Source organism: Perognathus longimembris, unplaced genomic scaffold, assembly GCF_023159225.1.
Source record: "Perognathus longimembris pacificus isolate PPM17 unplaced genomic scaffold, ASM2315922v1 HiC_scaffold_5471, whole genome shotgun sequence".
Classification (NCBI taxonomy): domain Eukaryota; kingdom Metazoa; phylum Chordata; class Mammalia; order Rodentia; family Heteromyidae; genus Perognathus; species Perognathus longimembris.
Window position 1 is genome coordinate 5,717 of NW_025960902.1, and position 65,960 is coordinate 71,676.

The 65,960-nt window shown below is 59.9% G+C and overlaps 4 protein-coding genes across 7 annotated transcripts; 2 read left to right on the forward strand and 2 right to left on the reverse strand.

Annotated features, from left to right (window-relative positions):
* Positions 1–10,944: 10,944 nt before the first annotated feature.
* On the forward strand, positions 10,945–29,337 carry LOC125345282 (endoplasmic reticulum mannosyl-oligosaccharide 1,2-alpha-mannosidase-like). Of its 2 annotated transcripts, XM_048337501.1 has the most exons (13): positions 10,945–11,153; positions 11,524–11,632; positions 12,694–12,830; positions 17,360–17,514; positions 19,051–19,160; positions 20,876–21,061; positions 22,099–22,247; positions 24,422–24,610; positions 26,078–26,268; positions 26,584–26,704; positions 27,525–27,722; positions 27,796–27,927; positions 28,685–29,337. In XM_048337501.1, exons 1-13 carry the CDS (start codon positions 11,043–11,045, stop codon positions 28,886–28,888), a joined length of 1,992 nt encoding a protein of 663 aa, XP_048193458.1. In that variant the 5' UTR covers positions 10,945–11,042; the 3' UTR covers positions 28,889–29,337. The 2 variants fall into 2 exon arrangements, with proteins under 2 accessions (XP_048193458.1, XP_048193459.1); XM_048337502.1 differs by lacking the exon at positions 10,945–11,153 and having other exon boundaries at positions 11,523–11,632; positions 12,633–12,830.
* Positions 29,338–30,401: 1,064 nt separating this feature from the next.
* LOC125345283 (dipeptidyl peptidase 2-like) lies at positions 30,402–37,760 on the reverse strand. The gene is made up of 13 exons (XM_048337503.1): positions 37,645–37,760; positions 37,039–37,152; positions 34,777–34,916; positions 34,539–34,702; positions 33,860–33,995; positions 33,700–33,781; positions 33,446–33,612; positions 33,235–33,295; positions 31,792–31,910; positions 31,556–31,712; positions 31,367–31,431; positions 30,973–31,043; positions 30,402–30,772 (listed from the first exon to the last, which is right to left on the reverse strand). The coding sequence occupies exons 1-13, from the start codon at positions 37,724–37,726 to the stop codon at positions 30,643–30,645; spliced, it is 1,488 nt and encodes a 495-aa protein (XP_048193460.1). The 5' UTR covers positions 37,727–37,760; the 3' UTR covers positions 30,402–30,642.
* Positions 37,761–43,566: 5,806 nt separating this feature from the next.
* Positions 43,567–55,300, reverse strand: LOC125345284 (UDP-N-acetylhexosamine pyrophosphorylase-like protein 1). The gene is made up of 10 exons (XM_048337504.1): positions 55,290–55,300; positions 46,974–47,267; positions 46,672–46,876; positions 46,347–46,522; positions 46,013–46,185; positions 45,739–45,932; positions 45,136–45,276; positions 44,678–44,863; positions 44,175–44,241; positions 43,567–43,932 (listed from the first exon to the last, which is right to left on the reverse strand). The coding sequence occupies exons 2-10, from the start codon at positions 47,260–47,262 to the stop codon at positions 43,840–43,842; spliced, it is 1,524 nt and encodes a 507-aa protein (XP_048193461.1). The 5' UTR covers positions 47,263–47,267; positions 55,290–55,300; the 3' UTR covers positions 43,567–43,839.
* LOC125345286 (suppressor APC domain-containing protein 2-like) lies at positions 50,866–55,762 on the forward strand. Of its 3 annotated transcripts, XM_048337506.1 has the most exons (6): positions 50,866–51,274; positions 54,324–54,436; positions 54,742–54,888; positions 54,969–55,076; positions 55,158–55,262; positions 55,329–55,762. In XM_048337506.1, exons 1-6 carry the CDS (start codon positions 50,866–50,868, stop codon positions 55,455–55,457), a joined length of 1,011 nt encoding a protein of 336 aa, XP_048193463.1. In that variant the 3' UTR covers positions 55,458–55,762. The 3 variants fall into 3 exon arrangements, with proteins under 3 accessions (XP_048193463.1, XP_048193462.1, XP_048193464.1); XM_048337505.1 differs by having other exon boundaries at positions 54,969–55,262; XM_048337507.1 differs by lacking the exon at positions 55,158–55,262.
* The last annotated feature ends 10,198 nt before the right edge of the window (positions 55,763–65,960 follow it).

Genomic DNA, 65,960 nt, shown 5'->3' on the forward strand with positions numbered 1-65,960 from the left:
CATGTGTGTCCAGAGGCGCCTCGGGGAACCCTGGCCTCACCCTTCCCCCATCTGCACTCAGTGCTTGCTCCTGACCAACTCAGTCAGCTTCCTGTGGCCCCGGGCTGTCTAGGGCTGGACACAGGACGCAGATTTCTGACTGGCTCCCCGTCCGGGTCAGGCTTACCTTGTCTGAGTAGATGGACATTCGGGTGGTCAGCCCGAGCACAGGGATGCGGTAGAAGCCGGCTGTGTAGGAGACGGGAGTGGGAGTGAAGTGGTCGTTGGGGGTGGGAGGGTGACTGACTAGAATGGCGTAGACCTGTGGACACAGGAGACAGGGTCAGCCTGCTGAGGACTGGCCGGGCACTCGTGCAGCTGGGTCTCAGGGGCGGCAAGGGCTGGAGCCAGCAGGCAGGGTGCAGAAGATGCCCTTTGTGTGCACACAGGCCTGGGCACCCATGAGGAAGAGGAATGGGCCCAGCACTGTTCTTGGTCCATAGACCTATTGTAGTCGGGGCAACGGCGGAGCAGAGATCTATGGGCTACGACCACACTTGGTAGCTGGTGGCTCCCCGGCCGGCCGGCCCCTCTCTCGGGCCCCACACGGGGCTGCCCTAGGCCACGTCCTGAGACCTGGTGGGGAGGGCAGAGGCCTCTCCCCGTGGCTTCCCCGGAGCCTGCACCTGTGCCCACCCTGGTATGGGCTGGGGGAATGGCTGATCCTGCTCCTTCTGGGTGAGAGAGAGGAGGTTGGGATGCAGGCACAAGGCAGGCAGGCGGCAGAAAGGCCTGCAGGAACTTTAGAGGAAGTTCCGCCAGGAGCTGCCACAGAGTATGTGGCCCCTTTGCTAGTGTCCCACGGTCCGGACAAGAGACAGCACAAAACAAGACCCACGCCCGGCTTAGAGTGCTGACTCCCGCTTTGAGGGTGGCTCTGAGCCCCCGGCTTGCCCCCCCCCCGGAATGGGGGCTCTTTCCCCAGCCCCTCTCTCGGCAAGGAGGCTCAGGGAACCCAAAGGGGCTGTCCACCCCACCACCCCACGGGAAGAGCCTGTTTCTGGCCTCAGCTCCACCTTTGTCTCCACAGCCACAGGTCCCACCAACTTCCGTGAGGGGGGGGGGGGGCAGCACGCAGTCTGCGGCACGTGGTGTGCCCGGAGGGCGTGAGTGGCGGCTACTGGCCACTTTAGGCACTGGCCGTGCAGAGGGGTCACCGACGGGCGCACTGTGCGTCGGCTGATGGCATCTCCCCTCTGCCCCCAGAACGTGTGACAAACGCCATTGGCCGCGAGGCCTTGTCCACTCTCACCCCCTGGCGCCCTGGGCTGGAGCAGGGGCTGGCTGGCAAGGTGCGGGGGGGGGGGGGGGGGCTCTGGGCTTCAGGCTCCAGCATGGCCACTGCATTTGAGGCTGTTTGGACGGCTTCTCCCTCACCAGGCCCTCCTCTCCAGTCTCTACCCAGAGGGGCCAGCAAGGAGCCAGCCGCTGGTCAGGGGGGCATGAGCATTCGGGTGGAGCATGTGTGTGACCCCGCAGGTGCTCAGGAGCGGGGCCAGAGGCGTGTATGGAGGTGTTGTGTGCTCTGACACACGTATGTTAGTGGGGGGGGATAGGCGTGATCGGAGCAGTGTTTGTAAGCACCCATTTGCAGGTGTATCTGGGATCCGGGCAGTGGGTGTGGGCACGTGCAGGTGTGTGCAGTCGGTCGAGCCTGGCCGAGTGGCACACGTGTGTGCTGGAGCCCGTTTCTGGGCGCGGAGCCCCGAGAGTCGCCCTCGCCCGCCGACTCTTACATAAAGGGCTGCATTGCAGCTCCGCGTGGCTTCATTGAGATGCGGCAGGCGGCTCGGCCCAGGGGCGGCAGCTCCAACAGGCGGCATCTGGGAACTGCCGTGCCCTCCCCCAGCTCAGCCCTGGCACCTCCGACATGCGCAGTCCCCACCACCACCCCCGCGGTGGCATCTGGACCATGGCAGGCTCGGGGACCGGGGGAAGGGGAGCCCAGGAAGGAGGATCTAAAAGTAGAAACAAAGATGTCCCGACGCTGCCCTGTGCCTAGATGCCCGGGCCCACCTGGCCGGAGGAGCGAGCCCAGCCACGTGGCGGGGGCGCAGGGGCCGCGGGGGGGGGGGGGCGCAGGGGCCGCTGGGGTGCGGGCCCGCGGGCTGGGGTGGTGGGGGGGGGGCCGGGGCCGCTGGGGTGCGGGCCCGCGGGCTGGGGTGGTTGGGGGGGCCGGGGGCGGGCGGGCAAGGCGGGGGGGGGGGGCACAGGGGCCGCTGGGGTGCGGGCCCGCGGGCTGGGGTGGTGGGGGGGGCCGGGGCCACTGGGGTGTGGGCCCGCGGGCTGGGGTGGTGGGGGGGGGCCGGGGCCGCTGGGGTGCGGGCCCGCGGGCTGGGGTGGTGGAGGGGACCGGGGCCGCTGGGGTGCAGGGCCGCTGGGGTGCGGGCCCGCGGGCTGGGGTGGTGGAGGGGGCCGGGGCCGCGGGGGTGCGGGGCCGCTGGGGTGCGGGCCCGCGGGCTGGGGTGGTGGAGGGGGCCGGGGCCGCGGGGGTGCGGGGCCGCGGGGGGTGCGGGCCCGCGGGCTGGGGTGGGGGGGGGCCGGGGCCGCTGGGGTGCGGGGGCCGCGGGGGTGCGGGCCCGCGGGCTGGGGTGGTGGGGGGGGGCCGGGGCCGCGGGGGTGAGGGGCCGCTGGGGTGCGGGCCCGCGGGCTGGGGTGGTGGAGGGGGCCGGGGCCGCTGGGGTGCGGGGCCGCTGGGGTGCGGGCCCGCGGGCTGGGGTGGTGGGGGGGGCCGGGGCCGCTGGGGCCCGCGGGCTGGGGTGGTGGGGGGGGGCCGGGGGCGGGCGGGCAAGGCGGGGGGGGGGGCGCGGCGGGCACCTGGCTGGAGATGAGGTCCTCGCACACCGACAGGGCCATCTGGATGGCGTTGGGCTTGTGGGTGACCGAGGTGGCGTTGAGCTGGATCTTCCAGGCGCCGTGCCGCTTGTTGGCCTGGTTCACGGCCTCGCGGAACATCTGCTCGTGCTTGCGGGTGCTCAGCACGGCGCCGATGTTGACGATCTTGGGGTCGCAGGCGGCGCGGGCGAAGGAGCAGGAGAAGAGCAGCGCGAGGGTCAGCAGGCGCATGGTGCTCATGGGCTCGGGCCGAGCTCGGCGCGGCTTCTCGGGAGCCCGGGCCGGCGGGGACCCGCGCGCGGCGGGCGCTGTCCGCGGTGCTGACGCCGAGGGCGGGCTGCGCGCCGCGGTCCCGGCTCCGCGCGGCGCTGCTGCGGGGGCCGCGCGCCGCGTCCGCTGCGGCTGCGGCGCGAGGCCTCGGCTCCGCCCGCCGCCCCCCGCCCGCCGCGCGCCCGCCCGCCCCGGCGGGGCCCGAGCGCGCCTGCGTGAGCGCGAGCGCGCGTGAGCGGGGGGGTGGGGGCGCCCTGTGCGTGAGCGCGCGTGAGCGGGGGGATGGGGGCGCCCTGTGCGTGAGCGCGCGTGAGCGGGGGGGGGCAGATGGGGGCGCCCTGTGCGTGAGCGCGCGTGAGCGGGGGGGGGGATGAGGGCTGAGATGGGGGCGCCCTGTGCGTGAGCGCGCGTGAGCGGGGGGCGAGATGGGGGCGCCCTGTGCGTAAGCGCGCGTGAGCGGGGGTGGGGGAGGCGAAGATGGGGGCGCCTTGTGCGTGAGCGCGCGTGAGCGGGGGGGGGAGATGGGGGCGCCCTGTGCGTGAGCGCGCGTGAGCGGGCGGGGGCAGAGATGGGGGCGCCCTGTGGGTGAGCGCCTGTGACGGGGGCGCCCCGTGCGTGAGGGGGTGGGCGCCCCGTGCGTGAGGGGGTGGGCGCCCCGTGCGTGAGGGGGTGGGCGCCCCGTGCGTGCCCACGCACGTCGGCGGCGCGCAGGACGGCGCAGTCTCCAGCCTGCGGAAGCTGAGCTGGCCCGGGCCGCCCGGCCGTCGCCACCGCCCCGGCCCCTCTGTGCCCAGGGCGCCCGCTCGAGCTCACGCGCGCGGTGCTGCGCCTTCCCCCAGGCCCGGGCGGCTGGAGAGGCCCCGAGCCCTTCGTGCCTCCTGGCGAAGGTGTGGGAAGAGCCGGGCTGCGGGGCTCACGCCTGTCATCCCGGCTACTACTCAGGAGGCTGAGACCTGAGGATCGCGGTTCGAAGCCAGCCTGGGTAGGAAAGTGGTAGCGCACTAGCCTTGAGCACAGAGAGGCCCAGGGAAAGCCCCCCGGCCCCGAGTTCAAGCCTCACAGCTGACCAAAAATAAAATGTGGGAAAGACATGATATAAAATATTGAGATGCATGCTGTGCTTTCCCCCACCTAATTTATTGCTGTACCTGTCTCGCTGTGAACAATTCTTTTTCTTTTTTTGCCAGTCGTGGGCCTTGGACTCAGGGCCTGAGCACTGCCCCTGGCTTCTCTTTGCTCAAGGCTAGCACTCTACCACTTGAGCCACAGCGCCACTTCGGGCTTTTTCTGTTTTATGTGGTGCTGAGGAATCAAACCCAGGGCTTCGTGAATGCTAGGCCAGCACCTACCGCGGAGCCCCACGCCCAGCCCGCTGCTGTAACTTCTTTTATACCCTTCCAATAATTTCCTGTTTCCAAAAAAATGTGGGAAAGCCTCTGCCCTGTTGGCCCTGTAACTTGGACTCCCGGCCCCTCACGGGGCTTAGGAGAGGAGAAAGGGGTACAGCAGCAGGCCTGCTGCCCAGCACAATCTCCCAGGAGATTCTGGGGCCTGGACCAAGGCCAGGAAGAGCTTTCTGCAGCACCTGCGGCTAAAGGTGGATGCCAGGCAGCACAGGTCAGACCTGGTTAGATACTCCCCAGCCCGATTCCCCTCTTCTAGGAGTCCCCCTGCCCCCCAGCTGCTCCTTGCCAGAGCCCCGCTCATCCCTTTGGTCCTCGCCATCGAATTCTTTGTCCCTTCCAACCTCGGGGTGAGTGTGCTGCTTCTCCCAAACTCAAGACTGCTGAGGCTCCACCCCTGCCAGTGACATCACCATCTCCAGTAGCAACCCCGGATTCCACAGCCTGGCAAACGCCCCCGGGCGGGCCTCCACACCTAAGTGCTGTGCTGGGCAGCGCAGTGGGGGAGTCAGGTCCCCATCGTGACCACACTGCTCCTTGTCACTGTCACCTCCACGGAGCTGAGAGGAAGGGCAGGGGCTGTGCCCAAACTCGCTGTGCTGGGTCCTCCTTTCTCAATGCCCGGGAGCTCATATGCCTGCATCCAGCTGCAGATCCAGCCCCTCTGCTCTGGGGCTCAGGAGCCCAGTGGAGAGAATGCCAGGAATGCCAGCCTGGGGCCCTGTTGCTCCTGCAGCTGGCGGGGGGGGGGGGGAGGAACGGGGGCACATGAGTGGTGTTCAGAGGCCCAAGGCAGGCCTATTTGTAGAGGGTTTGCAGTCTGTCTCCAAGTTTCTTGTCGCCTCTGGCAGGCCAGGGTTTGGAGGCTATGTTGGGGCTGGCCTGTGTTCAGATGGCTCCAGGATAGGCCAGAAAAAAGACCCTGTGGGAGCCACGAGTCCACTCCCCTCCCCTAGTGGGGGGCTGGTTCCAGCTTCTACTGGTTCCTGGGAGCTGACTGTTGAGCATTCAGGAATATGTGGGCCACTTGTTACGCAGCTAGAAACCTAAAATTGGTCGTGGTGGAGTTATTTATACCATGAAAGACATCAAGCTCTGCAAATTGGGGCTTTGGCTTTTTGTGCTAGTTCGCAGGCTGTGGCTCCTCAAGGCTTTGTTGCAAGCCTCCGAGGTCCCCGATGATGAAACACAGAGACGAGGCTGGGCCAGGCCCACCGCCGTGAACCCAAGCATCCATTGTGGGCTCTGCACCCCATTTTACCCTGGCTGCATCTACAACCCACATCTTGGTGGGCTTGCAGCCACAGAAGGCCTTGACCTTGCTTTGTCCTAGGGCAATAACAGGTGAAAAACCCAGGGCTGGAACCCTGCTCAGTTCAAAGGGGAGACAAAAGCTAAGGACAGGACCCGAGAGAGTAGGCTGCCTCTGGGCTTCAGCCTGGTCAACCCTCAGGCCCTGGAGGGGAGCGAGGTCTTGTCCTGCCTCAGGTCTTGGTGGGACAGTCTCTCCTCTGCTGAGGTCCACAGGATCCAACCTCCTGGCTCTAGGAAGGACAACGGTCATAACTATCACTGCTCCTGGCCTCAGTCCAGTGGTTGTCACATGAGCCAAGCCAACCCACAGAAATTCTTCCCTGACATTTTAGCCAGATTAAAACCAGGACAAGACTAAACTCATCATCCTCTGGAGGCGAATCCCTGAGAAATGGGGCTCAAGAGCTACCTGTGGATACATTTCCACCAAGGGGAAGTCAGCTTGAGAGGGGGCAGGCAGGAGCCGTGTCCGGACTTCTGGCCTTGCTGGCCAAGTGGGCAGGGGACAGGCACTATCCCTCCGTCAGAACTGGAGGGCGGGCTGGCTGTGGGCAGACCCAAATGCTGCACAGAAGGGGACGGAGACCAGGACCATGCCTAACGAGAGGGAGCTGAGGGCCCTCCCCACAGCGGAGGGGCCCCGGGCCGCCCCTGAAGCCACACCTCGCCCTCGCTGCTTGGCTTTGTTTTTTTTCAGATAAGGTCCTGGCTGCTTGGCCAGCCTGAACCTTGATCCTCCTACCTCTGTCTCCCAGGTAGTTGGGGCCACAGGCATGCGCTGCCCGCCCTGGATTAGGGTTCTGTTCTGTTTTGTTTTCTTGCCAGTAACCAGGTTTAAACTCAGGCCGCGGGTCCTCAGGGCAGGACCCGGGCCCTGGGTCCTCAGATGGGAGCCAGCAAGGGAAGAATGATCATTTGAACCATTTTCTAATTTTCTTTGTGATTTCTTCCTTGACAAATGGATTATGTCCTGTTTAATTTTCAAATATTTGCAGATTTTTCAAATGTGCTTCTGATTTTTTAAATTTTTTTTTATTTAATAGATGAAAAACTTACATAGTAAGGAGTTTAATCATGGCATTTCTACATATGCACATAACGGTCTTTGTCATATTCACCTTCTGCTACTGGTTTTTACTTTAATCTTAATATAGTCAAAGAATATACTTCATATGACTAAACATACTTTAGATTAATTTTGTGGTCCAAGACATGCTGTTTTATTGGTGAACGTTCTATGTACAATGAGAAAAATTGTATATGGTGCTGAGGAATCGAACCCAGGGCTTCATGCATGCTAGCCAAGCATCTATCACTAAGCCACATTCCCAGCCCCCATTTTTGTTTTGTTTTGCAGTAATGGGGCTATATCTCAGGGCTCCATGCATTTTAGGAAGGTGCTCTCCCACCTCCCACCTCCCACAGTGATTCCATTACCGTAGCTTTCTTTGTACCAAGGTCGGTTTGTTTTTTTTGTTGTTTTTTTTGACAGTCTTGGGGCTTGAACTCAGTGCCTGGGCACTGTCCCTGGCTTCTTCTGTGTATGTGATACTGAGGAATGGAACCCAGGGCTTCATGCATGCTAGGCAAGCACGCTACCACTAAGCCACATTCCCAGCCCCTTGTACCAAGTTTTGAAAATAGCAAGTGTTTCTCTCTCTTTCTCTTTGTGGATGGTACTGGATAGTGATTGTACCCTAGGGTAGACAAGTATTCTACCAGTCACCTGTACCTTCATCTACAGGATTGTTTTGACAAATCATAGCCTTTGTATTTACACATAAAATTTAGGAGCAGTAGAACTTCCACTAAAATTTGGTAGAGAATGGAATTGAGTTTATAAATTAATGTTTTGAAGGCAGGATCTTGCTATACAGCTCAAGCTGGCTTCAAACCCAAGACCCTCGGCCTCCTGAGTCTGGGAAGGATTAGCCTGTGCCTCATGTCTGGCTTGATGTTTGAGTTTTTGAATCTGAGTATGCAATAATTCTCCACTCATTTTGGCCATACATCCTTTCTCTCAGCAATGTTGTATAGATTTCAATTTGTATGTCTTGTATATCACAAAGTACTTTAGTCTTTTTTATATCACTGTGATGGGGATTTTTTTCAGATGGTTCATTCCTCATATGTAGAAATAAAATTGATTTTTGAATACTGACTTTGTACCTGCCACCTGAACTTGCTCCCTAGTTCTAGCAGTAGTAGGAGATTCCTTAGTATGTCAACAGGATTGTCTGTTAATAGCAACCACGTTCCTTCTTCCCATCCATCCTGCATGCCTCTGCTTTGTTTTCATGGCTAGGTGGACTGGACAGAACCACTGGTGTGGTGACTCCTGTAACAGAAGGCTTCCGTACCTGAGGAGCACGTGCTTCCCTTCTGAACTGTGGAGTGGGGTGGACTTCTTTATGGGCCTTCACCATATTGAACAAGTTCCTGCTTGTTCCAAGTTTGTTGAGAATGTTCACTGTGAATAAATATTGAATTTTATCAAATGCTTCTTGTTGTTGCTGTTGTTGGTCATGGGCTTGAACTCAGGATCTGAGTGCTCTCCCAGAACTTTTTTTGCTCAAGGCTAGCACCACAGCTCTACTTCTGGCTTCCTGTGGTTAACTGGATAAAATAAAAGTCTCACAGTGGGTCTGAGAATGTAGCTTAGTGGTAGAGTGCTCGCCTAGCCTGCATGAAGCCCTGGGTTCGATTCCTCAGCACCACATACAAAGAAAAAGCCAGAAGTGGCACTGTGGCTCGAGTGGCAGAGTGCTAGCCTTGAGCAAGAAAGAAGCCAAGGACAGTGCTCAGGCCCTGAGTCCAAGCCTTAGGACTGGCAAAAAAAAAAAAAAAAAAAAAAAAATCTCACAGACTTTCCTACCTGAGCTGGCTCCTGAATAGCTGGGAAAATGCTTTTCCTGCAGCCAGTGAGAAGACTGTGCAATTTTGGGGTGGTAGTCAATTAACATAGCGCCAAACAGTTTGGGGGCATTAACTTGACATTCTTAAAATAAATCCCATGAGCTTATGATATAAAATCCTTTTGAATGTTGCGGGAGTATGTTCGCTATTTTGTACAGAATTTTTGTGCTCCCATTAATGAAGGACGTTGGTCTGTAGTTTACTTGCACTGTCTTTCTTTGGTTTTGGTATCAAGTAACTACTGGCTACATAGAATGAAGGGAAATGAACCCTGCTTTTCTATAGTTTGGCAAAGTTTATAAGGATTGGCATCAATTTTTTTTAAGGTTTGTGAGTGAAATCCCATGGACTGGAACTTTTATTATTCATAGAATATTGTTTAAAACAAAGTTTCAATATGTAGCCCAGGCTAGCCTAGAACTCTTATCTTGCTTTCTTTGTCTTCTGAATTCTGAGAATCCACAGTGGACCACCACACCCAACAAAAATCTTCAGTTATTAACTCAGTTTCCTTATAGGTACTTTCAGATTTTGTTTCTTCTCAAGCTGGTTTTGGCAACTTGTATCATTAGACATATCTCCATTTGATTCAAGTCTCTTGAGTATCCATATAATGTCCTTTTGTAGCATTCTTTGACTCTGGAATCAAACCCTGGGTCTCAGGCTTGCTAGATAGGCAACCTCTTGAGCCATGTCTCCAGCCCATTTTTTATTCCTATAAGGTCAGTAATAATGTCCTTCCTTTTTTTTCTTTTCCTTTGTTGGTCTAGCTCAACATCTGCCAATTTTATCTTCTCAAAGAAACAGATATTCATTTTTCTCTGTACCCTTTTCTGTTTGCCTTTCTGTTTGCTTTGGATTTAGTTTTTCCTCCCTCCCTGCCCCTGCTTTTTTTGGGAAGGGACAGCCTTGTACTTGGTAGGCAAACACTTTACCACTTGAGCAACTCCAGTCTTTCTTTCCAGTGCCTTAATGCAGAAAAACATTGGAGATGCTTGACCTCTTCTAGCATGAAAGTTTATTCATAAACTTTCTTCTAAGCCCTGTGTTGGCTGTATCTTATTTTCATTTAGCTCAAATAGTTTCTAACTTTTGTGATTTCATCTTTGACTCTGACTGGCAAAAAAAAAAAAAAAAAGGGACAAGGAAGAAGAAAAAGAGGACACAGGGCCAGGAGGGTATTCCACAACAGACGCAGGCAGGGCCCGCCGTGCGGGGGTTCTGAGTGGAGACTCGTTTAGACTCAGAAATCCAGGTTAGGACTCTGGAATCAGCGAGCTCACCCCTGGGCGGTGACGGCCGAAGCAGAGGCCCGGTGGGGAGGGGGGCGGGCGGCAGAGGCCCGGTGGGGAGCGGGGCGGGAGCCGGCAGAGGCCGGGGGGGAGAGGGAGGGAGCCGCCGGCAGAGGCCCGGTGGGGAGCGGGGCGGGAGCCGGCAGAGGCCGGGGGGGAGGGGGGCGCCGGCAGAGGCCCGGTGGGGAGCGGGGGCGGGAGCCGGCAGAGGCCGGGGGGGGGAGGGGGGCGCCGGCAGAGGCCCGGGGGAGGGAGGGAGCCGGCAGAGGCCGGGGGGGGAGCGGGGTGGGAGCCGGCAGAGGCCCGGTGGGGAGCGGGGCGGGAGCCGGCAGAGGCCGGGGGGGAGCGGGGCGGGAGCCGGCAGAGGCCCGGTGGGGAGCGGGGCGGGAGCCGGCAGAGGCCCGGTGGGGAGCGGGGCGGGAGCCGGCAGAGGCCCGGTGGGGAGCGGGGCGGGAGCCGGCAGAGGCCCGGCGGAGGCCCGGGGCCGCCCGGGGCTTTGGCGCCGCGCTCGCGCGCCCGGCCTGGACGCAGCCTCCCGGGTCTCCTCGCCTCCCCTCGGGACGCCCCGGGAGGGGCCGCGGCCCGGTTCCGGTGACGGGCGTCGGCCGCGGACGGACACACGGCCTCCCGGAACGTCGGTGGCGGCGGCTGTCCGGGGCGCGGGGCTCGGCGTCCCTCCTGCCTGGCGAAGGGCCCGCGGGCGGACGCAAACGAGTGACGTAGAAGCACAGCGCAGGCGCGGGTATTACACGCCAGAGACGGGCTGCGCGGCGAACTCAGCGCGCGTGCGCCACGCGAAGACGCACGCCGGACGCCGGCGCGCCGGCTGGTGAAAGGTGAGGCGCGTGCGCACTGGAGTCCGGGACGATGGGCGGGGTGTTCGCGGCGGTGCTATGGCCGCCGGCGGTCGGTCTCGGACTCGGGCTTCCTGACGCCGTCAGCGGGCAGGGTCGCGCCGACCGGAGTCGTCATCATGTACCCGCCGCCGCCGCCGGCGCCCCGCCAGGACTTCATCTCGGTGACGCTGAGCCGGGGCGAGAGCTACGACAACAGCAAGAGCCGGCGGCGGCGCTCCTGCTGGAGGGTGAGGCGCGGCGGGCGGGCCCGGGGCGTCCCCGTCGGGAGGGCCGAGGCTCGCCCGGGTCTCCTCCGCCCCGGCCCCGGGGCCGTTAGCCCCCTGGGCTCGGGGCGGCCGCCCGGCCTCCAGGCCTCCAGGCGCTGCGCACCTTGACCCCGGGCGGCGGGGTTTCCGGGCCCGGTCTGTGGGATCGCGGGAGGCGGCCGCCCCGCAGCTGCCGGCCGTCTGCGCTGTTCCTGCCTCCACCGACCGCGAGCTGGTGTCTCTCGGCGGAAACTGGTCCGCCCCGAAAACAAGTGCGAGTGACCGCCGGGTCTCTCACAGTTCCCGTCCTTACTGTATCTGTGACAAATGCCATTCTCTGCCCTTTCCTTAGAAATGGAAGCAGCTGTCAAGGTTACAGCGGAATGTGATTCTCTTCCTCTTGGCATTTCTGATTCTTTGTGGCTTCCTATCCTACGTCCACATGGCTGACCAGTGGAAAGGTATCAAAAAAAAAAAAAAAAACAATGGCATCAGAGGACACTTGGGCTGGAACTCTCGGGGGAGGGCACACATAGCCTTGGAGCTCAGCTTAAAACAGCTCCAGAGACATACATGGCAACAAATGGACCAAAAAAAAAAAATGCGGGGTAGGAGAAAAGGAGTTGTGAATGATCGCTTGGCTGTTGCACAGGTTTGCATCTGGTGTCAGCACTGCCGTCCTGGCCCGTCTGTGAAGAGAACATGAGTTTCGAATGTGAATGCTCAGTCTTGATCGTTACATTAATATCCTCACCATTTGTTTACAGAAGACCAGTTGATTTCTGGGGGGGAGGGGACAGAGAGAGTCTGCTCTGAGTTTGCTTCTTGAAGATTGCTGTTCTTGGGGAGAGGCACAGAGCTGAAGCTGTGCAGACACGTTGCCCTATTATAGAGTAGGATTGTGTGCTGGGCTTAGGTCATACTCTTAAAATCACTTGAAAAAAAATTAAATCCTGTGGATGTTCTCAAATTCAGTGACCTCTTGTTTTTAGTACTGGGATTTTAATTCAGCAAGGTACCATTTGAGTACCACTCAGCACTGTTTTGCTTTAATTCACTTTTCAAGTAGTGTCTTTTGTGGGGGAGGGTCTTGGGGCTTGAACTTGAGGACTGAGCACTGTCCCTGAGCTCTTTTGCTCAAGGCTACCCTACCACTTTCAGCCACAGCACCACTTCTGATATTCTAGTGGTTAATTGGAGATAAGAGTCTCACAGACTTTACTGCCTAGGCTGGCTTTGAACTGGGATCCTCAGACCTGGGCCTCCTCAATAGCTAGGATTACAGGTGTGAGCCACATTGCCCAGCTCAAGTAGGGTCTTGCACTTTTGCCAAGGGCTGGCCTTGGCCTACTATTATTCTTCTGCTTTTGCCTTTTGAGTGGCTGGGCTTACAGGCATGTACCACAATACTTGGCAAATTCGTTTTCTTCTTAGTGGTCCTACTGCCCTATCTCTGTCTAGATTTCTCTTATGGAGCAGTTTGTCTTCTCTAGGCCTTGAGGTAAAGGATTCTCTTCCGTAGCCCTGAGTAGCAGACCTGAAGAAGAGCAGAAAATGAAACCAGAAGTTCCTGGGTTGAAACCAGCAAACCCACCGGTCTTGCCAGCTCCACAGAAGGCAGGTGCCACCCCAGAGGACAGCCCCAAGATGTGGCCTCAGGTACTTTGAGTAAACACCATGGAGGTGTGCCAGTCTGTTCAGCAGTATTTCAAGATGTAAATACTGCTTCAAGAAGGCTGAGACTGGATCTGGGAATGTGGCTTAGTGGTAGAGTGTTTGCCTAGCATGCATGAAGCCCTGGGTTTGATTCCTCAGCACCACATAAACAGAAAAGGCTAGAAGTGGCGCTGTGGCTCAAGTGATAGAGTGCTAGCCTTGAGCAAAAGAAGCTCAGAGACAGTGCCCAGGCCCTGAGTTCAAGCCCCAGGACGGGCAAAATAAAAAGGAGAAGAAAACTGAGAGTAATTATTCTCCCTACTCCCACTCATTCTGGGCCGGTTGCCTAACAGCTGGGTAAAGAAAAGGCAGCCTCTTCCTCCATGCTCTTTGAATACCACCCTGGGCCAGCTTCAGTTTTAGGTGCCCAGTGGAGAAGGAAAGACTGTCCCTTCTCTAGGGGAGCCACAAGCTCTGGTAGGAGAGTCACGGAAGAGGATAACCAAAAAACGCCAGGCAGGTGGCTCCTGGTGCACATTCTATGCGAAAACAGCAGGACTAAGGCACAGAAGGGGAACAGTGAGGAGCGCTTAGGCAGCCTCTTGAAGGATGGGGCCCCAAGGGTTACTATTTGGTGGTTGAAAAACTCCTTGCTTCTGTCAGGGTGAGCAGAGCAAGGCTGAGAAAAACCTCAGCAAGAAAGACTCCTAAAGGTCTGGGCCAGGGGGCAGGGACATGGGTCTACCTACCTGTGGTCCTTCAGAGGCAGCCCTGGCGGTGTCCCTTGATGTGCTCAGGAGGAGCTGAGTGAAAGGCTAGCAGGACAGAGCCATGTTCACCATGGAGATGCTTTGCAGTGGAGGAATGCTCTGTAGGCCTGGTTCATGGGTTGGGATGGGGAGTGAAGGTCACCAGACAGAGGTACAATTGAGGGCTAAGCAGGAACTGGACTGGGGCCAGGGAGGCTCTGCTGTGTTGTGCCTGGGAGGCGGCATGAAGGGAGGCAGGTAGTGTCAGGATCACGTAGCAGAGGAGGCAGGTTTGGGGAGTCCCCAGGTAGTGGTAATGTGTTGTCTACAGGCGGTAGGGAGCAGCCAGACCTCATTACAGGACATCCATGCTGAGTAGTTTGGGTTGGGGAGCAGATTGGGGGGAGAAGAGTCCAGAGATTTATCATAGATAGCAAGAGAATGAGTCACAGATAGATCAGGACAGAGAAGGCCCACACCTTTATGTCTTGAAGTTGGGGCAGAGAATTCAGCTTTCTGCACTTGAGAAGGCTGGGGTGTCAGTCAGTGTGTCCTTGCAGCTCTGGCTGTGCCTCACCAGTGGAGCAGGGCCTGTGGTGCTTCCCTTGTGGGTCGTCTCACATCCCTGCGGGGTGTCACGGGAAGACACACAGGAAGTCCTGGTTGACAGAAGTAGCTTTGGGAGCTGCCTCCCCAGGACTGGCTCTTGAGCTGGAGCCAGAGGCCAAACCAGTGTCCACCGGCCAGGGATCCAAGCCTGAGGTGCCGGCCCCCGTGTGCTCGGCAGTACCTTCACACAGTGAGGGGGAGGAGCACATCAGATTACTAGAATGCTCAGTAGAAAGAACAGGAGCAGAAGCCGCCTCTGCTCTAGTACACCACGTCCTTCTGTGGAATATGGTGTTTGCAGAGCTGACCAGCATCTAGCAGGCTGTGCTCCTGAACAGAAGCCGGGCATTGGGAAAGGCCTGTGGTGTTTGTGGTTGGCTGGGGACATTCCGCGCTCCTTTCAGGTGGAAGAGCTCCTTAGGCAAAGTCTGTGGGCACAGGCTAGTTTCTCTGTGATGGCGCTCGCCTGTTTCCTCTCATGTGGGATCCATAACTGCACAAAACAAAGGGAGGTTATTTTTCTGTTGAAAGATGTGCTCCGCTGCCCCAGTGTCCCTTAGGCCTGCATTCTGCGTTCTGCATTCAGCAGGGTTTGGGGGATGTGCTGCCCTCAAGACCTTGTAGAAGCCGGGCACTGGTGGCTCACATCGAGAATTCTAGCACCTGAGAAGCTGAGTTCTGAGGATAGTACTTTGAAGCCAACAGAGGCGGGAAAAAAAAATCACTGAAACTCTTAATTAACTCTCACCCACAAAAAAGCCAGAACTAAAGATGTGGCTCAAATGGTAGAGTGCCAGCCATAAACAAAAACTGAGCAAGAATAATGGGGACCTGAGTTCAAGCCCCAGTACCAGCACCCTTATACCTAGAGGCCTAGCTGCTGGGGAGGCTGAGGTTGTGTGATTGCAGGGGTGGGGGAGGGGGAACAGTCCTAATTCTAGACAGCCCTTGCCAATAAATTAGTTAAATAAGAGTTTACAAGACTATCAACAGAAAGAAAACTGGGAAAGGTGGCACACACCTGTCATTCTGGCTACAGCAGGGAGTGTAAATAGGATCTGGGTCCTGGGTAGCCCAGGCAAAAAACAAACCCTGTCTGTCTCTGAAGTAGAGTGGCCTGGCATCAGTTTCTCATTCCTGTAATCCAAGCTGCTGAGGAGTTTGAGTCCTGGTGGGTTTTGGTTCGAAGCCGGCCCAAGCACAAGGTATATTCAAAACTCCATCTCTAGTTAATCAGAAAAATGGGCCAGACTAGCTAGGTGCTAGTGGCTCACACCTGTAATCCCAGCTACTCTGGAGACTGAGATCTGAGGATCGTGGTTCACAGCCAGCCTAGGCAGGAAAGTCCATGAGACTCTTATCTCCAATTAGCCACCAACAAGCTAGAAGTGGAACTGTAGCTCAAATGGTTGCATATTAGCCTTGAGCAAAAAACAAAGCAAAACAAATATGCTCAGGGACAGCACCCAGGCCCTGAGTTCAAGCCCCAGGACCAACACAAAAAGCAGGACTGGGGGCTGGGACTATGGCCTAGTGGTATACATGAAGCCCTGGGTTTGATTCCTCACCAGAATTGGTGCTGTGGCTCAAGTGGTAGAGTGTTAGTCTTGAGCAACAAGAAGCCAGAGACAGTGCTCAGGCCCTGAGTTCAGGCCCCAGGACTGGCAAATAAAAGCAGGACTGAAGGCAAAGCTGAAGTGGTACAGCACCAGTTGTGAGTGAGAAAGTTAAGAGAACTCTGGGCCTTGAGTTCAAGCCTTGGTGCCACCCCAAAAAAAAAAAATAATGAGGAAAAAGGATGGAGACATGGTTCAAGTGGTAGAGTAACTGCCTAGCATGAGAAAAACCCTGAATTCCAACAAAACAAGGCGGGGAGGGGTAAGGCACTGGGGATGTGGCTCAGTGGTAGAGTGCTTGCCTAGCATGCATGAAGCCCTAGGCTCAATTCCTCAGCACCACATACACAGAAAAAGCCAGATGTGGCGCTGTGGCTCAGCTGGTAGAGCACTAGCCTTGAGCAAAGGAAGCCCAGGGACAGGGCTCGGGCCTTGAGTTTAAGCCCCGGGACTGGGAAAAAACAAAACACCAACAACAAAAACACCCACCTCTTCCCTGTCGTGACTCAGGCTCCTGTGTGGAAGAGATTTCCACCACTGCCCTTCACTTGATGCTTGTGCTTTCACAGGCTTCAGAGCAAGTGTTCAGGAGAGAGCACTGTACATAGTGGGAAAGTGAGCACTCAGTCACCCTGCCCTGCCCAGGCCAAGCTTTAGAATAGTTGGTATATCTCCACAGATTTGGATATACGTGTACAGGTGGAGGTTCTGCTATGGATTTTCATCCTGGAGTCTTGGTTCACAGGAGAATGCCCATGTCTGGCCAGTTTTTATATCTAGATCTTTCTGTTACATGGATATCTCATACCATCATTTATCTCCTGAGCATTCTTTCATCACTGAAGTAAAGCTAAGGATGGGATTCTGTGCCTGCTGCTGTGGAAGCAGGGAATGGCTGGGAGGCTTGCTAGCTGGTGACTGGGCTCTGGAGATGGGGATACAGTAGAGGCCGAGCAGTGTTTGCTTTACGGACCTTCACACTTGCTCAGGACTGAATGGGCCGAAGGAATGAGCAGGAGCTGTAGGGCTGGTTCTACATTCTCTGTCAGTCCTAACCAGAGCTTTCACCTGGGTTTGAACTTTTACGAGCCAGTTGGAAAGCTCCTTTGCAGCTTGGAGGCCTGTGGACTGTTTTTTTGTTTCTGTTTTGTCTATTGGGGGAGTGGAGGGCAGAGGGTATCAGTCCTGGGGCTTGAACTTAGGGCCTGGGCACTGTCCCTGAGCTTTTTTGGTCAAAGCTAGAGCTCTGCCATTTGAGCTGCTGCTCCACTTTCAGATTCTAGATAGTTTATTGGGGATAGAGTCTCATGGGCTTGGCTGCCCAGGCTGGCTTCAAACCACAGTCCTTAGATCTCAGCTTCCTGAGTAGCTAGGATTATAATGGTGAGCTACTGGTGCCCGCCCTTTTTTTTTTTTTTTAACAACGGTTTTTCCCTGAGGCTGGGTGGAACACTCCAGTCTGCTCTCTATTCCCAGGATGGGCATGCCTTTGAGAAAGAGATCCTAGATATTCAAGTACAGTAAGGTATTTTCACCTGTGATTCTGGTTTTTGTGCAGAAGTCTCGAAAGCATTTCCGGCGGGGACCCCCCCGCCTGCACATCAAAGCCTCCAACTCGGTTTCCAAAGATGGGACACAGGATGACGCCAGGGAGCCAGAGGCGCCCCCCAGGGATGCTCCCCAGGAAGAAAACACACAACACGCAGTCATCAGGTACAGGGCTGGGAGTGCGGCTCAGTGGTAGAGCGCTCGCCTTGCATGCATGAAGCCCTGGGTTCCATTCCTCAGCACCACATGAAGAAGAAAAGCCAGAAACCACATATACAGAAAAGGCTGGAATTGGCTCTGTGGCTCAAGTGGCAGTGTGCTAGCCTTGAGCAAAAAGGAGCCAGGGACAGTGCTCAGGCCCTGAGTCCAAGCCCCAGGACTGGCAAAACAAACAAAAAACAGATTGAACAGGATGTGTTTGAGGCCAGCATGAGGTTTTGTTTTTATTTGTTTTCTAATGGATTTCTTTATTTGGCCACAGTACACAGTTGATGGGGTGTTTTTGTAATAAGAACTTCCATTTGAAACTGTGTGGCCTGAAAAGTTGTCTTCCTTGAGCTATGTTATAATCAAACTTCCAGGACTGGAGGTCAGAACCAAAATGGTCCCTGACCCTGTTCCTGGTGTGTAGTCCTGTCTGGGAACAGCTTTTCTAAGGTGTGAAGGTAGAGGATTAGGAAGGGATCCCTAAGGGGGAGTGAGGCTGGTGTTTCCTCCCACAGCCGGTGGCTCTGGGCTGGCACCTATCTGGCAGACACCCCCTTTCTGGGGTCCTCTTTCAGCCCTGGTTCCTGACAGACTTGTAACAACATTACCATGTTGCTGAGGCAGTGTGTGGGCCCTTAGCAGCTGCTGTGCCCCGGGAATTAGACCAGACCCGAGTTCTTCTGGACAGTGATGGACACACAGGCTGCCGGGGTGGGTGCTAACAAGCAGCAGCGGCTCCGAGCCTCCAGAGTTCACTCGAGAGACATAGGACCCGAGGCCATGATCTCATGGGCATGCAGGAGCGAGTGCCAAGTGCCCCTGGGGTGGAGCTGTGGCCTGTGGAGCATCTTGATCACGCTTGCAGAGTCAGCATCTGACTCAGAATGATGGGGTGGGCCCTTGTGCCCTTGACTTGAGCCCGTGTATCTGAATCACAATAGCAGAGCAAGACCCAGTTCTGCTCCCACTCTTCAAGAGACCTTTGGGGTCCATCCTTATCTAGAGGTCATGGGACAAACCCTCTGCTCATTCCCAGAGTGCTGATCATTACCTGTAACTCCAGAAGGAGATGTGGGTGGCCATGTGCTAGTCCCAGAGGCTGCCCAGCTCCTATGTCCACTGAACTTTGCGTTGGGCTTGTGTGACAGACCTTGTGGTTACCTGCACTCAGGCCCTCAACTTCTGTTTCCCCCAGCATTGTTTCCCAAGATTCCCACCCCCCACCCCCCCCCCTCCCCCCGTCTGCAAGCTCCTCAAGCTTAAGCCTCCAGCCTCGGGCTCTCCCCTTTCCTGCAGTGACCTTGGAATTGTTTCTCCACGTTCCAGGTGGCCTTGGCCTACGTGCCCTGTCCTTTCTGTGCTGGAAGGTGTTGGCCTCTTGGGGCCTGTCAGGGCTTACTAGCTGTTTCCTTGCCCTGGGCATGGTTGCTGGGTGGGAGGACGGTGCACATAGCGCAGTCTGTCTGGCCAGCTACTCCCCCTTTCTCCCTACAGCTGGCGGGGAGCAGTAATTGAGCCTGAGCAGAACACTGAACTCCCTTCCAGAAGAGCAGAAGCCTCTGCCAAGCCGTACTTGCAGGCAGCCAGGATGCAGAAGGAACCATGTGAGTCTTCACACCTGACCTGCTTGCCTCACCTGGACCTGGGTTTGAGAGTTGGGGGCTTGGCATGCTCTGCATCCATGCCGTGGCCTTCTGCTAGACCCCTGTGCAGTGGTCCTTCCATATCCATGTGCCTTTTGTGGTCCTTTGTCCAGCCCTGGTGACGGTCTGTGGGTTCTTGATGGCCCTGATCTCCTGCCTAAGCAGCAGATACAGGTGCTGTGTTTGGGAGGTTGGCTTTGGCTGCTCCCTGCCCAGGCAGCTGTGCCTTGGGGTGGTGGAGACCCAGCTGTTGTCTGGCATGATTGCTTATCCCTGGACCTGGCAGGTCCTTCGGCAATGCCCAGGAGTCACTGGGTTTCTTTCATTGAGGGCATGCTTGGGCCTAGACTGCTGCTAAGCTCTGTACTTGCCAGGCCTCCGGGCAAAGCCTTTTGAGGTAAGAAGTGCCTGTAGGTCTCCATTGTATAGGTAGGGCTGGGCCATGCACAGGACCCTGCTCTGTCTGTGTTTTCAGCACCACCGAGTGCAGGAGGATAGGGCAGCCCCAAGCTGGGACTCTAGGATCAGGCTTGGCAAGAATGCATAGAGGGTCCTGTGGCACTGGAAATGGACCCTACTCAGCACAGGAGCCAACAGCCTCATGGGAAAGGTGTGTGGCTGTGGAGAGGAGTGCAGGCGCGGGGCTCTGGAGTGCTCTGGGGAGCAGGTGCAGGGTTGTGGAGAGCAGGCACTGGGGGCTGGTGAGCAGGCACGGGGCTCTGGAGAGCTCTGGGGAGCAGGTGCAGGGTTGTGGAGAGCAGGTGCAGGGGGCTGGAGAGCAGGTGGGGGGCTTTGGAGAGCTCCGCGGAGCAGGCGCAGGCTTGTGGAGAGCAGGTGCAGGGGGCTGGAGAGCAGGCACAGGGCTCTGGAGAGCTCTGGGGAGCAGGTGCAGGGGGCTGGAGAGCAGGCGCGGGGCTCTGGAGAGCTCTGGGGAGCAGGTGCAGGGTTGTGGAGAGCAGGTGCAGGGGGCTGGAGAGCAGGCATGGGGCTCTGGAGAGCTCTGGGGAGCAGGCGCAGGCTTGTGGAGAGCAGGCGTGGGGGTCTAGAGAGCAGGCACGGAGCTCTGGAGTGCTCCGGAGAGCAGGCGCAGGGCTCTGGAGAGCAGGCATAAGGAATGATAGCTTTACACTTTTCCCCCACACCGAGTGCCCTGTGCACTGTTCAGGGAAGTCTCCCAGAAGTACCTTGGAGGTTGCCTCTGGGAATACACGTGGATGCTAGTCCTTGTGGGACCCATGGCGCCCATCTGGCTGGGTGGCGAAGGGCACTGAGGTACCCCATCAGTGGCTCTGTTTCCAGGTCCACATTGCACGCTGCCAGTTCCAGGTTCTGTGAGTTTGCCTCGTCGAGGGCTTTGCTCCGGTCCCCACGTGCACGTGCTGTGCTATCTCCTCTGAGCACAGACCCTGTGGTCTGAGAGGGGAGGTAGCTGCCATGCCCCAGGGGGCCCGGTCCCTGGTGCTGTCGAGTGTGGCCTCATTGCCCAGACACCAAGTCCATTCCTGAGCGTCCCACTGTGGCCCACCTCAGTCCTTCCTGCCCCTTTCATTCTCCATGGCTCTGCCAGTGTCTGTCCAGTGCCACTCACCCAGGGCTCAGTCCTTCTTTGCCTGGAGACCTGGCCTCATTCAGGATGAGGTCTCTCCTTCACCCTCCCCCCACCTTCTCTCCTCCAGTGCCACCGAATGAGCGTCAGAGGGGGGTGATTGAGGCCTTTCTCCATGCATGGAAAGGATACCGCAAATTTGCTTGGGGCCACGATGAGCTGAAGCCAGTGTCCCGGTCCTTCAGTGAGTGGTTTGGCCTGGGCCTTACCCTGATTGATGCTCTGGACACCATGTGGATTTTGGGCCTAAAACAAGGTAATGGCTCCTTTCTGGAGTGAACTCTGTAACTGATGGGTGGCACATAGGCCAAAGCAGGGCCTCTGGGCGGCAGCAGGGAGGGCATGAACTCCACGGTCTCCGTCTGACCTTGTGTTGGATGAGCCTGTACTTCCATCCAGCCCAGGCTGGCTTAGAATGGCAGCCCTGGAGAGTGAAGAGCAGATGGGAAGGGAATGCCAGCTGTCTTGTGCCGGCCATCCCGGCAGGAGGGACGTGGCACGGCCCCTTATCTCTGGTGTCCTCTTTAGACCACATCGATCCCATTTCATTGGGCCGTTGGTTATTTTAAATCAGTTGTTAAGGGCTAGGAATATGGCCTAGTGGCAAGAGAGCTCGCCTCGTATTCATGAAGCCCTGGGTTCGATTCCCCAGCACCACATATACAGAAAATGGCCAGAAGTGGCGCTGTGACTCACGTGGCAGAGTGGTAGCCTTGAGCAAAAAGAAGCCAGGGACAGTGCTCAGGCCCTGAGTCCAAGGCCCAGGACTGGCCAAAAATAAATAAATAAATAAATAAATAAATAAGTTGTTAAGCATTTGCTTCAATGGCTGAAGCCTCCCACATGGTCCTGTGTCACAGCCCTTGTTCACCCGCCTCGGCCTCTCCACTACCTTGCTTCCCTCTGTGCCCATTGACGATGTCCTAAGGTGGAAATGGCCCTGAACCCATGCCCGGAGGATAGCTCTTTCCAGAAGGCATTTAGAAGGTGGGCCCAAGTTGGGCACCACTGGCTCATACTCTAATCCTATCTACTGAGGCTGAAACCCAGAGGATCGTGGCTCAAAGCCAGCCCAGGCAGAAAAGTCCTTGAGACTCTTTTATCTCTAGTTAGAGCAGAAAGCCAGGCTGGAAGCATGGTTCAAGTGGTAGAGTACCAGTTTTGAGCAAGCAGGCCCAGTGAATGTGAGGCCTTGAGTTCAAGCCCCAGTACCAGCAAAACAAAGCAAAAAAACCAGGGGGATGACAGATCCATGGGTTTGTCCCCTTAACCTTCACTCTCCTAATATCACAGAATTTGAAGAAGCCCGGAAGTGGGTGTCACAGAAGTTGAACTTCAAGAAGAACGTGGATGTCAACCTGTTTGAGAGCACCATCCGAATCCTCGGGGGCCTCCTGAGTGCCTACCACCTGTCCGGAGACAGCCTGTTCCTGAGGAGAGCCGTGAGTGTCTCCACGGCCCGGGCGGCCTGCCAGCCCTTACTCCTAGGAGAGGGGTCTCAGAGAGTCACTTCCAGTTTTCTCTTCAAACACATTTAAGGCTCTGCTTGTGCGTCCCCGTGTGTGAGCTGACACACTGTACCTTGTGCGTCCCCGTGTGTGAGCTGACACACTGTACCTTGTGCGTCCCCGTGTGTGAGCTGACACACTGTACCTTGTGCGTCCCCGTGTGTGAGCTGACACACTGTACCTTGTGCGTCCCCGTGTGTGAGCTGACACACTGTACCTTGTGCGTCCCCGTGTGTGAGCTGACAAGCTGTACCTTGTGCGTCCCTCTGTGTGAGCTGACACACTGTACCTTGTGCGTCCCTGTGTGTGAGCTGACACACTACCTTGTGCGTCCCCGTGTGTGAGCTGACACACTGTACCTTGTGCGTCCCCGTGTGTGAGCTGACACACTGTACCTTGTGCGTCCCTGTGTGTGAGCTGACACACTACCTTGTGCGTCCCTGTGTGTGAGTGACACACTACCTTGTGCGTCCCTGTGTGTGAGCTGACACACTACCTTGTGCGTCCCTGTGTGTGAGCTGACACACTACCTTGTGCGTCCCTGTGTGTGAGCTGACACACTACCTTGTGCGTCCCTGTGTGTGAGCTGACACACTACCTTGTGCGTCCCCGTGTGTGAGCTGACACACTACCTTGTGCGTCCCCGTGTGTGAGCTGACACACTACCTTGTGCGTCCCGTGTGTGAGCTGACACACTGTACCTTGTGCGTCCCTGTGTGTGAGCTGACACACTACCTTGTGCGTCCCCGTGTGTGAGCTGACACACTACCTTGTGCGTCCCCGTGTGTGAGCTGACACACTACCTTGTGCGTCCCTGTGTGTGAGCTGACACACTACCTTGTGCGTCCCCGTGTGTGAGTGACACACTACCTTGTGCGTCCCCGTGTGTGAGCTGACACACTACCTTGTGCGTCCCTGTGTGTGAGTGACACACTGTACCTTGTGCGTCCCTGTGTGTGAGCTGACACACTACCTTGTGCGTCCCTGTGTGTGAGCTGACACACTACCTTGTGCGTCCCGTGTGTGAGCTGACACACTGTACCTTGTGCGTCCCTGTGTGTGAGCTGATACACTACCTTGTGCGTCCCTGTGTGTGAGCTGACACACTACCTTGTGCGTCCCTGTGTGTGAGCTGACACACTACCTTGTGCGTCCCTGTGTGTGAGTGACACACTGTACCTTGTGCGTCCCTGTGTGTGAGCTGACACACTACCTTGTGCGTCCCTGTGTGTGAGCTGACACACTACCTTGTGCGTCCCGTGTGTGAGCTGACACACTGTACCTTGTGCGTCCCTGTGTGTGAGCTGACACACTACCTTGTGCGTCCCCGTGTGTGAGCTGACACACTACCTTGTGCGTCCCTGTGTGTGAGTGACACACTGTACCTTGTGCGTCCCTGTGTGTGAGCTGACACACTACCTTGTGCGTCCCTGTGTGTGAGCTGACACACTACCTTGTGCGTCCCTGTGTGTGAGCTGACACACTACCTTGTGCGTCCCTGTGTGTGAGCTGACACACTACCTTGTGCGTCCCTGTGTGTGAGCTGACACACTACCTTGTGCGTCCCTGTGTGTGAGCTGACACACTACCTTGTGCGTCCCTGTGTGTGAGTGACACACTGTACCTTGTGCGTCCCTGTGTGTGAGCTGACACACTACCTTGTGCGTCCCTGTGTGTGAGCTGACACACTACCTTGTGCGTCCCTGTGTGTGAGCTGACACACTACCTTGTGCGTCCCTGTGTGTGAGCTGACACACTACCTTGTGCGTCTCTGTGTGTGAGCTGACACACTACCTTGTGCATCCCTGTGTGTGAGCTGACACACTATACTTGGCAGGAAAAAGCACTGTGGGTCACTTGCAGCTTCTTTTTGCTTATTTACAGTTTTGCTTTAACATTTCCACATAAAGTCTAGGTTTCTGGGTCTTATTAGATAAGGTGATTTTCAAGTATTTCCTCCCATTTTTGCTTTTTTCACAAGTTTGGAGAGCAACCAAACCTTGCTCTCCATTTACTTGTATGTAAATGGCTAGTGCCTCAGAGCTTTGAAGTGTGGACGGGGCCTTTGTGACCTGGAACTTTGATGCTTGGCTTTGCTCTTATGCCAGGAAGATTTTGGAAATCGGCTCATGCCTGCCTTCGCCACACCCTCCAAGATCCCATACTCTGACGTGAACATTGGCACTGGCGAGGCCCACCCGCCCCAGTGGACCTCCGATAGCACGGTGGCCGAGGTGACAAGCATCCAGCTGGAGTTCCGAGAGCTCTCCCGCCTCACAGGAACCAAGAAATTCCAGGTAGGACAGGCAGGGTTCCAGCAGGACCAAACTCCCATCACAAGTGCAGTGTGTGTGTGTGTCCCTGAGTTTTTGTGCTCAAGGCTAGCACTCTACCACTTGAGAGGCAGCCCCGCTTTCCAGCTTTTTGCTGGGTAGAGATAAGGGTCAAAAATGTTCCTGCCTGGGCTCCCCTTTGGACCACTTTCCTCGGATCTCAACCTCCTGAGTAGCTGGCGTTGAGTCACGAGCCCGCAGCACCCAGCTGTGAGGCGACTTTATGCCAGGGGACATAATGCTGCTTTGGTCACTGTATCTGTGTAGTAAGCTCACAGAGCTCCTCTCAGAAGACACTCAGGCTCTCAAGTCCTGTGCGTCCTAGGTGGTCTGGAGACTGGCTCTTCTTTGCTATGGAAAATGCTATTGGGGCTATAGGAGGAATCTTGTTGACTTTGAGGGGTAAGAACACCTAAACGATGTTATTTTTCAGTCCATGAACACAAAATACATTTCTATTCATTTATTTTGGCTTTAATGTTTATCTGCAGTGTTTGGTAGATTCTTGTAGAAATCTTATACTCTGTGGTTGATTTTTTTTTCTTTGCCAGTCCTGGGGCTTGAACTTAGGGCCTGCGTGCTACAAGCACTGTATCACTAGCCACATTCCCAGTCCCAAGAGGTTTGTTTATTTATTTATTTGGATCAGTCCTGGGGCTTGAACTTTCCCAGCCCAGTATGAGACCCTTATCTCCAACTGACCACCAGAAAACCACAAGTGAAGCTGTGGCCCAGAGTGGTAGAGTGCTAGCTTTGAGCACAGAAACTCAGGGACAGCGCCCAGGCCCTGAGTTCAAGCCCCACAACTTACAAAAAAAAAGCTGGGGCTGGGAATGTGGCCTAGTGGTAGAGTGCTCGCCTCGTATACATGAAGCCCAGGGTGCGATTCCCCAGCACCATATAGAAGAAAGCCAGAAGTGGCGCTGTGGCTCACGTGGCAGAGTGCTAGCCTTGAGCAAAAAGAAGCCAGGGACGGTGCTCAGGCCCTGAGTTCAAGCCCCAGGTCCTGGCAAAAAAACAAAACAAAAGCTGGGCAAGGTCATGAGGCTCTGAAGATTTTTTTTTTTTTTTTTTTTTTTTTGCCAGTCCTGGCCTTGGACTCAGGGCCCGAGCACTGTCCCTGGCCTCCTCCCACTCAAGGCTAGCACTCTGCCACTTGAGCCCCAGCACCGCTTCTGGCCGTTTTCTGTATATGTGGTGCTGGGGAATCGAACCTAGGGCCTCGTGTATCCGAGGCAGGCACTCTTGCCACTAGGCCATATCCCCAGCCCTGAAGATTTTTTATTTTGTTTCTTTTTTGTACTGGTTTCAAAAATAAGAGGCTAGAAAGACAGCGTTAATGATGGGTATGTTAGGTATTGAGGACCGTGTCATCCTTCTTCAGCCGTATGAAGTTTGAGACGTTTACCTACCGTCCCTCGCGCCCCACAGGAGGCTGCAGAGGAGGTGACGAGGCACATCCACTCCCTGTCTGGGAAGAAGGACGGGCTGGTGCCCATGTTCATCAACACACACAGTGGCCTCTTCACCCACCCCGGCGTGTTCACCTTGGGCGCCAGGGCCGACAGCTACTACGAGTACCTGTTGAAGCAGTGGATCCAGGGAGGGAAGAAGGAGACACAGTGAGGCCCCCTCTGCCGCCTGGGCCCAGGGCCCCGCTCCCACCCCCGCCCCTGGCAGCAGCCGGCGGTGGTGCAGGTGCCCCTGGCTCGTCCATTGACTGTGTTCCCACAGCCCTCGTGGGTTGGGTTTGGGTCGTTCAGTGAGACGCCTCTCATCAGTGCCCAACTCAGCGCTCGCTGCTTCCTCGGCTGCGTCTGTTAGGTCTGCTGCCCGGGCGGGGCCAGGCCTGCAGTCGTGAGCCCGGCCCTGCAAGCCCTGGGGGAGGCCGGCGCCCTGGCCGCAGCCCTCGTAAGCTGACTCCCTGATGTTCACAGGTTATTGGACGACTACCTGAAAGCCATCGAGGGAATAAAGACACACTTGCTACGGCATTCCCAGCCCAGGAAGCTCACCTTTGTGGGAGAACTTGCCCACGGCCGCTTCAGTGCCAAGATGGTGAGTTGAGGGTGGACGAGCGAGACACCTCCCACCCCCTCTCTCTGGCCAGTCCTGGCCTTGGACTCAGGGCCTGAGCGCCGTCCCTGGCTTCTCTCTGCTCAAGGCTAGCACTCTGCCACCTGAGCCACAGCGCCCCTTCTGGTTTTTTCTGTGTATGTGGTGCTGAGGAATTGAACCCAGGGCGTCATGCATGCTAGACAAACTCTGCCCCTAGGCCACATTCCCAGTCCTCTGCCTCTTTCCTTGTGGCTTCTAAGGTCATGAGCGTAGATGTCAGAAGACATGAAACCCTGTTCAGGGAATGGGAGCTGTAGCCACAAGGAGACGTGCCACCTGACCTCACGTCCCTGGAGTAGTCCTGTGAGCCGAGTCCTTGTGTGGCCGGCCGCGGGGGGGACACGGGCTCCCTGTAGTCCTCCCTCAGGTATCGAGTGCAGGAGCACGTTCCCATAGTGGTTGTAGGTAGGCTGGAAGACCCTGGAGGGCCTGGGTCAGCACCTCAAGAAGACCCTGCATTGCAGCTCCTCCCCTGGCCCCTGGGACAGAAAATACCTAGTCTGAATCTGTGGCCTCTGTGTGTGTGTGTGGGGGGGGGGCATCGCCTGGGTGCCCCTTTGGCCTGTGTGTGTACGGGTGTGCATATGGAAGGTGTCGCCTGGGTGCTCCTGTGGCGTGTGGGGTGGGGGGGGGGGGTGTGGCAGTTGTTGCAAAGGCTCCCCGCCTGTTGGCTGTGGTCTGCACTGGGAGGCTGGGCTCCAGTGTGTCTGGCTGAGTGATGTACGCTGGGACCAGCGGTGAGGAGACGCTCTGATTCCAGGACCACCTGGTGTGCTTCCTGCCAGGGACGCTGGCTCTGGGCGTCCACCATGGCCTCCCAGCCAACCACATGGACCTGGCCCAAGCACTGATGGAGACCTGCTACCAGATGAACCGTCAGATGGAGACAGGGCTGAGTCCTGAGATTGCACATTTCAACCTGTACCCCCGGGGAGACCGGCAGGATGTGGAGGTCAAGGTGAGCCTGGGCTGCTCCCTGATGGAGGCGGCTCTGCAGGGGTGAGTGCATCCTCATCATTTGCTTTCCCCAGCCGGCTGACAGGCACAACCTCCTGCGGCCTGAGACTGTGGAGAGCCTCTTCTACCTGTACCGGGTCACACGGGACCGCAAGTACCAGGACTGGGGCTGGGACATCTTGCAGAGCTTCAACAAGTACACTCGGGTAAGCCACCTCACCCCTCTCTGTGGGCTGCTGCGAAGCTCTGGGCCTCCAGCAGCCGTGGCACAGGTGGGGAGGGGCCAACCTGCTGGGCCTTCCAGATGGATGCATCCCAGCCCAGGTGGCCCTGCTGGCACGACTGCCTTGTAGAAGGGCCACCAGGAGGCAGGCACGCAGGGAGGGATAGGTGTCTCGACCCTTCTCTGGGCCCCACTGCACTGCCCGATGTGTACAGGGCCCCACTTCCCTGGGGCACTGCCCCACCCCTGGGTAGTCAGCCAGCTACCCCTCATCCTGTCTGCAGGGGCCTCCATGCAGGGAAGGCCATGCCCTACTCAGATGGGACCCAGTGGGATGCCTGCCGGTGGCTTGCCCCCTCAGTTGCCTCAGATTCCTGTCAGCTGTGTCATGAGCGGGGTGCTGGACCTTAGAGATCCACACCCCACCCACGCCATGCTGGACCCTGGCCTGGCGTAGGTGCAGTTCTTGTCCTAGGACCTTGGGTTGTTGGCATTGTCCAGATGCCTCTGGAACCTTTGCTGACCTTGGCTATCACCAAGATGGCCTCACTTTCACGCTGACCTGCCCAGGCTTTGTGCGCTGTGTCAGGGCGAGCAGCCTGGAAAGCTGGCTTCTGGCTGGCTCTTCCTGAGGCCCTGCATAGAGGGCCTAGGCTGTGCTCCCTCCCAAGGCCTGAGGCCCTTCATCGCGGGCCTAGGCTGTGCTCCCTCTCCTCACCAAGGCCCTGGCTCTTGTGCAGGTCCCCTCAGGTGGCTATTCCTCAATCAACAATGTCCAGGACTCCCACAGACCTGAGCCCAGGGACAAGATGGAGAGCTTCTTCCTAGGGGAAACCCTGAAGTACCTGTACCTGCTGTTTTCTGATGACCCAGACCTGCTCAGCCTGGACTCCTATGTGTTCAACACCGAGGCCCACCCTCTGCCCATCTGGGCTCCCACCTAGGGGACAGCTCCTGGTCTGGGATCTGCTGGGAGGTAGAGGTGGCCCAGGCGGGTCTGGGATGCTCAAAGCCGGTGTGGAGTCGGGCAGACACTGAGCACCAGGGCTCCTCTCTGGCCCAGGCTCCTCGTCCCTGCTGCTCACAGGACGCTGTGTAGAACAGAACCAGAGCAGCAGGTGTGTGGCTCAGGGAGAATTTACCAGAAGATTTTGACCTTCCTTCAAAACTGGGATTACACCTTCCTATTCCTAATGCTGACCCATCCTGTCTGTCAACTGCAAGGAGGCTCTTGGGGGCCCCAGGGCCCCAGGCCCCCTCTTGGGGCCACTTAGAACCTGGGGCCTATGTTGTATTCAGAGAAGAGCCAAAGGAGTGGCTAGCAGCTCTGCCCCGGTAACGGCGCTTAGGACTTTCTCTAATCCAAGGATTGGCAGGGGCCTCTGAGACCTTGTGGGGTCCTGAGGCTTTGAACCTGGCTCTGGTGTTTACATGTTAGACTCAGGGGTCCCCCTCATGCCCTGTCCTGCACCCTGGTAGAATGGGACCTTTCCGCTGAGGGAAGTGGACTTGCTCCCCGGGATGCCTCCTCTGTGTAGGGGTCTCTGCAGCACCTTCAGAGGTCTGCGTGCTCCTCTGGGTCACAGCACATTATCTGTCACCTGAGGTCAGCAATGCTCTTCTGGGCCACACTGGCCAGACTGTTACCCGTCTGCTGAAGTCAGAACCGATACCTGCTGCCAGTGGGAAGAGCAGAATGGGGAAAGTCTGCCGCTGAGGCCCGTGTCACTGGTGGGGTTGAGGGATGTTCACAGAGCTAGCCTCTGCCCCCGTGTCAGGTGTGGTGTCCCTGTCTACAGCCCATTAGCCCCATCCCAGACCAGATTCCGTGGGATAGCCTGGCTCCGCCCTCCTGTGTTGAAGAGTGCTTCACTTCCGTCATTCCTGGAAGGTCCTTCTTCCCCAGGAAGCTCAGGGTGAGGACACCTGGACCAACTGGCCTGTGTCCAGCAGCTCCTGCTCACTCCGTGTGTGCAGCCTCCCTATACCTCCCGGGCACCTGGGCTTCCTCGGCTGGCCCAAACCACAGCGTCCTCATGGGGGGACCAACTGTGACCTGTCCCGGGGCCTCATGGTTCTCGTGGGCATCCCCCCATGTGGAGGGAGTCGCTGACCGCCTGTGGGCAGTGACTGAGATCACCTCAGGACTTGGCCTGTGGACAGGCTGAGAAGCTGGCAGAAAAGCACACATTCCTCATCTCCTGCCTTGACCAGATGGGGTCTGTAGGGAGTGTCCAGGGCTGTGGGTCAGAGGCTGAGACTGGACGTCCGCTTGGTTCAAAGCTGGCCCTGGCTGTGGTGGAGCCAGGAATGGGAACTGCCCTGAGAGGGGGAATCTGCTTTATTAAATATCTGATCAACAGGCCACGCACGTCTGTCGTTCTCTGGGGCTTGGCTCAGTGCGTCTCCCTCCTTTCTCCACACCCAGACCTCACCGGACAGGAAGGGGGCACCTGGCACAATAAGTGGGCATTTATTCAGCTTCCTCCCACCGGCCCTCCCTTGCTTGAGGAGAGCCAGGTTCAGAGCCTCAGGGCTCCTCTGGGTCTCGGGTCCACACAGTGACCGGCCATCACGGATCCGGACGGCGCATCCAGGCGTGGGGCAGGGAGCCAGGCCACGGCTCCCCATTCCACGAGAGGTGGTGAGGTGCTCTCCTCCCAAGTCTTGTCTGGTCTTGGCCGGCTGAGGGCGGCCCTTAGGCCCCTGACCCCCCATGCAAGGCGGGCTGATGTCCACGCCTGGCTGCCTCCACCCACTCGTGGATCAAGGCAGCCTCCAGCGTGCGTGCTTTCACAACAGAGATGGGGTCTCGTGGGTGAGAACTCCTGGGATGTAGACAGCAGGCGCTCAGCCAGGCAAGCAGACTCCTGGCCGCCTGGCTGAGGCCCATGCCCCTTTCCATCCTAGCCCTTAGTGCCGGGGGGGGGGGGGGGGAGAGGAGAGGGGACTGGGCAGAGGGGTGGGGGAGAGGGGAGGGGACTGGGCAGAGGGGTGGGGGGAGGAGAGGGGAACCCGTGGGCCCCACCTGAGGTCTAGGTGGTGTGCTCCACCTTGGATGGTGATGGCGACCACTGAAGTGCTGAGGCTCTTCCGAATCTGTAGTCAGCAGAAGGAACCTCCTGTCACACCGGGGGCCTGCCCTCTGAGAATTCCACCCAGCTCCCTCACCTAAAGGCCTAGCACAATCTGTGGGGTTCAGCTAAAGCACCCTTTCCCCATGGTCCCCAGGTGACAATGTTGGTCCGCACTAGCCATCAGTGAAGGAAGCAATCAGATGGAAGGGGAAGGAAATGGATGAGGTCAGTGTGAAGCTATCAAGGCAATTTGGTTCTTTGGGAAGATTCTGGCAACCTGGAAACCGCACAGAGCACTCAGGAAGCCCCCGCAGGGCTGCCGTCGCTGTCTGGGCTGATACTCACCCCACCCCCTGCCCAGGGGTCCAGGTCACCGTTGGAGAAGATGATGTTGCTGGCGGCTTTAAGGTCTGAAACAGGCACAGCAAGTGGTGGTGAGAGACAGGACGGCCCCAGAGTTGTGCGTGCTTGTGCAGGCAGCGCCGTGCACAGCAGCACGCCGCCCAGCAACCCCTCCAGGTCCCCAGCCTTTACCACCACCCCCGAAGTTGTTCTGCAGCCAGTTCGGCCGGGGCCACACGCCCCACGTGGCCCGGCAGTACTGCTGGCGCTGCTTCTCCGTGAACGGGAGCTCGGGGAACATGTCGGTGACGTTGTTGCTGTCAAACGTCAGGTTGATCTCCGTGCAGGCCTGCAGACACCCAACGCAGGTCAGGCGGGCAAGGGCCTGTGCCCCGGCCCCGCCAGGCCACTCACCCCTGCCCTGGTACCTGGTAGTCCCAGGCCTTGGCATCGGGGCCGGTGCCGCACCCGGTGGGGTCGGCACAGCTGTGGTACAGCTTGTAGATGTCATAACAGTGCTCCGTGCCCGAGGAGTTGTAGACCAGCCCTGGGGAGGACGGGTGGGGTGCTGGGAGCAGTGGCTCAGCAGACTGCACGCGTGGGCCACAAACCCAGCCCCCTCGGGAGCGCGGCAGGGCCAAGGTGGTGAGGGACCTGGCGTTGTGTGTAGCCGAGTGACCAGGGCCCCTGGGCTCACTGAGGGTCTGGGGAATGTGGACCACCATCCCTGCTCCAGCCTTAACCTCCCCCACAGAGCATGCTGGGAACCCAGGCGCCCAGGGTCTCCTGACCCCCCACAAAGCATGCTGGGAACCAGGCGCCCAGGGTCTCCTGACCCCCACAGAGCATGCTGGGAACCCAGGCGCCCAGGGTCTCCTGACCCCCACAGAGCATGCTGGGAACCCAGGCGCCCAGGGTCTCCTGACCCCCACAGAGCATGCTGGGAACCAGGCGCCCAGGGTCTCCTGACCCCCACAGAGCATGCTGGGAACCCAGGCGCCCAGGGTCTCCTGACCCCCACAGAGCATGCTGGGAACCCAGGCGCCCAGGGTCTCCTGACCCCCACAGAGCATGCTGGGAACCCAGGCGCCCAGGGTCTCCTGACCCCCACAGAGCATGCTGGGAACCCAGGCGCCCAGGGTCTCCTGACCCCCACAGAGCATGCTGGGAACCCAGGCGCCCAGGGTCTCCTGACCCCCACAGAGCATGCTGGGAACCCAGGCGCCCAGGTTCTCCTGACCCCCACAGAGCATGCTGGGAACCCAGGCGCCCAGGGTCTCCTGACCCCCACAGAGCATGCTGGGAACCAGGGGCCCAGGGTCTCCTGACCCCCACAGAGCATGCTGGGAACCAGAGGCCCAGGGTCTCCTGACCTCCACAAAGCATGCTGGGAACCCAGGCGCCCAGGGTCTCCTGACCCCCACAGAGCATGCTGGGAACCCAGGCGCCCAGGGTCTCCTGACCCCCACAGAGCATGCTGGGAACCAGAGGCCCAGGGTCTCCTGACCCCCACAGAGCATGCTGGGAACCCAGGCCCCCAGGGTCTCCTGACCCCCACAAAGCATGCTGGGAACCAGAGGCCCAGGGTCTCCTGACCCCCACAGAGCATGCTGGGAACCCAGGCGCCCAGCCAGTTGCAGGCGTTTCTGGAGGTAGCTGCACCCGCCCCTGGGGCTGCAGGAGTTGTGCTGCTCACCCCCGCACAGCCTTTACGCTGCCCACACCATGCAGGTTCTGCTCCTTTGGCAGCTGTGTCAGGCCATACACACAGGAGGCAGAGCCCCAGGCCAGGGCCTTGGATCCTTGCCCCACCTGGTCCCCACATCCATGTTGGGGTGTGAGCTTCCCCACTCAGAACTGGACAGACTCACCCACCAGTTTGCGCAGCCCTCTGATCTTCTGGGCCTCACTTAACATCCTGTCACAGCCAACCTGGAGTGGAGTTGGCAGAGCACCTCAGCAAAGAGCCCCTCCCTGCCTGGCGCTACCTCCCCCGGTCCCCAGATGAGGGTCTCTGACAGGTGCGAGGCGAGCACCCCACGGGAGCTGGAGCCGTTCCTGTCCCGGGACAAGGAGCCTCACCCTGACAGGGTTGGCGGGTAGGCGCCCCATGAAGTTGGTGGGATATGGGTAGTCCATCATGGCCAGCAGGGTAAAGGCGTTACGCGCAAAACCAAAAAGCTGAGTCAGGTCCTTGGGCCTGGAGAGCAGCTGGCAGGTGCCAAACTCCTGGCTGACTGTGTCATGGGCTGTAGGAGGTCAGGAACAGCATCCGTGGAAGCCTCCGTCAGGCTCCAAAGGATGAGCTCCGAAGGGCAGTGGCCTCCTGACCTCACCTCCCTGCAGGAACAAGTCCTTGATCTGCTGGAAGGCGTCCTGGACACTCTGTGCACACCTGGGGCTCTGGTCGTAGAAGTCCTGGAGAAGAGACCCGGGTCACGGCAGGCGCTGCCCTGGGCCAGCCCGGGGGCCGTCCCCTCCCAGGCCTCCACTTACTTCAGTAACGTCCCGGAAGAACTGGCAGGAGTCTCCGAGGCCTGCGACGGCCAGGACAGGGGCGCTGGCTGCCAGCGCGCCGGCCACCAGGTGGGGGAACTTCATCCTCATGTAGGCGCTAAGCATCCCCCCATAGCTGGGCACAGGGCACAGGGTTAGGGCTTTGGGCCCCGCCCCGGCCTCCAGGCTGAGGTCCCCAGGTTTGGGTTCCCTGGCTGGCCCTGCCTACCCACTCTCTCTTTCCCTCCCCAGAGGTCACAGGTACAGACAAAAGACCCGAAACTTCCAAGATGCACAGATTCGGACCCCGAGCCCCCTCAGGTACAGCCTTCGCCGGGCAAAGGCATCTGGCAGGTTCCCTGCCCAGCGTCAGCCTGGAGACGCAGCCAGGCCCAGGGAGGGGGCAGGGCTGGCTTCCTGGAGGAGGCAATGCTGAGCTAGCACTGTCTCAGGAGCCAGGGAGAGGAAGAGGTGGGGTCAGAGGGTAGAAGAGACAAAGGACCTGAGCAGGTGGCGGGTAGGGGGTGCTGAGGAGACTGCTCACCAGGAAGACTAGTTTAACTAGTTACACTGGGGAGGACGGGATGAGAAAGGGCAGGGTCTCCTTCAGATCTGGGTGGGGCCAAGCCCAGGCTGGTCGCACTTGCACACCCCGGGGCCTACCCATCCCAGGACCCACCTCCCTCCGAAGGCGATGGCGGGGACACTCGGGGCCCTGAGCTCCTTCCGCAGGGCCTGGAGTAGCTCAGCAAAGTCGGCCAGCGCCTGCTCCACAGTCAGCAGCTGTATGTTCCCCGGCCGCAGGGACAGGGCGCCGAAGGGGAGGGACTTCCCGTAGTACCTCTGTGGACAACCGGGCAGGAAGGTGGGTCCCCGGGCCCTGCAGCCCGCCCTACCCCGGGACACCCCGTACCCACGTGCTCCGCAAAGACGAGCAGGGCCTCTTGCTGAGCTGCCAGATCCACCAAGAAGCCACTGTTATTGGCAAAGGCCCAAATGTTCCCCTCGTTCCCCGTGTAGAAGAAGATGGGGCCCTTGCCCTTTCTCCAGAACTTGTCTGTGGGGTGCAGACAAACAGAGGTGAGGTGGGGACAGGTGAGGGTGCTGGATAGAGGCGGGGCCTGGACAGGCGCAGTGGATGCAAGGGGACAGAGAGGGGGCCGGGACAGGCGGGGTGGATGCAAGGGGACAGAGAGGGGGCCGGGACAGGCGCGGTGGATGCAAAGGGACAGAGAGGGGGCCGGGACAGGCGCGGTGGATGCAAGGGGACAGAGAGGGGGCCGGGACAGGCGCGGTGGATGCAAGGGGACAGAGAGGGGGCTGGGACAGGCGCGGTGGATGCAAGGGGACAGAGAGGGGGCTGGGACAGAGAGGGGGCCGGGACAGGCGCGGTGGATGCAAGGGGACAGAGAGGGGGCCGGGACAGGCGCGGTGGATGCAAGGGGACAGAGAGGGGGCCGGGACAGGCGCGGTGGATGAAGGGGACAGAGAGGGGGCCGGGACGGGCGCGGTGGATGAAGGGGACAGAGAGGGGGCCGGGGCAGGCGCGGTGGATGCAAGGGGACAGAGAGGGGGCCGGGACAGGCGCAGTGGATGCAAGGGGACAGAGAGGGGGTGGGGACAGGCGCGGTGGATGAAGGGGACAGAGAGGGGGCCGGGACGGGCGCGGTGGATGCAAGGGGACAGAGAGGGGGTGGGGACAGGCGCGGTGGATGCAAGGGGACAGAGAGGGGGCCGGGACAGGCGCGGTGGATGCAAGGGGACAGAGAGGGGGCCGGGACGGGCGCGGTGGATGCAAGGGGACAGAGAGGGGGCCGGGACGGGCGCGGTGGATGCAAGGGGACAGAGAGGGGGCTGGGACAGAGAGGGGGCCGGGACAGGCGCGGTGGATGCAAGGGGACAGAGAGGGGGCTGGGACAGGCGCGGTGGATGCAAGGGGACAGAGAGGGGGCTGGGACAGAGAGGGGGCCGGGACAGGCGCGGTGGATGCAAGGGGACAGAGAGGGGGCCGGGACAGGCGCGGTGGATGCAAGGGGACAGAGAGGGGGCCGGGACAGGCGCAGTGGATGCAAGGGGACAGAGAGGGGGCCGGGACGGGCGCGGTGGATGCAAGGGGACAGAGAGGGGGCCGGGACGGGCGCGGTGGATGCAAGGGGACAGAGAGGGGGCCGGGACGGGCGCGGTGGATGCAAGGGGACAGAGAGGGGGCTGGGACAGAGAGGGGGCCGGGACGGGCGCGGTGGATGCAAGGGGACAGAGAGGGGGCCGGGACGGGCGCGGTGGATGCAAGGGGACAGAGAGGGGGCTGGGACAGAGAGGGGGCCGGGACAGGCGCGGTGGATGCAAGGGGACAGAGAGGGGGCTGGGACAGGCGCGGTGGATGCAAGGGGACAGAGAGGGGGCTGGGACAGAGAGGGGGCCGGGACAGGCGCGGTGGATGCAAGGGGACAGAGAGGGGGCCGGGACAGGCGCGGTGGATGCAAGGGGACAGAGAGGGGGCTGGGACAGGCGCGGTGGATGCAAGGGGACAGAGAGGGGGCTGGGACAGAGAGGGGGCCGGGACAGGCGCGGTGGATGCAAGGGGACAGAGAGGGGGCCGGGACAGGCGCGGTGGATGCAAGGGGACAGAGAGGGGGCCGGGACGGGTGCGGTGGATGCAAGGGGACAGAGAGGGGGTGGGGACAGGCGCGGTGGATGCAAGGGGACAGAGAGGGGGCGGGGACAGGCGCGGTGGATGCAAGGGGACAGAGAGGGGGCCGGGACAGGCGCGGTGGATGCAAGGGGACAGAGAGGGGGCCGGGACAGGCGCAGTGGATGCAAGGGGACAGAGAGGGGGTGGGGACAGGCGCGGTGGATGCAAGGGGACAGAGAGGGGGCCGGGACAGGCGCGGTGGATGCAAGGGGACAGAGAGGGGGCCGGGACGGGTGCGGTGGATGCAAGGGGACAGAGAGGGGGCCGGGACGGGCGCGGTGGATGCAAGGGGACAGAGAGGGGGCCGGGACAGGCGCGGTGGATGCAAGGGGACAGAGAGGGGGCCGGGACAGGCGCGGTGGATGCAAGGGGACAGAGAGGGGGCCGGGACAGGCGCGGTGGATGAAGGGGACAGAGAGGGGGCCGGGACGGGCGCGGTGGGCGGGCAGGCGCACTGGGTGTCTCTGGAGAATGGGTGATCGCTCACCTGATACCAGGAACCGCTGAGCAAAGGTTCTGTTGCCAAAACTTTCAAAATTGAAGTGGTCCAGGAATTGTTCAAAGTATTTCTCTTGGTAGGCGGGGTCCAGGGCCCTGCGGGCTGCGAGCGGGGCGCCGACACTCAGGAGCCGGCAGGGACTGGGAGGCCCCGGGGTGGGCAGGGGGTGGGGGCGGGCGGGAGGGCGGGAGGGCCCGCCGGGAGGGGCCCCGGGGTGGGCAGGGGGTGGGGGCGGGCGGGAGGGCGGGAGGCCCCGGGTGGACAGGGGCCCCGGGGTGGGCAGGGGGTGGGGGCGGGCGGGAGGGCGGGAGGGCCCGCCGGGAGGGGCCCCGGGGTGGGCAGGGGGTGGGGGCGGGCGGGAGGGCTGGGAGGCCCCGGGTGGGCAGGGGGTGGGGGCGGGCGGGAGGGCCCGCCGGGAGGGGCCCCGGGGTGGGCAGGGGGTGGGGGCGGGCGGGAGGGCGGGAGGCCCCGGGTGGACAGGGGCCCCGGGGTGGGCAGGGGGTGGGGGCGGGCGGTAGGGCGGGAGGGCCCGCCCGCAGGGCGCCTCCCCCCCCCCCGCCCCCCCCCCCGGCGTGGGCCGCGGCCCGCTCTCACCCCCAGCCCCGCAGCCCAGCAGCCCCAGCGCCAGCAGCGGGGCCAGGGCCCAGGGCCCGGGGCCCCGGCGCGGAGGACTCATGTCCGGCTCGGTGAACCTCGGCCGCGTGGGCGGGGTCACGTGCGCGCGGGGTCACGTGGGGCCTCGGCCCGCCGGTCCCGGCCCGCGCCGGATCCTGGCGCCGCGGCGGCGGAGGCGGCGGCGCTCACTTCCGGTCCCATTGTGGTCCCCGGGAGGCGGTCGCCATGGCGACGGGGAAGCTGGGCGAGGGGGGGCCGGGCGCTCGGGGCCTCCCCTCCCCCTTCCCCCCTCTCCCCGCCCCCCCCGCAGGGTCGCCCACCGCCCCGCTGCTCGCGCGGCCGCCCCGGCCCCGATCGAAGCCCCGGGTTCGTGCCAGGAACGGGGGCGTCCGGAGGGAGCCCGGCCTGGGGCGGCGCCCCCAGGATTCTGGAGGGAGAGCCCCGTGAGCCCCTGGAGCCCCGGGAGCCCCTGGAGCCCCGCGCCCAGCCGCGCCCCCAAGGGCCTCTCCGGGGAGCTGCTTTCTCTCCTGGAGCCGCGTGGAGGCGAAGCCCAGGGGCCTCCGCGGGGATCCCCGCCAGTGGGCTCAGGCTGCCTGGGCGCTGAGGGCTGCCGCACCCCGGGGGGCCGGACCCTCCCCACAGCAGGCCAGACCCCCATGGGAAGGTGGGCTCTGACCCTGGACCCAGAGCCCACCTGCACCTCCCCCCTCAGCCCAGGGGGCAGGATGGTGGGAAGACCCTGCAATGGCGGCTGGTTATTGGCCCAGCCCAAACCCCTGACCACCGTCAGACCCCCAAGCCCCGCTGGCCGAGGCCAGCCCCACACTGTTACAGACATGGCGCTTTGAGTGCCTTTTCCCCCTGCCCCAACAGTCCAGGGGGCCACCTCCAGCACAGACTTGCCCGGGCAGCAAAGGGGAGGACCTTGGGGAAGGTACTGCAGGAGGGAAGGAGGGTACGACCCCCCCCAGACACCCCACCCCTCCTACTGGCCACGCGGGTGGCTCCATGCACCATTCCCTCCCCGAACCCCGTGTGGGTTTCTGGGCCCCGGTGACCTCCTACCCTCCACAGCTTGCAGAGAGGCCGTGCCCCCTCAGGCTTCAGATCTGCTGGATTTGGGCAGGTGGGCACCGGGCCATCGTGTTCCCAAGCAGCTCCGGTGCCCACAACCTGTATTACCTCTACCTGGGGCAGGGCCGCTCGGGTGCTGTGTCATCCGTATGTAAAATAGCATTTCACCAATGAGATGCAATGCACCATTTGGTACATTCACCATGTGCTATTCCCACATGTGCTATTTAAACTATTCACCATCCCAAACATACTGTCCCCTGTACACAGCCCCTGGCATTTCAATCCGCTTTGTCCCTACAAGTTTATGTGGTCACTCTGGGAATGTCATGACCAGAATCATGTAATAGCTGTCCTCCTGTGAGGCTGGTTTCACTCAGCATAATGCTGTGTGTTCACACGCCACTTGGTGTTGATCTGTTCTTGTGTCAGTGGAGGACATTTGGGCTATTTCCACAGGCACGCTCTCATGAAGGGTGCTGGGATGAACACGGCCACTCGTGTTTGCATTCTGCTTCCGGGAGCTCTGTGGAGCTCACAGAGGTAGATAGGCTGGGTAACATAAGTAACTGGATGCTCAACTTGTGTGTGTGCGCGTGCGTGCACCAGTACTAGGACCTGAAGTCAGCCTTGTGTTTTCACTTGACTTCCCCTCAGGACTGGCATTCTACCATCTGCACTATGCCTTCAGTTCTGGTTTTTTTGCTGGTTAACTGGGCATGCGTTTCAGATTTGTCTGTCTGGGCTGGCTTTGAACTGCCATCCTCATGTCTCGGCCTCCTGAGTAGCTAGGAATACAGGTGCGAGCCGCTGGCACCTGCAGTATCTCTTCTTGTAGTGTATTGATAGGCTTACAGAATTAGGATCCTTCAGATCTAACGCATCCTCTGTGGCGCTGCATTACCTCTTTCCTACTCTGTGGGGTGCTGCGGATCTCAGGGTGCTGAGCATGTACTCACTGGCTCATATGCACCTTTTCTTAGTCCCTTTGATTCCCCATTTTCTTGGGCACTCAAATGTCTTAGGCCGAGCATCGGTGGCTCATCCCAGCTACTCAGGAGGCTGAGTTCTGAGGATCACGGTTCAAAGCTAGCCCAGGAAGGAAAGTCCCTGAGACTCTTTTCTCCAATTAACCACCAGAAAACCAAAGTGGCGCTGTGGCTCAAGTGGTAGAGCACTAATGAGCTGAAGAGCTCAGGGACAACACCCAGGCCTAGAGTTCAAACCCCACAGCCGAAAAAAAAAAAAAAAAGGTCTATTATTCGCCCAGTGGCCCATTTATTCATTGGATTCCCTTTTTTTTTTTTTGCCAGTCCTGGGCCTTGGACTCAGGGCCTGAGCACTGTCCCTGGCTTCCTTTTGCTCAAGGCTAGCACTCTGCCACTTGAGCCACAGCGCCGCTTCTGGCCATTTTCTGTATATGTGGTGCTGGGGAATCGAACCTAGGGCCTCGTGTATCCGAGGCAGGCACTCTTGCCACTAGGCTATATCCCCAGCCCTGGATTCCCTTTTAAACAAATCCTTTCCTCTACACAAATTGTCCTGCATGAAGTACGCAAATAACAGACATTTGTCTTTGCACAATAACCCTAATTTGCTGTTATTCTTTTTGGACTTCTGTCTTTGGTGCTGGCGGTGTGGCTTCAACTCCTGGGCCTGGAGCTCGCACTTGGCTTTGTCTCTCACTGCTGAGGCCCTACCGCTGGAGCCAGTTCTACCTTTTCTGCTGAAGTCTGCTGAGGTCCTACCGCTGGAGCCAGTTCTACCTTTTCTGCTGAAGTCTGCTGAGGTCCTACCGCTGGAGCCAGTTCTACCTTTTCTGCTGAAGTCTGCTGAGGTCCTACCGCTGGAGCCAGTTCTACCTTTTCTGCTGAAGTCTGCTGAGGTCCTACCGCTGGAGCCAGTTCTACCTTTTCTGCTGAAGTCTGCTGAGGCCCTACCGCTGGAGCCAGTTCTACCTTTTCTGCTGAAGTCTGCTGAGGTCCTACCGCTGGAGCCAGTTCTACCTTTTCTGCTGAAGTCTGCTGAGGCCCTACCGCTGGAGCCAGTTCTACCTTTTCTGCTGAAGTGGAGGTAAGAATCTTTGGAATTTGTCTGCCTGAGCTGGCTCTGAGCCTTGATTCTCAGATCTGTCTCCTTAGGAGCTAGAAGGACAGGCGTATTGCTCCAGCTTTCACCAGCTGCTCGTTTGGTGACAGTTTATTGACAAACAGGGTCTTTTATTCCATTGCGTTCCCTCGGGGCTGCAAATACTTGGGTTTGGGGAAGTGTCTTTCAGCTTCCGGGTCTGGAGGCTTGTCTGAGGGAGCCTGGTGGACCAAGACCGATTGAAATAGAATGAGGAAGGGTGTGTGCTGTCTGTACTTTTCGGGCCCAGTGGGTCCTAGGACAGTAATTATACCAGCATGGGACAAATCTAGGTGTATACAGCGAAGGCTTTTGCTGGAATAGAGTCGTGCCGTCAGCCTTCTGTCTCCATCATCCCCTTGCTCCTTGGACCCCCTGCTCGTGCTGTGGCTGGGCCAGGGCACCATTCCAACCTTGGTAATAGTAACAACTCCCAGGCATAGGGGTGGGGGTGGGCCGCCCAGCACAGGCTGCCCCATCTCCAGGTCCCGCTCCCTCCGTCCCAGATCAGGCCCTGGCCCATCACCAGCCCCCCACCGCCCTGCCTGGGAGCATGAGGAGCTCGGGCTTGGAGGGTACCCCAGCCCAGCTGCCCACAAGCAAGCAGCCCCACCCAGCGAGCCGAGGGCTCCCCACTCTCCGCCTGCAGCTTGCCCGCTGCATCAGCCCCTCGGGCCCCGCGGCCCCCTCCTCGTGGGATCCCCTTTAAGGTTTCTGCTTCAGTGTCCAGGAAAAGGGGAGGATGTGGATGCAGGTGAGCCAGCCACCAGGCAAGTTGTCCAGCTGAGGGTGTGGGAGCACCCCGCCCCGCCCCGCCCCCCCTGCAGCCTGGTGCAGGGCTGCGCAGGCACACGTGGGGCCTCAACCTCCTGCTGTGGATTTGTTTGCCAAGGGGACCCTGGGCGCCAGCCTTTGTGTACCTGGCCCTCGTCACTACTCCTCTGTGCTCCAAAATGGTGCTCACCAAAGCCCTGTCAGCCCCAGCAATTAATTGCTGTTGATTGTGGATCTGTGGGAACTTCAGGTTTTTTTTTTATTGTTTTGGGGTTTTTTTTGATCATGGGGTTTGAACTCAGGGCCTGGGTGCTGTCCCTGAGCTCTTCAGCTCAAGGCTAGCACTGTGCCACTCGAGCCACAGCACCACTTCCAGTTTCCTGGCGGATAATTGGAGATGAGAGTCTCACGGACTTTTCTGCCTGGGGCCTGGGCTGGCTCTGAACTGCAATCCTCAGATCTCAGCCTCCTGAATAGGATTACAGGCCTGAGCCACCAGCACCAGGCTTTTTTCTTTTTCTGCCAGTCCTGGGACTTGTATTTGGGGCCTGGGCGCTGTCCCTGAGCCTCTCCATGCTCAAGGCTAGCGCTCTGTCATTTAAGCCACTTCTGGCTTTTTCTGTGTATGTGGTGCTGAGGAATGGAACCCAGGGCTTCATGCACGCTAGACAAGCACTCTACCACTAAGCCACATTCCCAACCCAGACATTTTTTTTTTCTTTTGTTGGGGCTTGAACTCGGGATGCTATCCTTAAGGTTTTCTGCTCAAAGCTAGCACTCTACCACTTTGAGCCACAGTGCCACTTCTGATTTCCTGGTGGTTAATTGGAGATAAGAGTTCCAAAGCCTCCCAGGCTGGCTTTGAATTGTGATCCTCGGATCTGAGACTCCTGAGGAGTAAGGACTACAGGCGTGAGCCACTGGCACCTGCTAAAATTACATTTCTAAAGAGTTCTTTTAAGAATTTACCAAACTTAACAATGCTTGCAGAAAAGATTGCATTTCTTCTCGCTGTGACCATGAGAAGCAGCTGTGAACAGGACTCTGCCTGTGGCCTGCCTGTCTGTGCGACAAAGAGGGGCACCAGGCTTGACTGAGGGCCGAAGGCCAAGCTGCCTTCCGGGTCCCAGCCCTGGAATAATGGCAGTGGGTGGGCCTGGCCACACCCCGGTGTGGGTCATCCTACCCACCCTGGCCAGCTGGTGGGCTGGAAGTGGCCCTCGCTGAGCGGTGCTGACTCAGCAGCTGCACACTTCCCAGTGGCCTTTGAGTCAGGAAGGGCCCCACGGTTCCCACAGGGGAATAGGGCGTAGATCAAGAGGGGAGCAGCACCTCAAGAGGGAGAGAGCCCCTCTGGGGGGACCGGAGGTGCCGGCCGCATCCCCATCTCAGCTAGAAGTCAGCAAGTGACCCAGCGCCCACCCAGAAGGCCACCAGCAAGGTCCCAGTGGCTCCTGGAGGAAGCACTTCAAGTGTGGCCTGAGGGCAGCCGGCTCACGGGGGATTCCCGCCACCCAGCCCCCGCCAGGCTGAGATCTGAGCCTGGGTCGGTAAATTTGAGACTCACCTCCACCTAGCTATTAGAAAGGTGGAAGTGGAGGAATGATTTAAGTAGTCAAGCACACCCGTTGTGATCAGAAAAGGCCGAGAGGCCCTGAATCCAAGCCTAGTGCTGACACACTCACACACACACACACACAGAGGAGGCAGCATGCGCACTTGCAGCCAAGGCTTGAGAGGCAGAGGCTTGGGGAGGACTCGGGAGGCCAGGGCAGCGGGCTGCTCTCGCAGAGGCTGGGGCCTCTCTGTCTGCCCCAGGCAGCGCCTCAGGCAGGGATAGCCCAGCCTCCCGCCTGAGGAGGGGAGGGGCGGCGGGCGGCCTTGACCCCTCCCTGCCGGGTTCCACAGCCTCACCTCAGAGGTGCAGGACAGAGCAGGCCTGTCTGGAGGACACCTCTGCCCTGGCCCCCAGATGAAGCCTCCTCTCAGTCCTGTTCTGCAAAGTGAACCCCACAGCCAGAAATAAAACCAAAGAGCTAGTAGAAGGCCAGCAGTCACTTGTGTGCATAGGCGACGGGTGACGGAAAAGCCGCCCCCCCCGCCCCCCCCCCCGTACCCCAGCACACCCGCCCCGTCCCACAGCTGGAGACATAAATCCACCGCACTCCTGGCCAGGCACCCCTGGGTGCTGGGAGCCCGTCAGGCGTCGTGCGGACGCAGCACTGTGGCCTGGGCCTCATCCAGGATGAATGGAGACTGGAGCTGCTGGCCCCGCAGCAGTGCTTCCAACCCCTGGAAACAAGGCGTTACAGAGTCAAATTGCCCATCCAGCCCCCCCAGAGTCGCCGCGGCAGGGTCCCAGGTCTGCCGGAACCCAGGGAGAACCAGCCGAGACTCCCAGAAAAGCCTGCCGGTCCCATCTGCCGTACTGGTAAACGGAAGCGGGGCTGTGACCTGCCCCCCCCCCCCCAGCACCCGCCTCTCCCAGGGGTCCTCCAGACCGGAGACAAACCCCAGACGGGGAGGCCCCTCACCTCTCCGCAGTAAGACACCAAGGGCGAGATCTCACAGACAGCTGGCGGGTCCTCACCCGGTGGCAAGCTGGAAGGGCGGAGAGCAGTCAGCAGCTGCCTTTGGAGCAGCGCCCCAGCACAAGATAGCCAGCCGCTGGACGGGGGACCGGGCAAGCCCGGTGCCAGGCCCCGCCAGCCCCTGCCAGGCCCCCACCCCCACCCACTGCTTGCACTGGAAAGCACCCACGGGCCCGGACTTCCCCCGGCAGCCACCCAGCTGCAGTCCCAGGCCGGAAAGACAGATGCCAGGGTCTTTGCTGCCCTGTGAAGGTGGTGCCTGGAGTTAGGGTCAAAGCTTAAGAAGTGTGGGGTGTGAGTCATCTGACTCCCCGTAGCTATCAGTGAGGCCAGGGTGCGTCTGAGTCACTGCAGGCCAGGCCTGGCGGGGGCATACAGCCTGCCCGAGGAGAGGAGGGAGCCGGGACAACCCGCCTCCTCCAGGCCGGCCCTCAGGACCTACTCACTTGAGCAGCTCCGGAAGCCGGCGCCCCTGGGCGTCCAGGAAGGTGGCCCCCGCCCGCAGGGCCCAGCGGTAGTGCTGGGTCAGCAGAGCCCGCCTGGCGGTGGAGGGGTTGTCTCTGGCAGCAGTGTGGTCATTCTTTAGGGGAGAGAACTCCTCCTCTCGAAGCACCTCAAAGGCAACGAAGTTCCTGGTGGGGAGAGGGGCCGGTTACGCCATGTCCCACCCACAGCCCTGGTGGGGGCCAGCAAGGCAGGGCCTGGCTCACAGGGACTAAGTGGGGGGGTCTGTCCCATGAGCACCTGAGCCTGGTGAGGGGCATTGTGGGTCCCAGGGGGGAGTGGGGGCACCAGTGGGTGTCTTCCTCCCAGATCCTCTCCAAGCCCCTACTTCCCTGCTGGCCCTCAGAACCCAGCACAGGACAGAGAAAGAAAAGAAAAATTAAATGGCTCTACCACTAACTTAGCAAACTGGAACACATCAAACACAAACTTCTCCATCTTTATCCCATTCGGTTTTAGCGGCTTTACCAGATTCCCCTCCTCATCCACGTAGGGGACCTTCTTCACCGCCACGTGAGGTTTCAACGCAGGCTCAAACTCCCTGGAGGCAGAGGACGGACAGGAAGAAGGTTCAGACAGGGTCTCCTTGGGTTGCCTGACCCCGGCGCTGGGCACCAGAGGCAGTGGTCCAGCCGGGTCTCTGCGGAGGGCACAGGTCTGCACTCTGCGTACGCGGTGCCAAGACCTGGGCGCCATGGCCACACCGCTGCCCTGGGGGATGGGAACGGGCCGGGGTGGGCTGACCCATGGGAAACGGCAGACGCGGCCCTAGCGCCTCCCACCTGCTGCCCGGAGCGTGACTCCCGTTGGCTCTCCAGTGCCGCAACTTCCTCCACCTCACCTACCCACCACGGCCGCCGGCCTCAGCCCAGCTCAGGCCAGGCTGACACCCAGCTCAGGACACCCTGGGCCCAGGGCACTGGGGCCAGTCTAGCACGGCCGGTCGGTTCTTGGTGGGCGCGGGCAGCACCGGCGGGGACTCCCCAGCCCCCGCGTGGCACACCTGACCACCGTCTGGAGGAAGGCCGTGGTGAAGAAGTGGTTGCAGATGTTGCCAGTGCCGTAGAGCAGGCCGCCCTCGGGCCTGCGCAGCCTGGCGGTCTCGGGGCTGATCTCGCTGTACTCCACCACCTGGGGGACCCCGTCCACCTGGCACACCACGCCCACGGGCTCCTCGGGGTACGCCTTTTCCACCACCTGCAGCCACCGGGGATGGACTCAGAGACGGCAGGAGGAAGGGGGCGGAGGCGCTGGCGGGAGACGGGCGAGGGGCTTACCTTGGCACCACAGTCTGCACCCTGCAGCACACAAAAGCCGACGAAGGCCGGGTCTGCCAGGCGCACCAGGATATTGTCGACACAGTACACGTGAACAAACTCCACTCCCCGGCGCGCCATGTCCTCTAGAATCTGGTGGTCTGCCAGGGCGCAGTAGAGACCCCCATTGCCGTCTGCAGAGGGAGAGGAAAACGAGCCCTGCGTGCTAAGTCTAGGAAGTGCTGCCGGAAACAAGCCCCACCACTTCACTCCCCTAGGACAGAGAGGGATCAGGGGCCTCTCCCCCGAGGCCAGGCCCAGGCTGGGGGGCCACTCCCTCGGGGCTGGGCCGTACCTGGGGCCATGGCGACTTTGTCTTTGCGCTCCAGGATGGCCCTGCCATCGAAGGTCACTGCGGGCAGCATGCGCTGCTCAAAGAGAACCACGTTGTCAGGATCCAGGTGGAAGAAGTCGTGGTCCCTGAAGAACTTGGCCGTGGGCCCCAGCGTGAACTCACTGGTCATGATGTACCTGAAGGGGAGGCCGCGCTGAGCCACCTTCCGAGGGCCGGAGGAGGTGGGCAGCGGCGAGGCCCTGGCTCCGACCGGGGCCGTGCCCGCCCCGCTCCCGGGCCTTAGGTGTGCGTGGAGGCCCGGGTCACACCGGGAGGGATGACAAACCAGGGCACGGTGCAGCGGGTCCCATGGCGCTCCCCAGCCAACTGCTCCACGCGACGGATCCGCTCGGCCTGCAGCTGGTACAGGGTCTTCTGGCTGGGCAGCCCCACTTGGTACATGCCCTTGGGGTAGGTGACGCCCAGACGAGTGCCCTGCCCACCGGCCAAGAGCAGCACGGCCACCTTGTTCGAGGCGATCTGCCGGAGACCTGGGGGCGAGGGCCGCGGTGAGGGGACGCCCGGGCGCGGGGCGGCTGCCGGGCCACCGTCGCCCTTCCCGCGGGCAGCGGACGCGGCGCCGCCTACCTTCCTCCTCCCAGCGCCGCCGCGTCTCGGGGTCGCTGCGGCTCGCGCGGCCCAGGCGCTCCGGGGGCAGCGGCCCGAGGCGCGAGGCCAGGCCCGGCGGCGGGCCCGAGGGGCGCGCGCAGGCCGCGGCGGCTCGCCGGCAGTGCAGGCGCAGCGCGTCCGGCTCCCACGGCGCCAGCTCGGCCAGCAGCGCCGCGCGGGCCCCCGGCGCCAGCTCGGCCCAGAAGCGCAGGAGGTGCTCCTGGCCCGCGAGCCGCAGCCGCGCGCGCACCGCCGGCTCCGAAGCCATGGCCCCCGGCGCGGCGGGCTCCCTCCGGGCCGGCACCGCGGGGCCCGGGCCCGGGCGGAGCCGAGGGGCGGGGCCTCGCGCGGGCCACGCCCACGACACGGCCCGCCCGGCCCTCGTGACTCGCGGGCTCCTTCCGGACCCGCACCACGGGACCGGGGACGGGAGGGCGGGGCCCTCGCGCAGGCCACGCCCCCGCCCTTCAGCGGGCCCTCGTGACTCGCGGGCTCTTTCCGACCTGCACCCCGGACCCTGGTCCGGCTGAGCCGAGGGGCGGGGCCTCGAGAGGGCCACGCCCACGACACTTCCCCGCCCTTCGCTGGCCCTTGTGACTAGCGGGCTCCTTCCGACTTGCAACGCGGGGCCCGGGTCCGGCTGAGCCGAGGGGCGGGGCCTCGAGAGGGCCACGCCTACGACATTTCCCCGCCCTTCACTGGCACTCGTGACTAGCGGGCTCCTTCCGACTTGCAACGCGGGGCCCGGGTCCGGCTGAGCCGAGGGGCGGGGTCTCGAGCGGGCCACGCCCACGACACTTCCCCGCCCTTCGCTGGCCCTCGTGACTAGCGGGCTCTTTCCGACCCGCACCCCGAGCCCGGCTGAGCCGAGGGGCGGGGCCTCGAGAGGGCCACGCCCACGACACTTCCCCGCCCTTCGGCTGGCCCTCGTGACTCGGGGGCTCCTTCCGACCGGCACCGCCTGGCCCGGGTCCGGGCTGAGCCGAGGGGCGGGGCCTCGAGCGAGCCACGCCCACGACACGTCCCCGCCCTTCGCTGGCCCTCGTGACTCGCGGGCTCCTTCCGACCGCCACCGCGGGACCGGGGGCGGGGCCCTCGCGCAGGCCCCGCCCGCGACGCGGCCCCGCCCACGCTTGGGCTCGAGCGCCCGCCCCGGGCCGGTCCCCGGCGTCCCGGAGCAGGCCCTGGCCCGCCCCTAGGCCCGCCGGGCCCCGCTCCGTGCCCGGTCCGCGGAGGCCCGAGCCCCGGTGCCCGCCCTGGCTCCCGGTCCTCTCTGTCCCCGCCTCCGGCACGGCAGGGCCCGCCCCAGGCCTGGCCCTCGCAGTCCCCGCCCCCGGTCCCCCGCGGGCCCGCGGGAAGGCTAGCCGGCCCTACCCCGCGTTCCCGCCCCCAGCGGGCACTCACGTGACTGAGCAGGTGAGGGCTGCGCCCCAGGACGGGGTAAAGGCGATGCTCGAGGGGTGCTTGCTGAGGACATGAGCAAGCCTCTGCTCTGCAGGCTCGGGAGATGGAAATGCTGCGGGAGCACACGTTGGAATGGAGGGTAGAGAGCAGATGGAACCTGCTGGGCCGGGCAAGCCGCATGCCCCAGGCCGGAGTCCACGGAAGCCCTGAGGAGGGGCTGCGTGCATCTGGAAAGCGGCTGTCAAGGGTTTACCTTGATACATTCTGGGTCTGATGACTCCCAAATCCTGCCTCTAGGTGGGAGTTGAGGCCAAGATAAGAAGCTGCAAAACAAAACCAGGTTTATGCATCAAGAGACACTTACTTATAGGACCAGAAGAAAGAGCCTGCCTGGGCAGACCTAACAGACAAGTGTGAGTGTTGACAAGGTGTGTGGACCACCAACAAATATCTTTGCCTTAGGGCCTTGTCCAAAAGTCCAGAGGAACGGGCCTGAGGCCAAGGTAGAGACCAAAGCATCCTAGGGAAGGTTCGGGGGACTAGACAACTCTTTCTGGCTCCTCTCCATGCTAGTGCTGGACCCTATGAGGGAGCAAGGGCGGGGGGGGGGGGCTCTGCCCACCTTTCCCCAAGGAACCCTGCCTGGCTGGCACAGTGAGGACTATACACGGGATGGAGGCCTTGAAAAGCCAGGGACTTCACATACCCCCAGACCTGGCCTGGGCTCTGGAAGACCCCTAAAGAGGGACAGTGTTGAGGCCTCCACATCAGCAGAGTGGCCAGGCCCAGTGGATGGAGGGCTCATCAGAGTTCAGGAGGGGACACGGAGTGGGGAATGGACAGTGCCACCCCCAAAGCCAGGCACTCACTCCCATCTCTCCTCTGCCTTCTACCAGGGCCCAGCCAGGGGTCATGGGAAAATCCACGGGAGGACAGCTGAGGACACTTCCCCTGGGCTTTCCCCTTCTCTCTAAGTGTGCTCAGGTTTACCCAGCACTCTGGCCTGGCCTGGGCACCACTGGCTCTGTTATCTCGAGCAGCAGTGGTGTTGCTGGCACACCAACACCAATCTCTGCTCCAGTTCCACAGAACTGTGCCCGGCCTTATCCATCCATAGCGTCCTCGACGTGCAATCAGACTGTGTGTGTATGTGTATATACATGTGTGCACGTGCGTGTTCCTCCTGTCTCGGGGCTTGAGCTCAGGACCTGGGTGCTGTCCCTGAGCTATTTTGCTCAAAGCTAGCACTCTACCACTTGTGGGCTTTATTTTTATTTTTATTTTTTATTTTTGGTTGTTAACTGGAGATAAGAGTCTCATGAACTTTATTGCCCAGGCTGGCTTTGAACTGAACCATGATCTTCAGATCTCAGTCTCCTGAGTAACTAGGATTACAGAGGCGAGCCTCCTGGCATTTTGATGGCACTCTCTCCAGCTAAGGTTTCTATATGATGCCCACTGAGCAACACGATGGGCCAGGCTAATGTCAGGTCTTAGAGTGGCCCTGGCCTGTTCCCAAACAGCATTGGGTTTCCTAGGGAGACCACCTTAAGCCAGGCATCCAAGGTTAGAGACTTTCAAGCCGGAGACTACACAGAACTCGGCCAGAAGTGGAGGACAGAGCCCTCCTGAGACAACCTCTCCTTTCCATGGGGCAGCCAGAAAGGGACAGACAGTCAGCCCCCCCCCCCCCCCAGCAGTAGACCTGGAAGCCCAGGACAACGAGAGCCAGAAGAGCCGGAGATGTCTGCTGAGGAAGCACTGTAGCCAGGGAGCAGGAGAGCAAGGAGCCGGTCACCGAATGGGCATCTGGGGACACGGGAGAAAGCAGCCTTGTCCTGCTTCCGGCAGACAGGACAGACAGTCCCGAGAGGCCAAAGGGAGGAGTTCGTCGTGGGGACAGAGAGGCCTCTGTCGGGGCAGCGCCCAGCCGGCTGGAGCCTCCGATTCCCCGGGGGCCTCGGGTCCAGGAAAGGGAGCCCCCGTATCCGCGGAGAGGTGGCCTGGGGACAGGCAGGCTTTCGCTCTCCTTTTGTGGGGCGCCGGGGGTCCCCCTCCGAGAGGGTGGAGCGCTGGGGGAGAAAGGGGAGAAGGCCGAGCCGAGCAGGCGGGCCAGTGGGCGTGGAGGGCGAAGGGGAGGCGGAGGCGGAGCCGGGGAGTCGCGGCCGGGACCCCCGCCGCCCCCCCCCCCCCCCCGGGCCCGTCCCCGAGCGGAGCCGCCGCGCGGCGCGCCCCGGCCCGGACGGGAAAAATCAAACCCGGGCTGGCGGCCGCCCAGCCAATCGGGAAGCAGCTCGGCGGCGCCCGGCCAATGGGCGCCGCGGATGCTAATGAGCCCCGTTCAAAAGTAGCCGCTATTGTGGCGGCGGCGGCGGCGGCGGCGGCGGCGGCAGCGCGGGCTGCGCGGGCTGCGCGGGCTGCGGCGGAAGCGGGCTCGGAGCCCGCGCCCATGGCCGCCGCGGCGGCGATGGCCGAGCGCGGCCGCCCGCCGCCCGCCGCGCCCGCCGCGACCGAGGGCCTGCCGCGCGCCTTCCTGCAGAGCCTGCGCACGCTCTTCGACATCCTGGACGACCGGCGGCGGGGCTGCGTGCACCTGCGCGAGATCGAGTCCCGCTGGCGCGGCGCGGACGCGCGCGAGCTGCCCCGCGGCGTGCTGGAGGGCCTGCGCCGCGAGGCCCCGGCCAGCGGCCTCCTCACCTTCGAGCGCTTCGTGGCGGGCCTGCGCACCTCGCTGCTCCACCCGGACGGCGAGCGGCCCGGGGCGCCCCCGCCGCCGCCGCGCCTGGGCCCCGCGCCGGCCGACGAGCCGCACGCCGGCCCCGGGAGGAAGCCGCCGCCCCCGGCCGCGCGGGAGCCGAGCCCCGGCGCCGGCGCCGGTGAGTGACGCGGCCGCGCCGGAGGGACGGGGGCCCGAGGCCGGGCGCGGTGGGCGCGGGGGCCCGGGGCGAGCCCGGGACACCGGTGGGTGTGAGGGCCGGAGGGCCGCCCCCCCCCCGGCCTGCGCCCCAGGACGCCTGGGCCCCCGGCCGCGGGCCTGTGGCTTCCGTCTGTAGGAGGGCGATGGTCTCCAAGCTGGCCCCCGCGGCCCAGGGCCCCCTCCCAAGGGCTCAGCCTGGCCCCGCAGGAGCCGCCGGAGGTGGCCTGGGGCCTGGAGCCCTGTGCTAGGAAGAGTGGGGGGTCCTGCCCACCTGCGGGTCTGTGCTGGGGGGGAGGGGGTGGGGGCCTGCCCACCTGCAGGTCTGTGCTGGGGGGGAGGGGGTGGGGGCCTGCCCACCTGCGGGTCTGTGCTGGGGGAGGGGGGTGGGGGTCCTGCCCACCTGCGGGTCTGTGCTGAGGGGCGGGGTGGGGGGCCTGCCCACCTGCGGGTCTGTGCTGGGGGGAGGGGGGGTGGGGGGCCTGCCCACCTGCGGGTCTGTGCTGGGGGGGACTGGGGAGGTGGGGGGCCTGCCCACCTGCAGGTCTGTGCTGGGGGGACTGGGGAGGTGGGGGTCCTGCCCACCTGCGGGTCTGTGCTGGGGGGGTGGGGGGGTCCTGCCCACCTGCAGGTCTGTGCTGGGGGAGGGGGGTGGGGTGGGGGGCCTGCCCACCTGCAGGTCTGTGCTGGGGGGGACTGGGGGGTGGGGTCCTCCCACCTGCAGGTCTGTGCTGGGGGGGAGGGGGTGGGGGTCCTGCCCACCCGCGGGTCTGTGCTGGGGGGGACTGGGGAGGTGGGGGGCCTGCCCACCTGCGGGTCTGTGCTGGAGGAGGGGGGGTGGGGGGTCCTGCCCACCTGCAGGTCTGTGCTGGGGGGGAGGGGGGTGGGGGGTCCTGCCCACCTGCAGGTCTGTGCTGGGGGGGAGGGGGTGGGGGTCCTGCCCACCCGCGGGTCTGTGCTGGGGGGGACTGGGGAGGTGGGGGGCCTGCCCACCTGCGGGTCTGTGCTGGGGGGGACTGGGGAGGTGGGGGACCTGCCCACCTGCAGGTCTGTGCTGGGGGAGGGGGTGGGGTGGGGGGCCTGCCCACCTGCAGGTCTGTGCTGGGGGAGGGGGGTGGGGTGGGGGGCCTGCCCACCTGCAGGTCTGTGCTCGGGGGGGGGGGGGGGGTCCTGCACTGTCCTGGACTGTTCTGGGAAGGCAGTGGTGGTCTTGTGCTGTTGCCACAGAGGGGTACAGAATATGGTCTCTGGAGACTTCAGCAGGCTCTTCTGGCTTCCAGTCCAATTGGCAGGGACAAGAGCCTGTAGAATGTCCCCTGTCTGCACCCCGTCCCGCGTGCCTGCCTTGGGAACAGGACCTGCATTATGGTTGGGAGTCAGGGCTGGACTCGCAGAGGAGCCCCCAGGCCCCTCAGCCCCTGAACGCGTTCAGCCGGTGCACGTGGTGGCGCGCGTGCCCTTCCAGGTGCAGCAGCGAGCGCACCCGTGGCAGCTGCCCGTCCTTCCTGGTGTTGCGCACACGCTGCCAGTCCTTTGTGGTATCACCCGTAGCCCTGCCGGCTGCACTAGGCCTCTCTCTGCCCTCTGCTACCCTTGGGGCGACCGTGCACTGCCTCCCTAGGAAAGGCGTCCATCAGTTCTGCTGGGCGGGGACTTGCCCTGCCCTTCAAAGCGGGGCCTCCCTGTCCTTGTGCCCAAATTCAGGGACCATCCCCTAGACCCCGTCCAGGGCGCTGTGCCGCGTGAAGTCAACCATGGGGTTGCCTGTGATGGACAGGCCAAGGGTTTCTCCGGTCCGGTCCTCTTCCACCCTGGAGCCCTGGGTGGCTCTGGTGCGTGGTCACACCCCTCTGAAGGCTGTGTGCCAAATGCCCACGGGGCAATACTGGCCTCCCTTGCTGGCGGGCTGCAGGCCGAGCTCTGTCCAACTGTCACTCCCTGTGATTGCTTAGCAGCCGGCCAGGGCCCACAGGAGTCAGGGGATTCTGGGTGCCCCTGGCTTTGGGAGTAAAGCCAACCTAGCTCCCCAGTGAAGCACTTCAGCATGCACCGGCACCCGGTCCCCCGGCCCGGAGTCAGAGTCTCCTCCCCGGCGTGCCTGCATCCTCTCAGCACCTGCCTGCCCTGCCCCCACCCCGGCACCTGGCTGCGGCACCCCCAGCGCTGGGCGCTCTGCTCCACACAGCAGGCCGGGACACGCGCTCTGGGGCTGCTGGGAGCCGGGATCCCTGCCCTGCTCTCATACCATACCTGCCGAGCTGGAGGATGGGGGTGTGTGTGAGAGAGAGAGAGAGAGAGAAGCACACCTGCACTCCACTTGTGCCAACAGAAAGCTGTCCCTCCTGGAGGCGTCCCGTGAGCCTTAGTAGACCAGGCAGGAGTTCATGGCCTCAAGGACATGGCTGCCTGCTTACTGGGCACGCTGTCCAGCACCTACACATGGCTACTTTGTTTGGTCAGTTGCAGCATTTGAACCCTGGGCCCAGGTGCTGTCCTGGGCTCTTCAGCTCAAGTCTGGTGACCTGCCACTTTGAGCCACAGCGCTCAGGATCCTCAGATCTCAGCCTCCCGCGTAGCCGGGATGACAGGCGCCAGCCGCAGGCGCCCGGCACGCGTGGCCACTTTCTGAAGAGTTCCGGTTCCGTCACCCAGCCCCTCCTCCTCTCCCTATGCCCGCTCCTGCACCCAAGGGTCCTGTGTAGGTCACCCATCTCACCCCTGACCTTTGACTCAGGCAGGGGCCTTTGAGACCCTCCCAAGATGTAGCTGCTGTGCCACATCTGGGCTAGGGGTTACAGAAAAGAGCTGAAAGTGGCCCTTGCCCGCAGCGAGCTCACAGCCTCCCCGAGGCTGGCGAGGGGGGAGCAGGCCCCGGCCGGGCCCGTCTCTGCTGCAGGGGCGCAGGGGCTGGCAGAGCCTGCAGGGCTGGGTGGGGAGCCCGGGACGGGCTGGAGCCTGGAGCCCCTCCAGGCAGGCTCAGAGGCGAGACACGCCCTGGCCTCTCCCCACAGGCACGGTGGGCTGCAGGGCCCCGGGGGCAGGCGTGGGGGAGGCCCGGCGGGCCCCTCGGGCCCGAGGCGAGCGGCGGAGACACACCATCACCAACGGCGTGGACTGTCAGCTGGTGAGAGGGACTCCGTGCCGTCCAGGAGGCCGGGGAGGGGCGGTCAGGCCTGGATTCTGGGGCCTCTGGCCCCTGGGCTTGAATCCACCGGAGGGATGTCCAGATCCCTGAGGGATGGGGGGGGCACTAGGTGTGGGCCACTGGCCTGCCCGCCTGCACTGAGCCCTCAGGGGGGGGCGTGGGTGCAGGAAGCCTGGGGGGAGAGGCGCGCTCCCGGGGCAGAGCCTCCGGGCCGCGGGCGCTGCCTCGCACTCGCACCGGCTGCACTGAGCCTGCGGGCCCCCGTGTGCGCACGTGTGTTGTAGCTGAAGCAGATGAAGGAGCTGGAGCAGGAGCAGGAGGTGCTCCTGCAGGGGCTGGAAATGATGGCCCGGGGCCGGGACTGGTACCAGCAGCAGCTGCAGCGGGTGCAGGAGCGCCAGCGCCGCCTGAGCCAGCGCCGGGCTGGGGACGTGAGTGCCGGGCCTTCCCGCCCCAGACCCCCCTGCCTCCGCCCTGCCCGCCCGCCCAGCTCTCCCTGCTTCTCTCTCAGGACTTGGGGGCCGAGGGGAGTCCCCGCCCCCTGGGGCGGCTCCTTCCCAAAGTGCAGGAGGTGGCGCGCTGCCTGGGGGAGCTGTTGGCTGCAGCCTGTGCCGGCCGGGTAAGCGAGGGGGCCCTTCCTGACGCCCCCGCCGGGCCGCCCTTCCCCTCGAGAGGCCTGCCTGACTCCCCCCGTCCGCAGGCAGGGCCCCCGTGCCCCCCCCGGGCTCCCAGCCCATCCTCAGCCCCAAGCTGGCCGCAGCAGACCATCCTCATGCTGAAGGAGCAGAACCGGCTCCTCACTCAGGTGAGGTGAAGGGAGGGGGGCGGGCTGGAGGCCCAGCGGGCCCTGACCACCTGCACCCCCCCCCAGGAGGTGACAGACAAGAGCGAGCGCATCACCCAGCTGGAGCAGGAGAAGTCCGCCCTCATCAAGCAGCTGTTTGAGGCCCGGGCGCTTAGCCAGCAGGACGCTGGGCCTCTGGACTCCACCTTCATCTAGCTGGACGTGTCTCACTGGATGCATGGGCACCGAGCTCCGCCTGAAGACCACCAGCTGGCCTGGACACCGTCCGTAGGGGCAACCTCCGTCCGCCATGCCAGCTCTGCCCTGGACACTCACTACCCAGCCTGGGGTGCCAGCCTGGATAGGGCTCTGTTGCTCCAGCACACCTTGAAGCTGCTGTTGCCGCCTAGTGGACAGTGGGAGACCCCACCTCGTGTTTACCAGATCTCAGGCAGAAGGGGCATGTTTACAGCTCGCCTGTCCCCTCTAGTAGCTGACCTCTAGTAAAAGCACTGATCACACTGGGCTGCTCTGCTAGTCATGTCCAGCAGGGGGAGCTGGCCCCACCCACCCTGCTGCCATCTTCAGTGTTGCTCTGATGGGGTCCCCAGGGTGGGCTGGTGGCCCAGGGACCCAGGGCTCAGGAGCCCGCGGGCAGCTTCCTCCCCTCAACCAAAAACACCGTCTGACAAGGTCTCCGTGGGAGCAGATGGAGGGCATGCGGGATGTGGCCTTTCAGAGAGGGCTCTGCCTGTGCCTGTTGGGGTGAGCCCTGGAGGGGAGGTTAGGGCTGTGCCCTTGCAGTTGGACGAGGTGGGGCAGGTTCCTGGTGGGACCAAGAGCTTGGCTTGTTCTGACCCCTGACCCTCCTGGCCAGCTGCGCACTCAAACGGTCTCCCGGACTCAGCCACTTGTGACCCGGGTCCTGGGGGGAGCTGATGGTGGCCAGGGTGGTCAGTGTGCCTCTCTCGTGAGCAGGCCCCTGTTGCCAGGAGAGGGACCAGCTCAGGCCTGTGGCTAGGCCTTGAGGCCCATCACACGTGGTGCAAGATTCTCAAGGCCTGAGAGTTGCTCACCCCTCTGTCCTCCCATGTCCAGAGTGTGGAGAGGGGGCACAGGAAGAGACTCGGGAAAAGTCCCCCTTCCCAGTCCTCCCACCAGCAGCTGAGGTGGGCATTGTGGGGGCAGCAGGAGCCTTGGCTACCACCAAGAGTCCTGCACTGTCCCAGGAATAGAACCCAAATAGAACGTGGAACCCAAAGAAGGACTGCAGCCACTTCACCCAAGAGCATTCACAGGTGGCAGATACACACAGGAGAAGGTGTTCAGCGGCATTCGTCATCCCAGGACTGCGAATTCAGACCGAGTGAGCGGTGGCCACGCCCCACACCCCATCCAGAGGAATTTAAGTGAAGCAGGGCAAGGCAGGCTGCCGAGGACCGAGGACGGGAGACGCTGATCACTTACACATTGCTGCGCAGATGTGTTTTAAGGAGGAAAAGGGGCAGCTCAGTGTGCAAGAACCCGCCACCTAGGTGGGAACTGCTGAGAGATGGCAGATGGGGCGGGCAGGTCAGGACCAGGGGTGGCTGCTTGGTCTTCCCTGCACAGAGGGAGGCCTGGGAGAGCCCCTGCTCTGGGCGGGGAGGTTGGCCTCCTCCAGGCCTTTCCCAGAAACTTCCAACTTGGGCTGGAGAGTGGGAGGCGGGTGGTGCACAGCTGTAATTCCAGCAGTGGGAGGTGGCGGGGGAAGGGGGGGGTGTAAAAGGCAGGGTTGAGAGTTCCAGGCCAGCCAGGGCTTCAGAGTGAGACCTCTTCTCAAAATAAACCAATACCAACCTCCAGTAAGGGTGGTAAGAACCAGCCGAGGCCTGGGTGGCTGTCGGGTTTTGGTGAGTTTTTAGGGTAAATTGTCTGTGGGCGTGACTGTGCTATGGAACCCAGCTGTTGGCCAAATACCAGTTCGGATGTTGCTGTGAAAGTATTTTTAGTTGCGGTTAATAGTTAACATTTTGTGGAAGTGAAGCCATGGCTCAGAGTGGTAGAGCACTAGCCTTGAGTAAAAGAGCTTAGGGACAGCGCCCAGGCAATGAGTTCAAGCCCCATGACCGACAAAAAAATTTTTTTTTCTTATGTTTGGTTTTTATCTTTTTCCCCCTTTGTTGGGAGCTGAACTCGGAGTCCTGATGTTTGCCTGGCTTGCTTGCTCTACCTCTTGAGCCCTACTTCCAGCTGCTTTTTGCTGATCAACTGGAGGTGACTTTTGAGAGCTTTTCTCTCCTGGCTGGCCTGGCTTCAAACCATCGTTCTGCAAGAGTCAGCCTCTCGAGTAGCTAGGATTGCAGGTGTGAGCCACAGGCACCCAGCTTCAGTTCAGTTCTTAAGAGAGAAGACCAAGGTCCCCCAGAAGAATATCCTGCCTCCAGATCAGTTGGGGCTCAACTTGCCTGCCTCTTCCCCTCCTCCCTTCTGCCTCCCCAGCCTGCCATCTGCTCTGCAGATGGTGGACTTGCTGCCTCCAAAATTGTGTGAGCCATTCCTTCTAATGAATGCCTCCCCCCCCCCGGCCCCGCCTCCCCGAGAGCGGCAGCTGAGGCCTCATCTGATCTCATCTACTCCAGAGACACACTTGTCCTCACGAAGGTTCAGGCAGAAATGTTCCTGGCAGCCTCAGTTATCACAAGCCACACATCTCTCACGGCAATTGTTCTTTTTTTTTTTTTTCCCCAGTCCTGGACCTTGAACTCAGGGCCTGAGCACTGTCCCTGGCTTCTTTTTGCTCAAGGCTAGCACTCTGCCACTTGAGCCACAGCGCCACTTCTGGCCGTTTTCTGTATATGGGGTGCTGGGGAATCGAACCCAGGGCTTCATGTATACGAGGCAAGCACTCTTGCCATTAGGCCATATCCCCAGCCCCACGGCAATTGTTCAAACAAGTGTGATACGCTTGTGGCAGGAAACAAGCTGGCAAAAGAGAGACCTCAAGGAAATGATTTTTTTGTTATCCCGGGGCTTGAACTCGGTGCTAGGTGCCGTCCCTGTGTTTTTTCACTCAAGGCTAGAGCTCTGTCATTTTGAGCCACAGCTCTACTTCCTGTTTTCTGGTGGTTCATTGGAGGTAAAGGTCTTGTGGGCTTTCCTTCCTGGTCTGGCCTTGAACCGACTCCTGAGTAGCTAGGGTTACAAGTGTGTGTCACCAGCATTTTGCGTGACAAAAGCGCCAATCTCAAAATCACCACCTAATGATACACTCATGTTGATTAGTGTTTGCACTGTGTAGGATTCCACAGGATGTCATGATTGAAAAGGGGGAAGGATGGGGGGCAGGGGTGGAATGGGGAGGCTACAAAAGGGGTAGTGTGAAGGCCGGGTGACAGTTGCTTGTGGCCTTGTGATAAGGTCACGTGGGTCTGCACACACGTGATGTGCAACTCTGTGGGGCTTCAAGGAGCCAGTCGGGCCCTGGGTTCTGCTCGGGTACTGCGGTCGTGTGAGATGCTAGCACTGGCCAGGAGGCAGGGCAGGTGGGGCAGTGCTAGGCTTTCCAGTCTCCTGGGTCTGCATACATTTAAAAAATGGAAGAGGAAACTTAAAATGCGCTCATAGCAAGACTTGTCAGCCCTGCGGGAAGAACGGCCCGAGCTGTGGTCAGGGTGGGGGGTGGGGGATCTTTCTCCCTCTCTACCACTTGAGCCACAGCGCCACTTCAGCTTTTTCTGTTTACGTGGTGCTGAGGAATCGAACCCAGGGCTTCATGCATGCAAGGCGAGCACTCTACCACTAAGCCACATTCCCAGCCCCCTTCTTGAACTTCTGGCTTTTTCTGCTTATGTGGTACTGAGGAATCGAACCCAGGGCTTCATGCATGCTAGGCAAGCACTTTACCCCCGAGCCACATTCCCATCCCTTTTTTGTTGGGTTATGGGCCTTGGCCTTGAACTCAGGGTCTGGGCGCTGTCCCTGAGCCTCTCTGTGCTCAAGGCTAGTGCTCTACCATTTAAGCCACAGCACCACTTCCAGTTTTTGAGTGTTGTTTTTTTTTGGAGTCTCATGGAGGGCTGGGAATGTGGCCTAGTGGTAAAGCACTCGCCTCGTATACATGAAGCCCTGGGTTCAATTCCTCACCACCGCATATATAGAAAAAAGCTAGAAGTGGCGCTGTGGCTCAAGTGGCAGAGTGCTAGCCTTGAGCAAAGAGAAGCCAGGGACAGTGCTCAGGCCCTGAGTCCACACCCCAGGACTGGCAACAAAAACAAAACAAAAAATTCTCATGGACTTACCTGCCGGCTGGCTTCAAACTGCCACCCTCAGATCTCAGCCTCCTGAGTAGCTAGGGTTACAGACGTGGGCACCAGTGCCCTGCTGGGGAATCTCTTAATGACAGACAAGATACAGGCCAGCGGCCTCCAGTGTGGAACACATTTCCCTAGACACTTCCGCAATAATGATATCTGGTCACACATCAGACCAAAAGGCCACTCCAGGAATGTCAGAGTCTTCCAGAAATCAAGCAGGTAAGTAAATCAACGAGAGAGAGAGAGAGAGAGAGAGAGAGAGAGGCTGGTGTGATGACGCAGCTGTGCAGTAGGCAGGCATCCAAAGGGTCATGGGTCAAAGCCAACCGGACTGAAATGTTTGTGACCTCATCTCAGCAGAAAAGGCTGGGTTTGGTGCACATGTGCCTCCCAGCTGAGGGCAAAGTGCACGCAGCATAAGCGGGAAGACCACAGCCACAGTGCACAGGGCTGTGGGTGGAGGAGGGAGAGCCTGTGCCTCCTTAATGTTGCTGGGAAGCTGAACCTGCTGTAAAAATGTAATAATAATGTGTATTTTGTTATTATTTTTTGCCAGTCCTGGGGCTTGCTCAGGGCCTGAGCACACTGTCCCTGGCTTCTTTTTGCTCAAGGCTAGCACTCTGCCACTTGAGCCACAGCACCACTTCCGGTCGTTTTCTGTATATGTGATGCTGGGGAATCGAACCCAGGGCTTCATGTATACGAGGCAAGCGCTCTTGCCACTAGGCCATATCCCCAGCCCCAATAATGTGTATTTTTAAAAGCCAAGAGCTGGGTGCTGGTGCTCACGTCTGTAATCCTAGCTACTCAAGAGGCTGAGATCTGAGGAGCCACAGTTCAAAACCAGTCAAGCAGGAAAATCCATGAGACTTTTTTTTTTTTTTTGTCAATCCTGGGGCTTGAACTCAGGGCCTGAGCACTGTCCCTGAGCTTCTTTTGCTCAAGGCTAGCACTCTGCCACTTGAGCCATAGCACCACTTGAGGCTTCTTCTGAGTACTTTATTGGAGATGAGAGTCTTGTGGACTTTCCTGCCCAGGCTGACATTGAACTGTGATCCTCAGATCTCAGTCTCCTGAGGAGCTAGGATTACAGGCATGAGCCACTGGTGCCTGGAAAAGTTAAATTTTTATTTTGTATTTATTGGGTATTGAGGATTTGAACATAATAGAGAAGTACTGAGAACATTATCTTTTGAAATTATGTAATTATGAGTAATGCCTTTATAGTCAATTCTGTTGAAATTCTATTTACAATTTTATTGATAACACAGGCACTGGTGGCTCACACCTATAATCCTTGCTACTCAAGAGACGGAGATCTGAGGATGGTTATTCAAAGCCAGCCTGGGAAGAAAAGACTCTAATCTCCAATTAATGAGCAAAATGCCAGAAGTTGCATTGTAGCTCAAGTGGTAGAGCACCAGCCTTGAGTGGAAAAAGCTAAGGACAGCACCTCGTCCTCAGTTCAAGCCCTAGTACACACACACACACACACACACACACATACACACACGCTCACTGATAAAGTATTCTAATCATTGAGTTAATAGTAAATTGTTACAAAGTTACTGCTAAGTCCATTTGGGGGTAAGAAGAGTGCTGGAGGGAGGGTGTTTGAGTACAATGAAACCCCTCATATAGCCACTAATGAATGCTAATAATATAGCTGGGCTTAGAATATGGCCTAGTGGTAGAGTGCTTGCCTTGCATGTATGAAGCCCTGGGTTCAATTCCTCAGCACCACATACACAGAAAAAGCTGTAAGTGGTGCTGTGGCTCAAGTGGCAGAGTGCTAGCCTTGAGCAAAAAGCCAGGGACAGTGCCCAGGCCCTGAGTCCAAGCCCCAGGACTGGCCAAAAGAAAGAAGGAGATATATAATTTATATTACATATATATGTGAAATAAAATTATGAGGAAAACGGGCTGGGAATATGGCCTAGTGGCAAGAGTGCCTGCCTCGTATACATGAGGCCCTGGGTTCGATTCCCCAGCACCACATATACAGAAAATGGCCAGAAGTGGCGCTGTGGCTCAAGTGGCAGAGTGCTAGCCTTGAGCAAAAAGAAGCCAGGGACAGTGCTCAGGCCCTGAGTCCAAGCCCCAGGACTGGCAAAAAAAAAAAAAAAAAAAATTATGAGGAAAAGAATTGCCTGGCTAGTTATCCCCAGCAGCTTGCTTAGGAGGTTGAAATCTGAGGGTTACTATGAGCCGGCCCAGGCAGAAAAATCCCAGACACTGTATTGTTTGCCTGTTGGTTTTTGTGCCAGTAGTCCTTGAGCTCCGAGTCTAGCCGCTGCCCCTGAGCCTTTTCCCTGAAGGCTGTCTCTCTACCACTTGAGCCGCACAGCTCCACTTCTGACTCTTTGCTGGCTAATTGGGGAGAAGGGTCTCATGTGAAAAAAAAAAAAAGTTGCCTTGTGGACTTTTCTGCCTGAGTTGGCTTCAAACCTCTACTTTAAGCGCTCAGTCTCCTGGGTAACTAGTATTATAGATGGGAGCCACCATGTCCATATCCACATGCTCTTATCTCCACAGTTAAACAGCAAAAAGTGAAAACTAGAGGATGGTCAGATGTGGGAAAGCACTAGTTGTGTGAGTGGAAAAAAAAAACACACACACAAAATCTTCAAGAGCGCACAAGGCCCTGAGTTCAAGCTCCAATACCGACATAGCCATACACAAATTGACTGCCTAGTATTACACGAAGTTAGCAGGAGAGAGTACAGAAAAAAGTCCAGTGGGCATCGGGGGCTCACGCCTGTAATCCTCTACTCAGGAGGCTGAGATCTGAGACTCACCACTCCAAGTCGGCCCAGGTGGGATCGTCCAGGAGAGCGGAGCGGTGGCTCAAAGTGATAGAGCGCTAGTTTTTTTTTTTTTTTTTTTTTTGCCAGTCCTGGGCCTTGAACTCAGGGCCTGAGCACTGTCCCTGGCTTCTTCCCGCTCAAGGCTAGACTCTGCCACTTGAGCCACAGCGCCACTTCTGGCTGTTTTCTGTATATGTGGTGCTGGGGAATGGAACCCAGGGCTTCATGTATACAAGGCAAGCACTCTTGCCACTAGGCCATATCCCCAGTCCCTAGAGCGCTAGTTTTGAGCACAAAAGCCCGGGTCCAGGCCCAGGCATTGACTTCAAGCCCCAGGACCTGCACACACACACATAGTCCAGTTAAGTATGGTGATGCACCCCTGCAGGCCCAGCTTCTGGGGAGGCCGAGGCAGATCTGCATCAACCCAGAGATTCGCCTGGCCCACACAGTGGGACACTATCTCAAAATTAACCAAGCAAATTTCTACTTATTTCCCATAAGACAGCAAAAGATCTTTAGAAAATCACAATAGAACATCCCAGCGGGGCACTGGTGCTCACACCTGCGATCCGAGCTACTCAGGAGGCTGAGATCCTAGGATTGCAGTTCAAAGCCAGCCAGGGCAGCAGACTCCCGTCTCTAACTAACCAGCAGGGAATCAGAACTGAGGCTGTGGCTCTAAGTGGTGGGGCGCTAGCACTGAGTGAAAAGCTCAGGGACGGCCCTGAGTTCAAGCCCCATGGCTGACAGAAAACATACCAAGTATTGAATTCAAGAGAAAAACACAGCGAGACGCTTACAGGAAAAAAAAGTACCCACTACCTGACTTACGTAACTGTGGCCCCTCTGTACATCACCTTACAATGAAGTGAATAAATAAACAATCCATAAAACCTTTCCTGGGCCCAGTATGGCGCTGGGACACCCTGCCTGAGCCGCGGGCTGGGGAGGCCCAGGCAGGAGGACGGAGAGGTGGAGGCTGCCTGGGCTGCACAGGGAAGCCCTGCCTTCAAACAAAACAACGGAGCGGGCGGGAAGGTGGGCCGAGAGGGATTCCCTCCCTTCCTTTCCTTCCTCTCTCCGTAAATTAGGGTTGGACTCAGAGCCTTCTTCTTGGCAGGTCTTCCACTGCCTGAGCCGGGACCTCAGGCCAGGAGATGCAAGTTTCCTCCCAGAGGCCAAGACCTGGGGTGTTGCTCTGGGGGCCGCGCTCCCCACGCAGGCCCGCTGGGCTTGGGGGGGGCGGGGCGAGCACTTCACGTGGGCCCACGTGAGCATCCTGTTGGGGACATCCAGTTCTCTAGGAAAAGAGGAGCCGGGAGCCTCTCCCCCCCCCCCCCCCACTGCTTCCAGATGCCTGCAGGGCTCTGTAAACATCCCCAGGCCTCCAGAGAACACCCTGAGCTCACTGGGATGACTCAGACTGGACCCCAGGGCGCAAACCTGGAACACAGAGCACAGGCGTCCAAATGATTACCAACCACCAGAGGACTGATCGGCAGCGCACCCCCGTGCATCCGTAGAAACAGCCCCACGCGGGGCGGGGCGGGGGGAGAGGCAGGGGCATCTGTAGGAACAGCCCCACGCTGGGGGGGGGAGGGCGGGGGGAGAGGCAGGGGCATCTGTAGGAACAGCCCCACGCCGGGGGGGGGGAGGGGGGGGAGAGGCAGGGGCATCTGTAGGAACAGCCCCACGCGGGGGGGGGGGGCGGGGAGAGAGGCAGGGGCATCCGTAGTGAAGTGATGAAGATAATTCATCTGTTGCTATGCTAGCTTTCCCACAGCGAAGTATTGCTAATAGCGTTCTTTAGTGTTCAATGTAAGACGTTTCTGAAGCTGGGCCTGCTGTAAAGTTATGTAGTTGTATTTACCCAGCTTGCTCGGTATTGATCACCGCTGTAACACCCCCTCCAGGGAGAGTTTCATCCTGTTTTGCCACCTGGTTGTTAGATGAGTTCCAGTGTTCATTGTGAATCACCCCTCTCAGAAGCAACAAGCCGCTATTGTTAAGCTAAAGGGAACATTCCTGTAGTTTTTAGCTTTATAAACAGCCTTCTGAGATGGCCGGGACTGCATCTGGAGATCCCTACCTGCAGTCCTGGCCGGCCATTTCTCCCTCAAAATCTTTAAAAAAAATTTTTTTAGGCTGGGATTGTGGCTTAGCGGTAGAGTGTTTGCCTAGCATGCATGAAGCCCTGGGTCCGATTCCTCAGCACCACATACACAGAAAAGGCTCAAGAGGTAGAGTGCTAGCCTTGAGTCAAACCAAGCCAGGGACAGGGCTCAGGCCCTGAGTCCAAGCCCCAGGACTGGCAAAAAAAAAACCAACACAACAAAACATAACAATTGAATCTGAGTGTCTAATTGCCTGTCGATCCGTGGACCCCACAACAGTAGGAATAGCCCCACATAGGGGGAGAGAGGCAGGGGCATCTGTAGGAACAGAGGAACTGCCCCACGCAGTGGGAGGGAGGCAGGGGCAGGTGCTTCTTGAAGGGGTATCCATCTTCTTGGTGAGAACTGAAGTCTCAGAGGGCCCATTCTGCCCTCCATACCTCTTCAAAATCTCAGAATTGCACATCAAATGTGTGGAGCTGTGGGAGGTGTTGGCAGTTCTTCAAGGGCCAGAATCTGGGCACCATCTTGTTGGAGATGGCTTCAGGGGAAGTGGAGCACACGTGTGCATGCACACCCACACATGCATACACTCTCAAGGACAGTTCTGCCTTCCGGACACTCCTCAGAGGACTCTGAATGCACAAGTGTGTGTGCCAGCAGCCAGACACCGCCAAGGCCAGACAATCTTCCAGGCACGTGTGCGCTCCAATGGTCTGATTTGGTGTATTCACACTCGTGGAACATCTAGACAAGGAGACTGAGTCTCAACAGCACCAAGGGAAGGTAGGTGCTAGTGTCTCACACCTGTAATCCTAACTACCCAGCAGGCTGGGATTTGGGATTGTGGTTTGAAGCCAGCCCTAGGCAAGAAAGTCAATGAGACTTATCTCCAATCCATTACCAGGAAAGCCAGAAATAGAGCTATGGCTCAAGAGGCAGAGCACTAGTCTTGAGGGGGAAAAAAAGTTTAGGGGCTGGAAATGTGGCCTAGTGGTAGAGTGCTCACCTTGTATACATGAAACCCTGGGTTCGATTCCTCAGCACCACATACATAGAAAACAGCCAGAAGTGGCGCTGTGGCTCAAGTGGCAGAGTGCTAGTCTTGAGCAGAAGGAAGCCAGGGACAGTGCTCAGGCCCTGAGTTCAAGCCCCAGGCCTGGCAAACAAAACAAAACAGTTCAAGGCCAGCACCCAAGCCCTGAGTTTTAGCCACAGAACTGGTACACACAAAGAAAGCCAAAAGTGGAGGTGTGGCTCAAGTGGTAGAGTCAGCCTTGAGTGATAAACATGAGCCAGCACCCAGGCCCCGAGTTCAAAGGCTACCCCCCCCCCCCCCCGCACGCATCCTTTGCTCCCTGTGAAGAGCTCACATGCCCCTGGTACACAGGGACAAAGGAGGTCACGGGCAATGACCTTTCCCAGCACAGGTGTTTCAACCACAGCACCCTGGGCTTTCTGATGGGAAGACCCTGGCAAGAGCGCCCCCTCCCCGAGAGG

Excerpts from the sequence above, each read along its gene's own strand:
- LOC125345284 (XM_048337504.1), bottom strand. The coding sequence starts at position 47,262 with ATGGCTTCGGAGCCGGCGGTGCGCGCGCGGCTGCGGCTCGCGGGCCAG. Across the intron at positions 46,877-46,973 it reads GCGGCGCTGGGAGGAGGAAG|GTCTCCGGCAGATCGCCTCG; the intron begins GTAGGCGGCGCC and ends CCTCGCCCCCAG. Across the intron at positions 44,242-44,677 it reads CGGCTTCCGGAGCTGCTCAA|CTTGCCACCGGGTGAGGACC; the intron begins GTGAGTAGGTCC and ends CCGCCCTTCCAG.
- LOC125345286 (XM_048337505.1), top strand. The coding sequence starts at position 50,866 with ATGGCCGAGCGCGGCCGCCCGCCGCCCGCCGCGCCCGCCGCGACCGAG. Across the intron at positions 51,275-54,323 it reads GAGCCCCGGCGCCGGCGCCG|GCACGGTGGGCTGCAGGGCC; the intron begins GTGAGTGACGCG and ends CTCTCCCCACAG. Across the intron at positions 54,437-54,741 it reads ACGGCGTGGACTGTCAGCTG|CTGAAGCAGATGAAGGAGCT; the intron begins GTGAGAGGGACT and ends CGTGTGTTGTAG.
- LOC125345282 (XM_048337501.1), top strand. The coding sequence starts at position 11,043 with ATGTACCCGCCGCCGCCGCCGGCGCCCCGCCAGGACTTCATCTCGGTG. Across the intron at positions 22,248-24,421 it reads GCCTGTTCCTGAGGAGAGCC|GAAGATTTTGGAAATCGGCT; the intron begins GTGAGTGTCTCC and ends CTCTTATGCCAG. Across the intron at positions 27,928-28,684 it reads GCTTCAACAAGTACACTCGG|GTCCCCTCAGGTGGCTATTC; the intron begins GTAAGCCACCTC and ends GCTCTTGTGCAG.
- LOC125345283 (XM_048337503.1), bottom strand. The coding sequence starts at position 37,726 with ATGAGTCCTCCGCGCCGGGGCCCCGGGCCCTGGGCCCTGGCCCCGCTG. Across the intron at positions 33,996-34,538 it reads GCCATCGCCTTCGGAGGGAG|CTATGGGGGGATGCTTAGCG; the intron begins GTGGGTCCTGGG and ends CCCTGTGCCCAG. Across the intron at positions 33,296-33,445 it reads TACCCGCCAACCCTGTCAGG|GTTGGCTGTGACAGGATGTT; the intron begins GTGAGGCTCCTT and ends ACTCCACTCCAG.